The 72,089-nt window shown below is 44.9% G+C and overlaps 1 protein-coding gene and 4 long non-coding RNA genes across 6 annotated transcripts; 2 read left to right on the forward strand and 3 right to left on the reverse strand.

Annotated features, from left to right (window-relative positions):
* Positions 1 to 21,766: 21,766 nt before the first annotated feature.
* LOC311136190 lies at positions 21,767 to 24,096 on the forward strand. Its single transcript, XR_014613851.1, has 3 exons — positions 21,767 to 22,483; positions 22,729 to 22,947; positions 23,042 to 24,096. It is a non-coding gene; the product is annotated as an uncharacterized lncRNA (long non-coding RNA).
* Positions 24,097 to 24,335: 239 nt separating this feature from the next.
* Positions 24,336 to 26,225, reverse strand: LOC311136191. The gene is made up of 4 exons (XR_014613852.1): positions 26,172 to 26,225; positions 25,960 to 26,049; positions 25,547 to 25,860; positions 24,336 to 24,992 (listed from the first exon to the last, which is right to left on the reverse strand). It is a non-coding gene; the product is annotated as an uncharacterized lncRNA (long non-coding RNA).
* A 25-nt stretch (positions 26,226 to 26,250) lies between these two features.
* On the reverse strand, positions 26,251 to 28,698 carry LOC311136192. The gene is made up of 6 exons (XR_014613853.1): positions 28,540 to 28,698; positions 28,319 to 28,438; positions 27,898 to 28,204; positions 27,731 to 27,810; positions 27,433 to 27,485; positions 26,251 to 26,354 (listed from the first exon to the last, which is right to left on the reverse strand). It is a non-coding gene; the product is annotated as an uncharacterized lncRNA (long non-coding RNA).
* A 16,695-nt stretch (positions 28,699 to 45,393) lies between these two features.
* On the forward strand, positions 45,394 to 46,996 carry LOC311136241. Its single transcript, XR_014613856.1, has 3 exons — positions 45,394 to 46,110; positions 46,356 to 46,574; positions 46,669 to 46,996. It is a non-coding gene; the product is annotated as an uncharacterized lncRNA (long non-coding RNA).
* On the reverse strand, positions 46,995 to 52,333 carry LOC311136240 (uncharacterized protein). 2 transcript variants are annotated; one of them, XM_084170371.1, is made up of 11 exons: positions 52,166 to 52,333; positions 51,945 to 52,064; positions 51,524 to 51,830; positions 51,357 to 51,436; positions 51,059 to 51,111; positions 49,944 to 49,980; positions 49,798 to 49,865; positions 49,587 to 49,676; positions 49,174 to 49,487; positions 48,849 to 49,027; positions 46,995 to 48,619 (listed from the first exon to the last, which is right to left on the reverse strand). In XM_084170371.1, exons 2-11 carry the CDS (start codon positions 51,987 to 51,989, stop codon positions 48,443 to 48,445), a joined length of 1,350 nt encoding a protein of 449 aa, XP_084026497.1. In that variant the 5' UTR covers positions 51,990 to 52,064; positions 52,166 to 52,333; the 3' UTR covers positions 46,995 to 48,442. The 2 variants fall into 2 exon arrangements, with proteins under 2 accessions (XP_084026497.1, XP_084026498.1); XM_084170372.1 differs by lacking the exon at positions 48,849 to 49,027 and having other exon boundaries at positions 52,166 to 52,324.
* Positions 52,334 to 72,089: the final 19,756 nt, after the last annotated feature.

Raw genomic sequence — 72,089 nt, forward strand, 5'->3', positions numbered from 1 at the left:
ATAACTATGCAATATAGATATACTGTATGTACAGTAACAGTCAAAAGTTTGGACACACCTACTCATTCCAGGGTTTTTCTTAATTTTTACAATTTTCTACATAGTAGAATAATAGTGAAGACATCAAAACTATGAAATAACACATATGGAATCATGTAGTAACCAAAAAAGTGTTAAACAAATCAACATATATTTTATATTTGAGATTCTTCAAAGTAGCCATCCTTTGCCTTGATGACAGAGAAGAGAAGATTGATTGCTTAAAACAGATCAATATCTTTGGCCTTGTATGGATGATTTTGTCACACACACTGGGATGTGAAGGACTTAGAAATGGCACAGAATTTAATGAAATGGCACAGAAAATTTGAGGCGGTCTCTCTATAAAAGTCGTTGGCCACACACCAATTCATGGATTTGACAGTCAAACTATCACTTAAATAACTGCCAACCGTTGTCACTGTTGATATCCTATGTGTCACGATCGTTGTAAGAGGCAGACCAAGGCGCAGCGTGATAGGCGTACATCTTTTAATGAGTACTTTACACCAACAACAAAACGATACATGAAGTCTAAAGGTTCACCAACACAAACCTATACAGAACAAGTGGTCCTCTGTAGCTCATTTGGTAGAGCATGGCGCTTGTAACGCCAGGGTAGTGGGTTCGATCCCCGGGACCACCCATACGTAAAAATGTATGCACACATGACTGTAAGTCGCTTTGGATAAAAGCGTCTGCTAAATGGCATATTATTATTATATTATTATAAGATCCCACAATCAACTGTGCAAAACAGGCTGCCTAAGTATGGTTCCCAATCAGAGACAACGAGCAACAGCTGCCTCTGATCGGGAACCACCCTGGCCAACATAGATCTAAACGATCTAGACAGAAAACAAGGAACAATTAAACATAGGAGCTAACACCCTGGCTCAACATTAAAGGGTCCCCAGAGCCAGGGCGTGACAGTACCCCCCCCTCAAAGGCGCGGACTGCGACCGCGCCAACCAAACACCACAGGGGAGGGGCCGGGTGGGCATTCCGCCTCGGAGGCGGATCCGGCTCCGGGCGTGACCACCACTTTCTCTCTCGCCCTCGTGGTCTGGCCCTGCTGACCGGAGCTGGACTGAACACCGGTGGAGCGGATTGCTCTGGCTCCGGCGTGGAGCAGCTGACCGGTGCCGGACCAGGCACAGGTGGAACAGGCACGGACCGTGCCGGACTGACGACGCGCACCACTGGCTTGGTGTGGGGTGGGAACGGGCCGGGCTGACGACGCGCACCACTGGCTTGGTGCGGGGAGCAGGAACGGGCTGGACCGGGCTGACGACGCGCACCACTGGCTTGGTGCGGGGAGCAGGAACAGGCCGAACCGGGCTGGCGACGCGCACCACTGGCTTGGTGCGGGGAGCAGGAACAGGCCGGACCGGGCTGGTGACGCGCACCACAGGCTTGGTGCGGGGAGCAGGAACGGGCCGGACCGGGCTGACGACGCGCACCACTGGCTTGGTGCGGGGAGCAGGAACAGGCCGGACCGGGCTGGCGACGCGCACCACTGGCTTGGAGTCAACATGGGCCAGAATCCCATTGGAACGCTTTCGACACCTTGTAGAGTCCATGCCCCGACAAATGGAGGCGGTTCTGAGCAACAGGGGGTGCAACTCAATATTAGCAAGGTGTTCATAATGTTTTGTACACTCAGTGTATGTAGGCCTACATGTTTTTAAACAGTACAGTATCACACATCACAGTACAATGCCATAAAGCGTGGGCCTGTAGTACATGTAAATCAACTTAAAGTTGGTTTTTATTTCCATATGCAAAGAATAAAGCATAATTGTTCATGTAATAATGTAATATTAGCCTCATAACAACTCCAGGAATAGGAAATAGTGATGAAATAATCAAATAAATGAAAAGACAGAGACAAATGCTTTTGAACTACCATTTATTTTATTTGAAAATGTAAAATTCAGTGCAAAGTAATGTAGTCCACTAGTGTCTAGATCCCTGTTAGGTGGCAAAGTGTGACAAGAATCCTGTGGGGAGAGAAAACAAGAGAATACATTAATTTAATAGGTGTTAACTAATCAGGGTTCAACGAAGCACTTCAAGTCCTCAATTCCAGAGAGAGAGAGAGAGAGAGAGAAGGGAGAAGAGAGAGAGAGAGAGAGAGAGAGAGAGAGAGAGAGAGAGAGAGAGAGAGAGAGAGAAGAGAGAGAGAGAGGAGAAGAGAAGTGTGGCCCTTCAGGTCTCTGCAGTAGGACTACATGCTGGCCATGAGGTACTCGAGGTGGTACTCCAGGAGGCTGGAGAGCTCAGTGACCAGAGACTCTCGGTTAAAGTACCAGGCCAGCTGCTGCCCAAACATGTCATCTAGCAGAGCCATCAGCCCGCCCTGAAGGGAACACCACACAACACATAGAAAATGGCTCTGAGCTACTAGCTTATCAATAGGAGAGAGACAATGAGAGTTACTCCCCCTAAAACGGCATTGAAACCCTGTTAACCAGGAACGAGTAAAGAGGAAGTAAACTAGTAATAAGGAAGAAAACAGGAAGTAAACTCTTGACTCGTACATTGAGCAGCAACAGGTATCTCTCAGCCTTTGGCTCAATGCTGGCAACAGTGGGCAGGAAGGAGTACAGGAGAGCGTACAGACGCTCCATGAACCCACCAGGTTGCTAAAGTAAACAGAGGAGGAGAGTAGAGGAATTGAAGTGAAATTGCTAATAGACAGACATCTAAACATTTACCAGTGAGATGCTACTTACCACCATCAGGGATTTCTGAGCTGTCATCATCCCAAACAGCACCAGCTCAAAAAGGACATCTATCAGGTTAACATGATGGATCTAGGACAAGAAAACACGTTTGGAGAAAATAGGAATGATTTCAAATAGATCAGCTACTGTGCCGTATAAAAGACATGCATGTGGAAGAACTCAAAGTGAGACTTGAAAGAGTTAATTAACTCACCTTTGCCTCAGCCAGCTCCCTCTCAATGTCAATCTGCTTGGAGGGGTCACTCAGGTAGTCCACAAAGTTGTTATAGGCACGGATGAATTCGGCCTCGTCCTATCAAAAAGCAAAGAGCAGTGATGTTAGTGCACAGAACACATTTCCCACCGAGGACGCTCTCTTTCCCTTGAAGGACAATGAGTTAGTGAGCTACCATCTGGTGGACCTGAACCAGTGCGCCCAGTAGGACCTTTCCCGCCACAAACAGATGGTTCCTGCTCAGGGTGGAACCGAGCAGGGTCTAGAGAAGAGGGAAGAGTTAGGGTGAGACACCCATCTTCCTCTAGGAGACAGACAGAACAGGAAGACACAGAGAGTCAAAGAAAAGTGGGTCTACTCACAGTAAAGGCCTGGCGCAGGGAGACGAGCCTCAGGCCGATGTCCTCCACTCTCTTGGTGGTAAGGTAGAGGCTGTGGAAGAGAGGGAATGGAGCATGTCAATGGGGGATAACAGCATTGTGACCACTATCCTTCAGCATCTGACAAGCTCAGACTACACACACATTTAGAGGGACTCACTTTAGCAGAGGAACCTCCCTCTCCTCAGGCAGCAGGTCCTCCTCCCAGCCCTACAATAACAGAACAATTATTCAACATCAGTGACCAATGTAATGACATGACAAACAATGGGTCAATCGAAGGATCTTAATGCTACTAGTCAATAGTATGTGTATGTGTGTGTGTAACATCTGACCTCATAGCAGTTGTGGCCATCAGGCTCTGGCTCAGTGAACTGCTGAGTGGTGGGCGTAGAGACGGAGGCAGCCTCCGACCACGCCGAGGAGGAGAGCAGCCCATCCAGCCCCATGTGGAGAGTGGCGTACACCACCGAGACATCAGTTTGCTGCTCAAAACACACACACACAACACACGTTAATAGAAAACAGACCATATCTAATGGAAAATGCCCTGTCATTTCTATTCTATATACATAGGAAATTGTTTATTTACCTGGTAGCAGCCATGCGTCACGGCCACAGACGTCTCGTGGCGGAGGTGAGACGCATACTGGGTCACCCTGCCAGCCACATACTGACAGAGAGAAACGACATGTTAAGGCCAAACGGAATAAGTGAAGAAAAGCCTAATCTAATACTAATTCAGTAGTATTTACATCTTACCTGGATCCAAGAGATGGACTGCACCTTGGTGGCACAGTAGGGGATGCCCTCTGGACTAAGTCTGTGTGTCTCCTTGGAGATGGCCCACACCAGTTGAGTCTCCAGGCCTCGAACCCTACTCACATGGTGCATCCTCACCACCACCTGCTGTGGAGTGAAACAACAAGACAACATCAACAAAACAACATCAGCCATCGCTGTAACATATTTCCATCAAGATCACATGACACTGACGATGTAGATTAGGATTAGGTAGTGACAAAGACACATACCTGGGATCCCCCACGCATGTAGGTGATAATGGGGCTGATGAACTGGAAAGTTCTCCAAGCTTTAGCCACCGGACCGGCATTGTTCTGCACAAGAGGGGGTTGACATTACAATACATTCAGGTTAGAAACAGCAAACATTGCAACAGTGATGTGACTGTGTGTGTGGGTCTCTTACCCTGATCACAACAGGCCCACAGTACAGGGAGCTAAACCTAATCGGTATCAACTGCCAATTACCAGTGGCCTCCTAAAGCAGAAAGCAGACAACAAAGATTTTTAGAATGTCAAAGTGACACAAATTGAATATCTGGGATACTTTTCAAACATAAAACTTTCTGAAAATTGTACCTCAAGGATAGTCAGCACATCTGGCACCTCCTCAAGGATGGCTGGCAGCAATGGTACACCCGGCACATCATCCAATGGCACAACCAACTGGACCTCATCCAGGGCAGTTGATTCTAAAATTAGGAACATTGGAATACAAACAAACAAATGTTAGGATGTAAAACGTATCGAGCTAACTAGTACTACTAGTTCAAAAGTGCATCTCTTAGCAAAAGTTACTAAAGTTAACGTTAGCTTGCAAGTATGGATTACAGAAATACACAACATTTCACAAATTACATTTATATTGTTAAATGTGGTCAAATAAGAAGTTTAAACTCAACATACCCTCTTCAAAGTCGATGTCGCTGTCCACCTCCCGACGATTGCGAACCCTGCAAAACGGAAAAAGACAACAAAAACAACCCACAAATGAATTTGAACAACCTGTCGACGCAGTAGACCGCCGACGTCCACGCACTCTCTCCACCAATTTTGAAAAGCACCCAGGCATTTTCCAGTCGATCTTTCAGTCTCAGGTCTCAAAAATCAGTCAAGTTTGTTGTTGTTGAACAGCAAACTGAAGTTGTTGTTGTTTTCGAACAGAAAACGTTCAATAGAACGCCGAGATGTTCTATCGGTTAGATGTCTCTTGGCAACACATATTTTTGAAAATTGTTGTTTACAAAATTGACATCTGTGTTGCCATAGAAATGAGTTTGGAACTCTATGCTTACCATTCTAATTCTATAAAAATTCCAGTCCTAGTCATCATTCTAATTCTATTGACCCTATTTTGTCACCAGAGGATTTCCTATGTTGTTGGTATAATATAAAACAAAAATACCAAATGTTCTTTTTAAGTCACTAGCTAGGTCAATGGCCCATTGAAATGTTTTAGCATGTTTCATGGAAGTTGTTGTTGTTGTTGAACTTCTGAAAGTCTGGCTTTGGCTCAGTGGATAATAAAGTATTGTGGAGCACAGACAACCCGGTTTAAAATATATTGACCAAATTCAGACAAGGGGGGCAAAGCCACAGCCCACTGAGGTAGGAGAGCACTGAAGTATCTGCATAATAATAATCCATATCTCTTTTATAAACAGGATAGTATCATTGATTATATAAAAGTGCATGTATGAATTAGTCTGATTGACCTTTTTTCATGGCAGGTTCACCTTCTGAAGCCGGACGAGGTTCCCAAAGCGTGCTGCGCACCCACCAAGCTCAGTCCCATCTCCGTACTCTTCTACGACGACAACAACAATGTGATCCTAAAGAAGCATCGCAACATGGTGGTCAAGACCTGTGGATGCCTGTGACACCTGTGGTAGCCCATCTATTCTACATCATTTTTATAAACTTGACTACCATTGTTCCAAAAGATACAAACGGGGTAATATACCTTGCAACCAGCAGTTGATAGCAATAATCTGGCAAAAATATAAACGCAACAATTTCAAAGATTTTACTGAGTTACAGTTCATATAAGGAAATCAGTCAATTAAAATACACTGCTCGAAAAAATAAAGGGAACACTAAAATAACACATCCTAGATCTGAATGAATGAAATAATCTTATTAAATACTTTTTTCTTTACATAGTTGAATGTGCTGACAACAAAATCACACAAAAATTATCAATGGAAATCAAATGTATCAACCCATGGAGGTCTGGATTTGGAGTCACCCTCAAAATTAAAGTGGAAAACCACACTACAGGCTGATCCAACTTTGATGCAATGTCCTTAAAACAAGTCAAAATGAGGCTCAGTAGTGTGTGTGGCCTCCACGTGCCTGTATGACCTCCCTACAATGCCTGGGCATGCTCCTGATGAGGTGGCAGATGGTCTCCTGAGGGATCTCCTCCCAGACCTGGACTAAAGCATCCGTCAACTCCTGGACAGTCTGTGGTGCAACGTGGCGTAGGTGGATGGAGCGAGACATAATGTCCCAGATGTGCTCAATTAGATTCAGGTCTGGGGAACGGGCGGGCCAGTCCATAGCATCAATTCCTTCCTCTTGCAGGAACTGCTGACACACTCCAGCCACATGAGGTCTAGCATTGTCTTGCATTAGGAGGAACCCAGGGCCAACCGCACCAGCATATGGTCTCACAAGGGGTCTGAGGATCTCATCTCGGTACCTAATGGCAGTCACGCTACCTCTGGTGAGCACATGGAGGGCTGTGCGGCCCCCCAAAGAAATGCCACCCCACACCACGACTGACGTTGATGCTGGATGATGCTGGCAGCAGAACGTTCTCCACGGCGTCTCCAGACTTTGTCACGTCTGTCACATGTGCTCAGTGTGAACCTGCTTTCATCTGTGAAGAGCACAGGGCGCCAGTGGCGAATTTGCCAATCTTGGTGTTCTCTGGCAAATGCCAAACGTCCTGCACGGTGTTGGGCTGTAAGCACAACCCCCACCTGTGGACGTCGGGCCCTCATACCACCCTCATGGAGTCTGTTTCTGACCGTTTTAGCAGACACATGCACATTTGTGGCCTGCTGGAGGTCATTTTGCAGGGCTCTGGCAGTGCTCCTCCTGCTCCTCCTTGCACAAAGGCGGAGGTAGCAGTCCTGCTGCTGGGTTGTTGCCCGCCTACGGCCTCCTCCACGTCTCCTGATGTCCTGGCCTGTCTCCTGGTAGCGCCTCCATGCTCTGGACACTACGCTGACAGACACAGCAAACCTTCTTGCCACAACTCGCATTGATGTGCCATCCTGGATGAGCTGCACTACCTGAGCCACTTGTGTGGGTTGTAGACTCCGTCTCATGCTACCACTAGAGTGAAAGCACCGCCAGCATTCAAAAGTGACCAAAACATCAGCCAGGAAGCATAGGAACTGAGAAGTGGTCTGTGGTCACCACCTGCAAAACCAGTCCTTTATTGGGGGTGTCTTGCTAATTGCCTATAATTTCCACCTGTTGTCTATTCCATTTGCACAACAGCATGTGAAATTTATTGTCAATCAGTGTTGCTTCCTAAGTGGACAGTTTGATTTCACAGAAGTGTGATTGACTTGGAATTACATTGTGTTGTTTAAGTGTTCCCTTAATTTTTTTGAGCAGTGTAAATTCTTTAGGCCCTAATCTATGGATTTCACATGAATGGGAATACAGATGTGCATCTGTTGGTCACAGATACCTTTTTAAATAAAGATAGGTGCGTGGATCAGAAAACCAGTCAGTATCTGGTGTGACCACCATTTGCCTCATGCAGCGGGACACATCTCCTTAGCATAGAGTTGATCAAGCTGTTGATTGAGGCCTGTAGAATGTTGTCCCACTCCTCTTCGATGGTTTTGCGAAGTTGCTGGATACTGGCAGGAACTGGAACACGCTGTCATGCACGTCGATCCAGAGCATTCCAAACATGCTCAATGGGTGAGATGTCTTGTGAATATGCAGGCCATGGAAGAATTGTGACATTTTCAGCTCCCAGGAATTGTGTACAGATCCTTGCGACATGGAACTGTGCATTATCATGCTGAAATATGAGGTGTTGGCGGCTGTTGAATGGCACAACAATGGGCCTCAGGATCTCGTCACGGTATCTCTGTGCATTCAAATTGCCATCGATAAAATGCAATTGTGTTTGTTGTCCGTAGCTTATGCCTGCCCATACCGTAATCCCACTGCCACCATGGGGCACTCTGTTCACAACATTGACATCAGCAAACCACTCGGCAACGCGACGCGAGATTCATCCGTGAAGAGCACACTTATTCAGCATGCCAGGGGCCATCGAAGATGAGCATTTGCCCACTGAAGTCAGTTACGATGCCGAACTGCAGTCAGGTCAAGACCCTGGTGAGTACAACGAGCACGCAGATGGGCTTCCCTGTGACTTTTCTTACAGTTTGTGTAGAAATTCTTCAGTTGTGCAATCCCACAGTTTCATCAGCTATCCAGGTGTCTGATCTCAGACGATCCCGCAGGTGAAGAAGCCGGATGTGGAGGTCCTGGAATGGCGTGGTTACACGTGGTCTGCGGTTGTGAGGCCAGTTGCACTTATGGCCAAATTCTCTAAAATGACATTGGAGGCGGCTTATGGTAGAGAAATTAACATTAAATTCTCTTGCAACAGCTCTGGTGGCCATTCCTGCAGTCAGCATGCCAACTGCACACTCCCTCAAAACATGAGACATCTGTGACATTGTGTCGTGTGTCGTGTGCTTTTTAATCAGCTTCTTGATATGCCACACCTCTCAGGTGGATGGATTATCTTGGCAAAGGAGAAATACTCACTAACAGGGATGTAAACAAATTGGTGCACCAAATCTGAGAGAAATAAGCTTTTTGTGCGAATGGAACATTTCTGGGATCTTTTATTTCAGCTCATGAAACATGGGACCAACACTTTACATGTTGCATTTATATTTTTGTTCAGTATAATATGTTGATTATTTAGTGTGAGAATGGTATATGAATAACACCTCCTTCATAAAGAAATCCTTAATTGAGATCTTCACATTGGACTTATAACCATACTTAACACTTGATTAAACTATTCAAATCTACAGTAATTCAGATAATTACATCACCCTTTGTCATATATTCTATGTATCCAATCAAAGCTGTAAAGTACTGTGACATAAGTGCAATGCTACATTTCTACCCTTTTGATGGCTATGTTGTCTTGTTGAACCATGAATTTCTCATTGTCTCTTTTAGATGTACTAAACATGGTTCAATTAAAAAGCTAAATATATGGACTATATTTGCGTGGCAAGAATTTGTGCATTTCTTTAATTATACTTTTAACCAGCATACGTTAGTAGCAATGGAAAATACCAAATTATCTTTTTTTTTTGCCGTTTTTCTATATACAGAGGATCCAATACACAGGAATGTGTCATTGTCAACAGATTTCTGGAGGACTGTGTACTGCTATATTTGTAATAAAATAAACTAGAATATTTATTGTAGACGTTGATTTGATGCAGAAGTGAGAGTAAATGCCAGTGAACATAGACCTCCAGAAACTGATCGACACTCCTATCCTAGACAGTGTCACCCCTCTTCAGCTACATAGCATTGCAGTATATTGGAAATATATTGGAAAATGCTTATAAGTATACATTTGTCTGGTATCAGTATAGACGGAATGGCGTTTAACTTGCATTCGGAAGTAACGATTTTCTGCTAGCATTACAAGGCATACATATTCTCTCACACACACAAAACGTAGTCACTGCTTTCCTTCAGAATGGATGAAACAGGCAGAGGAATGCTTTCATATATATTGCCACATTTATTGTAAATGGTCAAATGCAAAAAACAATTGTTACAACGTGGACCCAGAGACTATCAAAAGTGATTTTGGCATTGTTTCGACCAGGGCCTTTTACAGGCAGAACAAGGCTCAGTCTTGGGCAACTAACAAATCCTTTCCACTATGACACCATTGTCAAAGAAAGCAGAAATTATTTGCACAAGAGTGTATGGGAGGAGGTATAGAAAAGAGTTGGGGGCAAAAGTAGGACAGCGGTACACAGATGAGAAAAAGTAACACCATGAAACTTTTAGACGTGTAACAATCTAGATGGTATTGAATCAGGAATGAATGAAGGAAGCGGCATAGGGAAAAGGGATGTAGGTAGAGTGGGCTCATAGAAGTAAGATGGGTGCTTCAATAGAGTCTGAAGTTGAGGGGTGGTTGGACATATAAGATGGGGTGCTGGTGAGTGAGAAATAGATGTCATTGTTGCAATAGTTTGTGAGTGGGTGTCAAGAATTCTGCCGAGGCTGCTCCTCCTCCTTGCTCGGGCAGGCTTCGGCGTTCGTCGTCCCCGGAGTACTAGCTGCCACCGTTGAATGTTATCGATGTTTGTTTGGTTTTGTCTTCTTTGTACACCTGTTTCCATTTAGTGTTCATTATGTCTCCTATAAGTTTCTCGTTTTGTTTGTAGTTATTTGTGTGTAATTGTACGCCTGTCCGTTGGGGTTGTTGGTTTTTGCATTCTCTTTTTCAAGAGTATTGACGCACTGTTTGCGCATCTCTTATATTTAGTGTTTTACGCACTGTCTGCGTATCACGCGCCTCCGTCGTTTGAGGCCCTTTATTTTGTATTGTCCTTTTTCCTGACTAGTAAAGTCTGTTTGGACTAAGCTTCTGTGTCCTGCGCCTGACTCCACCACCACTTTGACATCAGCACCTCTGACAGAATTACACACCATTATGGAGTCAGCAGGAGCAGCGGCGGCACCCGAGTCGCTGGAGGATCGAGTCAGCGGTCAAGACGCCAGGATCCAGCAACTTGGATCCGCCCTGCATGAGATGATAAACACTCTGCGCCGATGGGAGAGTGGAGGAGTGCCCACACCTCCTCCAACCTTACCACCACCATCGGTCAGTCCTCCCATCCCAGCTCCGGAATCCAGTGGGATTCGGCTCTCGCTCCCGAGGGCGTATGATGGCACCGCAGCCGGGTGTCAGGGGTTCCTCCTGCAGGTGGAACTCTATCTGGCCACCATACACCCGGCGCCCTCAGGATACGAGAGCGTTTCCGCCCTCATCTCCTCTCTCACCGGCATGGCGTTGGAGTGGGCCAACGCCGAATGGAGGGGAATAGACGCCGCCACCATCACCTACGCGGAGTTCTCCCGCCGCTTCAGGGCAGTGTTCGATCATCCACCTGAGGGGAAAGCGGCAGGGGAGCGTCTATTCTACCTCCGACAGGGGAAGAGGAGCGCACAGGAGTTCGCCCTAGAATTCCGGACTCTAGCGGCGGATGCGGGGTGGAATGAGAGGGCCCTCATCGACCACTATCGATGCAGTCTACGGGAGGACGTTCGTCGAGAGCTGGCCTGCAGGGACACCAACCTATCGTTTGACCAGTTGCTGGACATGTCCATCCGTCTCGATACCCTGCTGGCCACCCGCGGACGCCCCGAGTTGGGGCCGTCCATTCCATCCTCCAGCACCTCCGAGCCGAGCCCAATGGAGCTCGGGGGTGCTGGCGCTAGAGAGAGGAGGAGAGGGAGCCCGAGGGTGGCCGTCCCCTGCACCAACTGTGGCCGTGGAGGGCACACTGCGGCTAGGTGCTGGGGAGGGTCTCCAGGGGGACGGGACAACAGGACATACACTGGGGAGTCATTTCAGGTGAGTAGGCGCCCCACTTACCCAGAGCTCTCTGTTGTTCACTTATGTATACCTGTAAGATTTCCTCAGGTTGCACCTCATTCCCAGCATAAGGCGCTAGTTGATTCAGGCGCAGCTGGGAATTTTATTGATCAGAATTTTTGTGTAAGGTTAGGGATTCCCCTCCTGCCTGTTGATGCTCCCTTCCCTGTCCATGCACTAGATAGTCGCCCGTTGGGATCGGGGTTGATTAGAGAGGTCACAGCACCACTAAAGATGAGTACGCAGGGGGGTCTTGAGGAGACTATTCAGTTATATCTGATCGACTCTCCTGCGTATCCTGTGGTGCTGGGGCTTCCCTGGTTAATCACCCATGATCCCTCCATTTCGTGGCAACAGAGGGCTCTCAAGGAGTGGTCTGCCCAGTGTGTAGGGCGATGTCTAGGTGTTTCCGTGGGGTGACCTCGGTGGAGAGTCCGAACCAAGTGCCCGCATTGCACATTCCCCCTGAGTATGAGGATTTAGCACTCGTGTTCAGCAAAACGAGGGCGACGCGATTGCCGCCTCATAGACAGGGGGATTGTGCAATAGACCTCCAGACAGGAGCAGCGCTTCCGCGGAGCCATGTGTATCCTCTGTCTCAAGAGGAGAAGGTGGCTATGGAGACATACATAGCCGAGTCTCTGAGACAGGGATACATACGGCCCTCCACTTCCCCTGCGTCCTCGAGTTTCTTTTTTGTGAAGAAGAAGGATGGAGGGTTGCGCCCGTGTATTGATTACCGTAGTCTCAATCAGATCACTGTGAAATACAGTTATCCACTCCCTCTGATTGCGAGTATGACGGAATCATTACACGTAGCGCGTTTCTTCACAAAACTGGATCTCAGGAGCGCCTACAACTAGGTGCGCATTAGGGAGGGAGATGAATGGAAGACAGCATTTAGTACCACCTCGGGTCATTATGAGTATCTCGTCATGCCATACGGGTTAATGAATGCTCCTTCAGTCTTCCAATCCTTTGTGGACGAGATCTTCCGGGACATGCATGGGCAAGGTGTGGTAGTGTACATTGACGACATTCTAGTGTACTCTTCTACACGAGCCGAGCATGTAGCCCTGGTGCGCCGAGTGTTGGGTAGGCTGTTGGAGCACGACTTGTATGTCAAGACAGAGAAATGTCTGTTTTTCCAGGAGTCTGTCTCCTTTTTGGGTTATCGGTTGTCCGCGTCAGGGGTGAAGATGGAGGTTGACCGTGTGTCAGCCGTGCGTAATTGGCAAACCCCAACCACGGTTAAAGAGGTGCAGCAGTTTTTGGGTTTTGCCAATTACTACTGGAGGTTTGTCCGGGGTTTTGGACAGGTGGCAGCTCCCATAACTTCCCTGCTGAAGGGGGGCCCGGTGCGTTTGCAGTGGTCAGCTGAGGCGGACAGGGCATTTGGTAAACTGAAGGACCTGTTCACTTCGGCTCCGGTGCTGGCGCATCCGGACCCCACTTTACCATTCCAGGTAGAGGTGGACGCGTCAGAGGCCGGTATTGGGGCCGTACTGTCGCAACGGTCCGGCACGCCACCTAAACTCCGCCCTTGTGCTTTTTATTCCAAGAAGCTCAGCCCAGCGGAGCGAAATTATGACGTAGGGGACAGGGAGCTGTTAGCCGTGGTTCAAGCCCTAAAGGTGTGGAGGCATTGGCTTGAGGGGGCTCAACACCCTTTTCTCATTTTGACTGACCACCGTAACCTGGAGTACATCCGGGCAGCTAGGAGATTGAACCCTCGTCAGGCTCGGTGGAACATGTTTCTAACCCGGTTCATATTTAAAATAACGTACATCCCTGGTGTCAGAACGGTAAGGCAGACGCCCTGTCCCGGCGGTATGACACAGAGGAGAGGTCCATTGAGCCTACTCCCATATTGCCGGAGTCTTGTCTGGTGGCACCGGTGGTGTCGGAGGTCGATGCGGAAATCGAGCGGGCGTCGCGTACCGACCCTAGTCCCCCAGAGTGTCCTGTGGGTCGGACGTACGTTCCGCTCAAAGTTCGTGATCGTCTGATTTATTGGGCTCATACGTCCCCCTCCTCTGGACATCCAGGTATTGGCCGGACAGTGCACTGCCTTAGCGCTAAGTACTGGTGGCCAACGTTAGCAAGGGATGTGAGGGTTTATGTCTCCTCCTGCTCGGTGTGCACCCAGTGTAAGGCACCTAGACACCTGCCCAGGGGGAAGTTACTGGATTCGAGACGTCGGATGGGGGGTCTCCAATATCTCGTGGAGTGGGAGGGGTACGGCCCGGAGGAACGGTGCTGGGTGCCTAGGAGGGACATCTTAGATCCATCCCTCCTGACTGAGTTCCACCGTGGTCATCCCACGCGCCCTGCTCCGCGTCCTCCTGGTCGTCCCCGAGGCCGGAGTACTAGCTGCCACCGTTGAATGTTATCGATGTTTGTTTGGTTTTGTCTTCTTTGTACACCTGTTTCCATTTAGTGTTCATTCTGTCTCCTATAAGTTTCTCGTTTTGTTTGTAGTTATTTGTGTGTAATTGTACGCCTGTCCGTTGGGGTTGTTGGTTTTTGCATTCTCTTTTTCAAGAGTATTGACGCACTGTTTGCGCATATCTTATATTTAGTGTTTTACGCACTGTCTGCGTATCACGCGCCTCCGTCGTTTGAGGCCCTTTATTTTGTATTGTCCTTTTTCTTGACTAGTAAAGTCTGTTTGGACTAAGCTTCTGTGTTCTGCGCCTGACTCCACCTCCACTTAGACATCAGCACCTCTGACAGTGGGCAACATACTGTATACTGTCATCTTAAATTGACATGTTGAATTATTTTGGCATAGTAAATTATTGTATATTCTGCTAATTTCCCGAATGTGGACTGTGGACAGTTTGTGTTACTACAAGCCTGCATTTTCACCCCATAAAATGTAGTGGAATTACACATCCATTTTACCTCAGATTGGTGATGTTAGTATAAAAGTTTATAGTTATCACAATGACTGTAAAAACTATTGGTCGCTAAAGAAATGACAGACCATGTAAAATACTGTTAGTCACTAAATCCAGCTAGAAAGACCACGTAAAACAGCTGGCTAGTATGCCCTCACCCGTCTGAGCGGTCGGCTGTGAATGCCCTCACCCGCTATATACTTATAACTGATTGGTTTGGTTCTGCGCACTATAGTGCTGTCCGGTTAGAACATGATGTTGAGGCCCATACTAAACACTTGGTCACCACCACACGCACACATGCAGACACAGCTGTTTGTATTTGAAGATGTTTATATGAATGTGGTAATCCGAATAACTTGGAATCTTATTGTTGTGCTTCTATAAGACAAAGATATGCACACATGTAAACAGTATTAGTTAAGGGTTATAACTATGCAATATAGATATACTGTATGTACAGTAACAGTCAAAAGTTTGGACACACCTACTCATTCCAGGGTTTTTCTTAATTTTAAAAATTTTCTACATAGTAGAATAATAGTGAAGACATCAAAACTATGAAATAACACATATGGAATCATGTAGTAACCAAAAAAGTGTTAAACAAATCAACATATATTTTATATTTGAGATTCTTCAAAGTAGCCATCCTTTGCCTTGATGACAGAGAAGAGAAGATTGATTGCTTAAAACAGATCAATATCTTTGGCCTTGTATGGATGATTTTGTCACACACACTGGGATGTGAAGGACTTAGAAATGGCACAGAATTTAATGAAATGGCACAGAAAATTTGAGGCGGTCTCTCTATAAAAGTCGTTGGCCACACACCAATTCATGGATTTGACAGTCAAACTATCACTTAAATAACTGCCAACCGTTGTCACTGTTGATATCCTATGTGTCACGATCGTTGTAAGAGGCAGACCAAGGCGCAGCGTGATAGGCGTACATCTTTTAATGAGTACTTTACACCAACAACAAAACGATACGTGAAGTCTAAAGGTTCACCAACACAAACCTATACAGAACAAGTGGTCCTCTGTAGCTCATTTGGTAGAGCATGGCGCTTGTAACGCCAGGGTAGTGGGTTCGATCCCCGGGACCACCCATACGTAAAAATATATGCACACATGACTGTAAGTCGCTTTGGATAAAAGCGTCTGCTAAATGGCATATTATTATTATATTATTATAAGATCCCACAATCAACTGTGCAAAACAGGCTGCCTAAGTATGGTTCCCAATCAGAGACAACGAGCAACAGCTGCCTCTGATCGGGAACCACCCTGGCCAACATAGATCTAAACGATCTAGACAGAAAACAAGGAACAATTAAACATAGGAGCTAACACCCTGGCTCAACATTAAAGGGTCCCCAGAGCCAGGGCGTGACAGTACCCCCCCCCCCCCCCCAAAGGCGCGGACTGCGACCGCGCCAACCAAACACCACAGGGGAGGGGCCGGGTGGGCATTCCGCCTCGGAGGCGGATCCGGCTCCGGGCGTGACCACCACTCTCTCTCTCGCCCTCGTGGTCTGGCCCTGCTGACCGGAGCTGGACTGAACACCGGTGGAGCGGATTGCTCTGGCTCTGGCGTGGAGCAGCTGACCGGTGCCGGACCAGGCACAGGTGGAACAGGCACGGACCGTGCCGGACTGACGACGCGCACCACTGGCTTGGTGCGGGGTGCGGGAACAAGCCGGACCGGGCTGACGACGCGCACCACTGGCTTGGTGCGGGGAGCAGGAACGGGCCGGACCGGGCTGACGACGCGCACCACTGGCTTGGTGCGGGGAGCAGGAACAGGCCGGACCGGGCTGGTGACGCGCACCACAGGCTTGGTGCGGGGAGCAGGAACGGGCCGGACCGGGCTGACGACGCGCACCACTGGCTTGGTGCGGGGAGCAGGAACAGGCCGGACCGGGCTGGCGACGCGCACCACTGGCTTGGAGTCAACATGGGCCAGAATCCCTTTGGAACGCTTTCGACACCTTGTAGAGTCCATGCCCCGACAAATGGAGGCGGTTCTGAGCAACAGGGGGTGCAACTCAATATTAGAAAGGTGTTCATAATGTTTTGTACACTCAGTGTATGTAGGCCTACATGTTTTTAAACAGTACAGTATCACACATCACAGTACAATGCCATAAAGCGTGGGCCAGTAGTACATGTAAATCAACTTAAAGTTGGTTTTTATTTCCATATGCAAAGAATAAAGCATAATTGTTCATGTAATAATGTAATATTAGCCTCATAACAACTCCAGGAATAGGAAATAGTGATGAAATAATCAAATAAATGAAAAGACAGAGACAAATGCTTTTGAACTACTATTTATTTTATTTGAAAATGTAAAATTCAGTGCAAAGTAATGTAGTCCACTAGTGTCTAGATCCATGTTAGGTGGCAAAGTGTGACAAGAATCCTGTGGGGAGAGAAAACAAGAGAATACATTAATTTAATAGGTGTTAACTAATCAGGGTTCAACGAAGCACTTCAAGTCCTCAATTCCAGAGAGAGAGAGAGAGAGAGAGAGAGAGAGAGAGAAGGGAGAAGAGAGAGAGAGAGAGAGAGAGAGAGAGAGAGAGAGAGAGAGAGAGAGAGAGAGAAGAGAGAGAGAGGAGAAGAGAAGTGTGGCCCTTCAGGTCTCTGCAGTAGGACTACATGCTGGCCATGAGGTACTCCAGGTGGTACTCCAGGAGGCTGGAGAGCTCAGTGACCAGAGACTCTCGGTTAAAGTACCAGGCCAGCTGCTGCCCAAACATGTCATCTAGCAGAGCCATCAGCCCGCCCTGAAGGGAACACCACACAACACATAGAAAATGGCTCTGAGCTACTAGCTTATCAATAGGAGAGAGACAATGAGAGTTACTCCCCCTAAAACGGCATTGAAACCCTGTTAACCAGGAACGAGTAAAGAGGAAGTAAACTAGTAATAAGGAAGAAAACAGGAAGTAAACTCTTGACTCGTACATTGAGCAGCAACAGGTATCTCTCAGCCTTTGGCTCAATGCTGGCAACACTGGGCAGGAAGGAGTACAGGAGAGCGTACAGACGCTCCATGAACCCACCAGGTTGCTAAAGTAAACAGAGGAGGAGAGAAGAGAAATTGAAGTGAAATTGCTAATAGACAGACATCTAAACATTTACCAGTGAGATGCTACTTACCACCATCAGGGATTTCTGAGCTGTCATCATCCCAAACAGCACCAGCTCAAAAAGGACATCTATCAGGTTAACATGATGGATCTAGGACAAGAAAACACGTTTGGAGAAAATAGGAATGATTTCAAATAGATCAGCTACTGTGCCGTATAAAAGACATGCATGTGGAAGAACTCAAAGTGAGACTTGAAAGAGTTAATTAACTCACCTTTGCCTCAGCCAGCTCCCTCTCAATGTCAATCTGCTTGGAGGGGTCACTCAGGTAGTCCACAAAGTCGTTATAGGCACGGATGAATTCGGCCTCGTCCTATCACAAAGCAAAGAGCAGTGATGTTAGTGCACAGAACACATTTCCCACCGAGGACGCTCTCTTTCCCTTGAAGGACAATGAGTTAGTGAGCTACCATCTGGTGGACCTGAACCAGTGCGCCCAGTAGGACCTTTCCCGCCACAAACAGATGGTTCCTGCTCAGGGTGGAACCGAGCAGGGTCTAGAGAAGAGGGAAGAGTTAGGGTGAGACACCCATCTTCCTCTAGGAGACAGACAGAACAGGAAGACACAGAGAGTCAAAGAAAAGTGGGTCCACTCACAGTAAAGGCCTGGCGCAGGGAGACGAGCCTCAGGCCGATGTCCTCCACTCTCTTGGTGGTAAGGTAGAGGCTGTGGAAGAGAGGGAATGGAGCATGTCAATGGGGGATAACAGCATTGTGACCACTATCCTTCAGCATCTGACAAGGTCAGACTACACACACATTTAGAGGGACTCACTTTAGCAGAGGAACCTCCCTCTCCTCAGGCAGCAGGTCCTCCTCCCAGCCCTACAATAACAGAACAATTATTCAACATCAGTGACCAATGTAATGACATGACAAACAATGGGTCAATCGAAGGATCTTAATGCTACTAGTCAATAGTATGTGTATGTGTGTGTGTAACATCTGACCTCATAGCAGTTGTGGCCATCAGGCTCTGGCTCAGTGAACTGCTGAGTGGTGGGCGTAGAGACGGAGGCAGCCTCCGACCACGCCGAGGAGGAGAGCAGCCCATCCAGCCCCATGTGGAGAGTGGCGTACACCACCGAGACATCAGTTTGCTGCTCAAAACACACACACACACACAACACACGTTAATAGAAAACAGACCATATCTAATGGAAAATGCCCTGTAATTTCTATTCTATATACATAGGAAATTGTTTATTTACCTGGTAGCAGCCATGCGTCACGGCCACAGACGTCTCGTGGCGGAGGTGAGACGCATACTGGGTCACCCTGCCAGCCACATACTGACAGAGAGAAACGACATGTTAAGGCCAAACGGAATAAGTGAAGAAAAGCCTAATCTAATACTAATTCAGTAGTATTTACATCTTACCTGGATCCAAGAGATGGACTGCACCTTGGTGGCACAGTAGGGGATGCCCTCTGGACTAAGTCTGTGTGTCTCCTTGGAGATGGCCCACACCAGTTGAGTCTCCAGGCCTCGAACCCTACTCACATGGTGCATCCTCACCACCACCTGCTGTGGAGTGAAACAACAAGACAACATCAACAAAACAACATCAGCCATCGCTGTAACATATTTCCATCAAGATCACATGACACTGACGATGTAGATTAGGATTAGGTAGTGACAAAGACACATACCTGGGATCCCCCACGCATGTAGGTGATAATGGGGCTGATGAACTGGAAAGTTCTCCAAGCTTTAGCCACCGGACCGGCATTGTTCTGCACAAGAGGGGGTTGACATTACAATACATTCAGGTTAGAAACAGCAAACATTGCAACAGTGATGTGACTGTGTGTGTGGGTCTCTTACCCTGATCACAACAGGCCCACAGTACAGGGAGCTAAACCTAATCGGTATCAACTGCCAATTACCAGTGGCCTCCTAAAGCAGAAAGCAGACAACAAAGATTTTTAGAATGTCAAAGTGACACAAATTGAATATCTGGGATACTTTTCAAACATAAAACTTTCTGAAAATTGTACCTCAAGGATAGTCAGCACATCTGGCACCTCCTCAAGGATGGCTGGCAGCAATGGTACACCCGGCACATCATCCAATGGCACAACCAACTGGACCTCATCCATGGCAGTTGATTCTAAAATTAGGAACATTGGAATACAAACAAACAAATGTTAGGATGTAAAACGTATCGAGCTAACTAGTACTACTAGTTCAAAAGTGCATCTCTTAGCAAAAGTTACTAAAGTTAACGTTAGCTTGCAAGTATGGATTACAGAAATACACAACATTTCACAAATTACATTTATATTGTTAAATGTGGTCAAATAAGAAGTTTAAACTCAACATACCCTCTTCAAAGTCGATGTCGCTGTCCACCTCCCGACGATTGCGAACCCTGCAAAACGGAAAAAGACAACAAAAACAACCCACAAATGAATTTGAACAACCTGTCGACGCAGTAGACCGCCGACATCCACGCACTCTCTCCACCAATTTTGAAAAGCACCCAGGCATTTTCCAGTCGATCTTTCAGTCTCAGGTCTCAAAAATCAGTCAAGTTTGTTGTTGTTGAACAGCAAACTGAAGTTGTTGTTGTTTTCGAACAGAAAACGTTCAATAGAACGCTGAGATGTTCTATCGGTTAGATGTCTCTTGGCAACACATATTTTTGAAAATTGTTGTTTACAAAATTGACAGCTGTGTTGCCATAGAAATGAGTTTGGAACTCTATGCTTACCATTCTAATTCTATAAAAATTCCATTCCTAGTCATCATTCTAATTCTATTGACCCTATTTTGTCACCAGAGGATTTCCTATGTTGTTGGTATAATATAAAACAAAAATACAAAATGTTCTTTTTAAGTCACTAGCTAGGTCAATGGCCCATTGAAATGTTTTAGCATGTTTCATGGAAGTTGTTGTTGTTGTTGAACTTCTGAAAGTCTGGCTTTGGCTCAGTGGATAATAAAGTATTGTGGAGCACAGACAACCCGGTTTAAAATATATTGACCAAATTCAGACAAGGGGGGCAAAGCCACAGCCCACTGAGGTAGGAGAGCACTGAAGTATCTGCATAATAATAATCCATATCTCTTTTATAAACAGGATAGTATCATTGATTATATAAAAGTGCATGTATGAATTAGTCTGATTGACCTTTTTTCATGGCAGGTTCACCTTCTGAAGCCGGACGAGGTTCCCAAAGCGTGCTGCGCACCCACCAAGCTCAGTCCCATCTCCGTACTCTTCTACGACGACAACAACAATGTGATCCTAAAGAAGCATCGCAACATGGTGGTCAAGACCTGTGGATGCCTGTGACACCTGTGGTAGCCCATCTATTCTACATCATTTTTATAAACTTGACTACCATTGTTCCAAAAGATACAAACGGGGTAATATACCTTGCAGCCAGCAGTTGATAGCAATAATCTGGCAATATGCGTATAAATAGTATGTATCTACACTGAACAAAAATATAAACGCAACAATTTCAAAGATTTTACTGAGTTACAGTTCATATTACGGTGGCCGGGAAGTGCAAAGCAACATTACAAAGAATGAAACACTTTTACAAAGCTCGAGACAAATTTACATTTTGGAAAACAAATTTACATTTTGGAAAACAAATTTACATTTTGGAAGACAAATTTACATTTTATAAAACAAATTTACATTTTATAAAACAAATTTACATTTTATAAAACAAATTAACAAGACGCAAAACACTTTTACCAGTCCCGAAACAAATTTACAAATGACAGATTCGTCACGGAAAGGGGATGTACCATATACCGGAAGTGACACGGAAGTGATGAGCGTGGTCTTTTCGTATTGTTTATGGTGACCGCCCGAACATGGACTGCGGCCGAGGGATGTTTTGCCCGTTTTGTGGCAAACACATGAACAGCTTAACGCGGTTTTGCTTTACGTGTGGTCGGTGTTTGGAGTTTTTAAAGGACGCGGACCAGACGGAAACACCAGACATACTGCATCATTGCGTTCAATATTTTAACGAGGGTCACTCGTACGCTGTAATCGTGGACATGATGTCAAGTCTACACGGTGTAAACATCAGCTTGAGGACTCTTAAAAGTAAACTGAACGAAGCCGGGTTGTACCGCAGAAAGGATTATTCCTCGCCAAACGCCGTGAGTAACGCCATCAGATTTGAACTTCGTGGACCTGGACAACTACTCAATGGGACCTAACTATATGTGGCACGCAGATGGTTATGACAAACTTAAGCCATTCGGTTTGGCCATTTCGGGATGCATAGATGGATTTTCACGTAAAGTATTGTGGCTTCAATGTGGACCAACAAATAATAACCCAACAGTGATTGCTCACTATTTCATGTCATGTGTGCGAAACCTCGGTATCATCCCCATGAGACTGAGGACTGATTGCGGCACTGAGAACGGCATAATGGCTGCAATTCAATGTACCCTACGCCACCATTACAGTGACTACTACTCTGGAGCGTCCAGCCACATGTACGGCTCATCTATAAATAACCAGCGTATTGAGTCCTGGTGGTCTATATTTAGAAAGGGAAGGTGAGTTGTCTTCATAAAGGGTCATTGCATCTTTTGGTCATTCGATTTTCTTCTCAGGAACGATTAATGAAAAACGAGCACAATAATTATCAATACAAATTTGTAAAGCAAATCCTGCCCGTCAGGAAAAGTAGCTGTTCCTGAAAAGAAAATCGAATGACCAAAAGATGCACAGACCATACATTTCATTATAACTAACCTTTATTATTTATAGTATAACTAAACATTTGTATCCATTTCTATAGGTCTCAGTTCTGGATGGAGTTATTTGCCGACCTTAGAGATGCCGGATACTTCAACGGGAGTCATGAGCATCAATGCCTATTGAGATATTGCTTTGGTGATGTTATTCAGAAGGACTTGGATGAGTGTGTGAGACTGTGGAACAGCCACAGGATTCACCCTTCCAGAACAGCAGCATGTCCAGGAGGAGTGCCCAATGAACTTTACTACTTACCACACAGGTGATACATTGGTGATAATAAACAGATAAAAGCATTAATGTAACGTTTTAGCTTAAATGAAAATAAATGCAATTATGTATTCTATTTAACATAGGTTTGGCTCCAGAGACTGCGGATTTCAAAGTGAACAAGCTGAACTGGATGCCCTTCCTGAGGCTAGCCTGTCAATGACTCCTTGTGGGGACCCAAACATGCAGGAGTACTTGGACTTTGCCATGGAACACAATCAGTTACAGAAGCCAGACAACTGGGAGTCTGCATCTGAACTGTACATGAAACTAAAAGAAATGGCTCAGCTATGAAATGATCAAAAAGGGAGGGTTTTTTGTAGTGGTGGAATACTGCTGTCTGAACACAATATTTATGAATCTGTCACCCAAAGCTTAATTGTTTTTAAGTGTGAAGTAAATTAATCAAAAATAGTAATCAGTATTTATTACACTTTTGTAGTATTGAGAGTAATGGATCTAAAACATTTTCAAAATGTTTACTGTGAGAAAAGAACATGCTCACATACAGTAACATTATAAAAACAACTTTGGCAATTGCACTTTAAAAGTGCACCTTTAATAGGGTTGGGCATCAAGAACCAATTCCTACTTGGAATAGTTTAAAAAATTACGATTCCATCGGAATTGTTTCTTTATTGGAATCGTTTTGGAGGATTGGGTTTCAAATCTGATCATGGGTTCCAAATTTAACATGCGCAAGTTTTGGTTTCTGTAGCGGCCAGGTGCTTGTTGTGTTGCAGCCATGGAGCACAGTAAGCGGTGCTCTAGTGTGGCTTTATTTTACATTGAAAAAGCCCCGTCAAACTGCAACCCACCTTTGAATCAAAATAAAACTTTCCTCTTATTTGTGAAATAAGCATGTGACCCGTTTCAACTCCACCACTCAAAGAATCGGAATCGAGAATCGATAAGAACCGGAATCAAAAGGAAGAATCGGAATTGGAATCAGAATCGTTAAAATCTAAATGATGCCCAACCCTAACCTTTAACAACAACAACTTTTTCAGAGTCTTAACTCTAGGGGTCATCCATCATCTAGGGGTCATCCTCATCAGCCTACACACAATACATCATAATGACAAAGCAAAAACAAGTTTTTAGAAATTGTAGCAAATTTAATAAAAATTAAAAACTGGAATATCACATTCGCACAAGTTAATTAACCATTTTCTCAGTACACTGTTGAAGCACCTTTGGAAGTAATTCCAGCCTGGATTCCTCGTGTATGAAGCTACAGGCTTTACACACAACATCACCACACTCTTTATATCTGATTTTCAGGGACATTTACAAGAGATACTAAAACCTCTCTGCATGTCAGGATCTCTATGAGAACTGAGGGCAGAAATAGATCCATGTGTAAATGACACTGCTACAGTATGGAGCAGGTGGTTGGATAAACAGCAGCAAGTCATCAAGGGTTTGATGGGTAAAGTGAGCCTCAAACCATCACTCTGCTGCCAGATGTGCAGCAGAGGTGGATGGATCACTTTAAGGGGTAACTGGACTGATTTTCCTCTATGGAAGAGTTAGTCAGGAGGAGAAACCTAAGATCTAATTTCTGTTTTTGCTTTGTCATTATGATGTATTGTGTGTAGATTGATGAGGAAAAGGATTTAAATATATTTTAAATTGAATCTATAAAAGGTGTGCAGACTTAATGAAGGCACTGTAGTTTGACACAGAATGAAGTAACATCACATATCCGTTGAAATACACTAAGGTACAAATTCTGATTAAGGACAAATTGATAACAGATATACATACTTGCATAAACCAAAGATGGGGACCATGAGGCATTTCAAACAAAAAAATCATACATAAATAAATAAAAATCTCATCACTACAAATATCATCTTACCTGTCAATTACAGATGAGTTGCGGTCAATGGTATACCATTGGAGGTAGTCTGACACGATTTCTTTCTTTTCTTCCACAGTAGCCACATGTCTCAGACAACCTGCTGTCTGTAACATTGTGCTGTGTCTCATCATACATTCTTGCAGAGCATCCAATGAAGCAGCATTCTCAATCTGAAAGACATGAAAATGGGCAAAAACACCCCAGTCAATAACTGTATGCACTGTATCTCCTTGCCTATTTTTTAAATAACGTACATAGCAAGGTGTAATCTTACACTATCAAAAACTAATAAATTAATTAAATATATTCCGCACGTGATATAGGAAGTAAACATTGTCTCAAAAACACTGCAGTAAGTATGAAAAACTCTGCCCTACCATACCCTTATGCTATTCTCACCTCTTGCAAAGCTTTCCCTATTTCTTCATCAGTTATTAAATTATTTGTTGCTTTGAATGAAGGCTGGCCTGCAAGATAATGTACAAGATCTTCTGACAGGAAATGGGGTCCTGGACCTCCATGCACAACTGACACAGCAATCATCTTTCCTGCCAAGTAGTATTCATCCTCCCTAACAGCTGTGAATGAATTCATATTGCAAAATTAAAACAATGCATTACTGTATATACTGTAATATGCAAGCATATGTCATGTGATATATCTGGTCAATGAGCATTAACCAACCATTAGTAGCCTATAGTACACATCCAACCAATATGCATACCCTTTGCATTGTAGACCAAGAACCGATGTCCTTCTGGTCCATCAAAAATGGGCCGGTCTTTTAGGTGTTTCATCAGTAGAGTTAAAAACTCTCGTCTTGGACCACCAGTGTCAATTCCCTCTTCCAGAACACCAGTATCATCAGTAAATTTCACCAGCATGTCACAGGTTTCAGAATATGTTGTACGCTTGAAACCTCTGACTGCCCCATCCCAAACATTATCCCTTGAGATGTTAAACCAGCTGACTTTTTTATGATCAATAGGAAGAGACAGGTTTGCTACGATGTCAGGTAATGCAATGTCCGTCTCCTCCCTGTAATGACAAAAAGTTAATTCATTTGTGGATATTCCAGATATACAAGAACTATTGTACAGTGAAAAAACTGGAGTGCTATAGTCAAAAGCATATTACATTGCTGTGTGTTGGAAATTCTTCACATTGACAGCAACCGGCTCTTCGTCCTCCTGCTCAACATTTGGTGAATACAGGTCTGTGTATTTACTGTTGGGAAATTGCCATTTCCATGTTAAAACATCTTACAAACAAAAATGTCTTCCCCATGTAATCAGTTCAATACATTTAAATTATGTCAGTCATTATCTTTTCTTTTTTTTTTTACTTACCTGTAGCAAGACATTTTTTCTGGATTTGCTTCCGGTGGATCCAGATCCTCAGAATCAGATATTACTAACTGAAAAAAAGATTAAAATGTCTGAAACAACAACACTGAAAGCAAGAAATGTCATGCTGCCACACTCTGCCTTATTACCTGTCCAGGCTGAATTGTTGATTGTCCTGGTGCATCTCTGAAACATGATAAAACATATTAAAATGATTAGCTCCATGATAAAGGCTATAATGTAGCTTTGAGTAGCATGTAGTAGTAGAGGGAACAGAAAGATGTATTAAAAAAAAAGATTATTTTGAGAACATGTGGATAGGAGCGCTTCCTGGACTCAAATCTGAGTTAGTTTGAGTTTCTTTTTTAATGGAAAAGGTATAAAATAAAAGAAAGCTCAAACTACTATTTTTTAACTATTAAAATGCTTGTATTGCAAGTGGCCAAGCCATACAGAACCAATTTAAAAGAACTTTAATGCGTTTTTGCATCTAGCCTTCGTCAGCGAGTCAAACAGATGAAATGAGAGACAATGGGTATTTTCTAGTGTCCAAGGTGTTCTGGGCTAGAGTAGGTGTTGTAGACATCTTAAAACCAGTAGGTGTCCTTCAGGCCTACAATAGTCAAATCATGTAAACATTATGTATATGGATGTGTCCCATGTTTCCTATTGGTGGATTACCACTAGAAAAAACCCAGTGTCTCTCATTACATCTATTTGACTCCCTGACAAAGGCTAGATGCCGAAACGTGTTGGAGTTCTTTAAGTTGGTTCTGGATGACCGTGCCACTTCAGTAAAGGCCTATAGTACCTATGCAGGATCGACAGTGATGTGGGACATATGAATGGACAGTGGATACCCCCCACTTCATTCTCACGTGTTTTTTTTAAATGGTTTGGTTAATTTTTGTTTATTCAACTGCAAGAGCAACTGTATTTCAGTGGGTTTATTCTGTAAAGCTCTGCTCACACAGGCAGCTGTGGGTCCTTTAGGTAGGGAGCGAGGGGGCACCGCAGTCAGTTACAGAAACAGCTGATAGCATGTAGCAACGTTGAGCTTATGTGCAGCAATATAAATGTATGTATAATGTGTATGTGAATAAGTAGTGAAATATCTGCTAGTAGTTTTATCAGTTTTGTGAGTTAAATAAAAAAAAAGGTGAAATTGCACTTTACCTGGTAGTGAAAGCACTGTAGCCCAACAAAATATGAATTATTATTGCACGTGTGAAAATTCCTTTGTGTCCAAGTGTGCAACACCTACCTTTCATCGTCCAGCTTGTGTTTGGGAGTACTTCGATTTTGTGGTTCAAAAACCTGAGAGGAAACGGATAAAATGATCAACAACTTTCAACAGGTTCCATTATTTTTCCATTACCACATACAGTATATATCAATGCTGAATGGTTGTCTGTGTTACTGTATAATAGTTACTGCAAAATAATCAAAACAAGCCTTTTTCCACTAAAATATTGACCAGGACATCTAATTAATAAATTATATGAAAATGAATAAATACAAACATACATAAACATTTTTAAAAAGAGAAATAACTGATGTACCAAAGTGTCAGCACGATTGAGTTCAGCTGTGCTCCTTGTTGTGATGACAATTTCAGAATCAGAGTCTGAGGTATCATCCACTGAAAAAAATAATTCAAACAACCATTATCTATCCTCCAGCAGAGTATCTAAATATGTAAAAATATTGAATCATGAGATCCACTAACCTCTTTTATAGTGTTTTTCTAGGCAAATGAAAAAAGTGATCCTGGAATATGCCTTTCCTATTTCCTTTTTATATTCTGCCAATTTGAATGGCCTTTCTGACCCAGGCACATGAACCACCTCTGAGCAGTCTGGATACAAAAGGACATAAGGTCCTTCGTGCATGTCCTTGTTAAATGTTGTCATTTTCTGGACAGCTTGTTTCAGTAGATCAGGTGCTGCTACCTCTGGGTCTGTAAATAACTGTAGTGTTTTCCCTCTTAGAGGTTTTAAATCAGTTCCACTTGGCACCATCAATCCTACGTTTATCTAGTAAAATAACAAAGATATAATTAATGTATACATAGGTAAAATAAATATACACAAACACACAAATACATATAGAGCATTGCAAAATTGTATAGGACGGTCAGTACACCTTACCTGGACGTGTTCTTTCTTTAGGCCTATATCTTCCTTTTGGCCCATAGTTAAAAGACTGTCGTTCTTTTGATTTCGAGCTTCTGTACTCCATGAACTGTTTGTATGATGGGCATGGTTGTTCTGCAGAAATGGACAGAGTTCCGAAACAGAAAGTTAGAAGCCGCTCAAAAAATCATTAGCGTTACTGTCCTTAGCTAGCGTTTTGGTTTTGCTAAACTTACTTTGCATAGCACTGTCCGGCTGTCGAGACGTCCCCTGTGTTTCCAATGTTTCCGTCTTGTCCGCGTCCTTTAAAAACTCCAAACACCGACCACACGTAAAGCAAAACCGCGTTAAGCTGTTCATGTGTTTGCCACAAAACTGGAAAAACATCCCTCGGCCGCAGTCCATGTTCGGGCGGTCACCATAAACTTATTTGACGCCATAAACTCCACAACAACAATACGAAAAGACCACGCTCATCACTTCCGTGTCACTTCCGGTATATGGTACATTCCCTTTACGTGACGATTCTGTCATTTGTAAATTTGTTTCGGGACTGGTAAAAGTGTTTTGCGTCTTGTTAATTTGTTTTCTAAAATGTAAATTTGTTTTATAAAATGTTAATTTGTTTTATAAAATGTTAATTTGTTTTATAAAATGTTAATTTGTTTTCCAAAATGTAACAAAATGTAAATTTGTTTTCCAAAATGTAAATTTGTCTCGAGCTTTGTAAAAGTGTTTCATTCTTTGTAATGTTGCTTTGCACTTCCCGGCCACCGTATCATATAAGGAAATCAGTCAATTAAAATACACTGCTAAAAAAAATAAAGGGAACACTAAAATAACACATCCTAGATCTGAATGAATGAAATAATCTTATTAAATACTTTTTTCTTTACATAGTTGAATGTGCTGACAACAAAATCACACAAAAATTATCAATGGAAATCAAATGTATCAACCCATGGAGGTCTGGATTTGGAGTCACCCTCAAAATTAAAGTGGAAAACCACACTACAGGCTGATCAAACTTTGATGTAATGTCCTTAAAACAAGTCAAAATGAGGCTCAGTAGTGTGTGTGGCCTCCACGTGCCTGTATGACCTCCCTACAACGTCTGGGCATGCTCCTGATGTGGTGGCGGATGGTCTCCTGAGGGATCTCCTCCCAGACCTGGACTAAAGCATCCGTCAACTCCTGGACAGTCTGTGGTGCAACGTGGCGTAGGTGGATGGAGCGAGACATGATGTCCCAGATGTGCTCAATTAGATTCAGGTCTGGGGAACGGGGCGGGCCAGTCCATAGCATCAATGCCTTCCTCTTGCAGGAACTGCTGACACACTCCAGCCACATGAGGTCTAGCATTGTCTTGCATTAGGAGGAACCCAGGGCCAACCGCACCAGCATATGGTCTCACAAGGGGTCTGAGGATCTCATCTCGGTACCTAATGGCAGTCAGGCTACCTCTGGCGAGCACATGGAGGGCTCTGCGGCCCCCCAAAGAAATGCCACCCCACACCACGACTGACCCACCGCCAAACTTGCTGGAGGATGATGCTGGCAGCAGAACGTTCTCCACGGCGTCTCCAGACTCTGTCACGTCTGTCACATGTGCTCAGTGTGAACCTGCTTTCATCTGTGAAGAGCACAGGGCGCCAGTGGCGAATTTGCCAATCTTGGTGTTCTCTGGCAAATGCCAAACGTCCTGCACGGTGTTGGGCTGTAAGCACAACCCCCACCTGTGGACGTCGGGCCCTCATACCACCCTCATGGAGTCTGTTTCTGACCGTTTGAGCAGACACATGCACATTTGTGGCCTGCTGGAGGTCATTTTGCAGGGCTCTGGCAGTGCTCCTCCTGCTCCTCCTTGCACAAAGGCGGAGGTAGCAGTCCTGCTGCTGGGTTGTTGCCCGCCTACGGCCTCCTCCACGTCTCCTGATGTCCTGGCCTGTCTCCTGGTAGCGCCTCCATGCTCTGGACACTACGCTGACAGACACAGCAAACCTTCTTGCCACAACTCGCATTGTTGTGCCGTCCTGGATGAGCTGCACTACCTGAGCCACTTGTGTGGGTTGTAGACTCCGTCTCATGCTACCACTAGAGTGAAAGCACCGCCAGCATTCAAAAGTGACCAAAACATCAGCCAGGAAGCATAGGAACTGAGAAGTGGTCTGTGGTCACCACCTGCAAAACCAGTCCTTTATTGGGGGTGTCTTGCTAATTGCCTATAATTTCCACCTGTTGTCTATTCCATTTGCACAACAGCATGTGAAATTTATTGTCAATCAGTGTTGCTTCCTAAGTGGACAGATTGATTTCACAGAAGTGTGATTGACTTGGAGTTACATTGTGTTGTTTAAGTGTTCCCTTAATTTTTTGGAGCAGTGTAAATTCCTTAGGCCCTAATCTATGGATTTCACATGAATGGGAATACAGATGTGCATCTGTTGGTCACAGATACCTTTTTAAATAAAGATAGGTGCGTGGATCAGAAAACCAGTCAGTATCTGGTGTGACCACCATTTGCCTCATGCAGCGGGACACATCTCCTTAGCATAGAGTTGATCAAGCTGTTGATTGAGGCCTGTAGAATGTTGTCCCACTCCTCTTCGATGGTTTTGCGAAGTTGCTGGATACTGGCAGGAACTGGAACACGCTGTCATGCACGTCGATCCAGAGCATTCCAAACATGCTCAATGGGTGAGATGTCTTGTGAATATGCAGGCCATGGAAGAATTGTGACATTTTCAGCTCCCAGGAATTGTGTACAGATCCTTGCGACATGGGACTGTGCATTATCATGCTGAAATATGAGGTTTTGGCGGCTGTTGAATGGCACAACAATGGGCCTCAGGATCTCGTCACGGTATCTCTGTGCATTCAAATTGCCATCGATAAAATGCAATTGTGTTTGTTGTCCGTAGCTTATGCCTGCCCATACCGTAATCCCACTGCCACCATGGGGCACTCTGTTCACAACATTGACATCAGCAAACCACTCGGCAACGCGACGCGAGATTCATCCGTGAAGAGCACACTTATTCAGCGTGCCAGGGGCCATCGAAGATGAGCATTTGCCCACTGAAGTCAGTTACGATGCCGAACTGCAGTCAGGTCAAGACCCTGGTGAGTACAACGAGCACGCAGATGGGCTTCCCTGTGACTTTTCTTACAGTTTGTGCAGAAATTATTCAGTTGTGCAATCCCACAGTTTCATCAGTTATCCAGGTGTCTGATCTCAGACGATCCCGCAGGTGAAGAAGCCGGATGTGGAGGTCCTGGGCTGGCGTGGTTACACGTGGTCTGCGGTTGTGAGGCCAGTTGCACTTACGGCCAAATTCTCTAAAATGACATTGGAGGCGGCTTATGGTAGAGAAATTAACATTAAATTCTCTTGCAACAGCTCTGGTGGCCATTCCTGCAGTCAGCATGCCAACTGCACGCTCCCTCAAAACATGAGACATCTGTGACATTGTGTCGTGTGACAAAACTGCACATTTTAGAGTGGCCTGTTATTGTCCCCAGCACAAGGTGTGCTTTTTAATCAGCTTCTTGATATGCCACACCTCTCAGGTGGATGGATTATCTTGGCAAAGGAGAAATACTCACTAACAGGGATGTAAACAAATTGGTGCACCAAATCTGAGAGAAATAAGCTTTTTGTGCGAATGGAACATTTCTGGGATCTTTTATTTCAGCTCATGAAACATGGGACCAACACTTTACATGTTGCATTTATATTTTTGTTCAGTATAATATGTTGATTATTTAGTGTGAGAATGGTATATGAATAACACCTCCTTCATAAAGAAATCCTCAATTGAGATCTTCACATTGGACTTATAACCATACTTAACTCTTGATTAAACTATTCAAATCTACAGTAATTCAGATAATTACATCACCCTTTGTCATATATTCTATGTATCCAATCAAAGCTGTAAAGTACTGTGACATAAGTGCAATGCTAAATTTCTACCCTTTTGATGGCTATGTTGTCTTGTTGAACCATGAATTTCTCATTGTCTCTTTTAGATGTACTAAACATGGTTCAATTAAAAAGCTAAATATATGGACTATATTTGCGTGGCAAAAATGTGTGCATTTCTTTAATTATACTTTTAACCAGCATACGTTAGTAGCAATGGAAAATACCAAATTATCTTTTTTTTGCCGTTTTTCTATATACAGAGGATCCAATACACAGGAATGTGTCATTGTCAACAGATTTCTGGAGGACTGTGTACTGCTATATTTGTAATAAAATAAACTAGAATATTTATTGTAGACGTTGATTTGATGCAGAAGTGAGAGTAAATGCCAGTGAACACAGACCTCCAGAAACTGATCGACACTCCTATCCTAGACAGTGTCACCCCTCTTCAGCTACATAGCATTGCAGTATATTGGAAATATATTGGAAAATGCTTATAAGTATACATTTGTCTGGTATCAGTATAGACGGAATGGCGTTTAACTTGCATTCGGAAGTAACGATTTTCTGCTAGCATTACAAGGCATACATATTCTCTCACACACACAAAACGTAGTCACTGCTTTCCTTCAGAATGGATGAAACAGGCAGAGGAATGCTTTCATATATATTGCCACATTTATTGTAAATGGTCAAATGCAAAAAACAATTGTTACAACGTGGACCCAGAGACTATCAAAAGTGATTTTGGCATTGTTTCGACCAGGGCCTTTTACAGGCAGAACAAGGCTCAGTCTTGGGCAACTAACAAATCCTTTCCACTATGACACCATTGTCAAAGAAAGCAGAAATTATTTGCACAAGAGTGTATGGGAGGAGGTATAGAAAAGAGTTGGGGGCAAAAGTAGGACAGCGGTACACAGATGAGAAAAAGTAACACCATGAAACTTTTAGACGTGTAACAGTCTAGATGGTATTGAATCAGGAATGAATGAAGGAAGCGGCATAGGGAAAAGGGATGTAGGTAGAGTGGGCTCATAGAAGTAAGATGGGTGCTTCAATAGAGTCTGAAGTTGAGGGGTGGTTGGGCATATAAGATGGGGTGCTGGTGAGTGAGAAATAGATGTCATTGTTGCAATAGTTTGTGAGTGGGTGTCACGAATTCTGCCGAGGCTGCTCCTCCTCCTTGCTCGGGCAGGCTTCGGCGTTCGTCGTCCCCGGAGTACTAGCTGCCACCGTTGAATGTTATCGATGTTTGTTTGGTTTTGTCTTCTTTGTACACCTGTTTCCATTTAGTGTTCATTATGTCTCCTATAAGTTTCTCGTTTTGTTTGTAGTTATTTGTGTGTAATTGTACGCCAGTCCGTTGGGGTTGTTGGTTTTTGCATTCTCTTTTTCAAGAGTATTGACGCACTGTTTGCACATCTCTTATATTTAGTGTTTTACGCACTGTCTGCGTATCACGCGCCTCCGTCGTTTGAGGCCCTTTATTTTGTATTGTCCTTTTTCCTGACTAGTAAAGTCTGTTTGGACTAAGCTTCTGTGTCCTGCGCCTGACTCCACCACCACTTAGACATCAGCACCTCTGACAGAATTACACACCATTATGGAGTCAGCAGGAGCAGCGGCGGCACCCGAGTCGCTGGAGGATCGAGTCAGCGGTCAAGACGCCAGGAACCAGCAACTTGGATCCGCCCTGCAGGAGGTGATCAACACTCTGTGCCGATGGGAGAGTGGAGGAGTGCCCACACCTCCTCCAACCTTACCACCACCATCGGTCAGTCCTCCCATCCCAGCTCCGGAATCCAGTGGGATTCGGCTCTCGCTCCCGAGGGCGTATGATGGCACCGCAGCTGGGTGTCAGGGGTTCCTCCTGCAGGTGGAACTCTACCTGGCCACCATACACCCGGCGCCCTCGGGATACGAGAGCGTTTCCGCCCTCATCTCCTGTCTCACCGGCAAGGCGTTGGAGTGGGCCAACGCCGAATGGAGGGGAATAGACGCCGCCACCATCACCTACGCGGAGTTCTCCCGCCGCTTCAGGGCAGTGTTCGATCATCCACCTGAGGGGAAAGCGGCAGGGAAGCATCTATTCTACCTCCGACAGGGGAAGAGGAGTGCACAGGAGTTCGCCCTGGAATTCCGGACTCTAGCGGCGGATGCAGGGTGGAATGAGAGGGCCCTCATCGACCACTATCGATGCAGTCTACGGGAGGACGTTCGTCGAGAGCTGGCCTGCAGGGACACCAACCTATCGTTCGACCAGTTGGTGGACATGTCCATCCGTCTCGATACCCTGCTGGCCACCCGCGGACGCCCCGAGTTGGGGCCGTCCATTCCATCCTCCAGCACCTCCGAGCCGAGCCCAATGGAGCTCGGGGGTGCTGGCGCTAGAGAGAGGAGGAGAGGGAGCCCGAGGGGGGCCGTCCCCTGCACCAACTGTGGCCGTGGAGGGCACACTGCGGCTAGGTGCTGGGGAGGGTCTCCAGGGGGACGGGACAACAGGTCACACACTGGGGAGTCATTTCAGGTGAGTAGGCGCCCCACTTACCCAGAGCTCTCTGTTGTTCACTTATGTATACCTGTAAGATTTCCTCAGGTTGCACCTCATTCCCAGCATAAGGCGCTAGTCGATTCAGGCGCAGCTGGGAATTTTATTGATCAGAATTTTTGTGTAAGGTTAGGGATTCCCCTCCTGCCTGTTGATGCTCCCTTCCCTGTCCATGCACTAGATAGTCGCCCGTTGGGATCGGGGTTGATTAGAGAGGTCACAGCACCACTAAAGATGAGTACGCAGGGGGATCATGAGGACACTATTCAGTTATATCTGATCGACTCTCCTGCGTATCCTGTGGTACTGGGGCTTCCCTGGTTAATCACCCATGATCCCTCCATTTCGTGGCAACAGAGGGCTCTCAAGGAGTGGTCTGCCCAGTGTGTAGGGCGATGTCTAGGTGTTTCCGTGGGGGCGACCTCGGTGGAGAGTCCGAACCAAGTGCCCGCATTGCACATTCCCCCTGAGTATGAGGATTTAGCACTCGTGTTCAGCAAAACGAGGGCGACGCGATTGCCGCCTCATAGACAGGGGGATTGTGCGATAGACCTCCAGACAGGAGCAGCGCTTCCGCGGAGCCATGTGTATCCTCTGTCTCAAGAGGAGAAGGTGGCTATGGAGACATACATAGCCGAGTCTCTGAGACAGGGATACATACTGCCCTCCACTTCCCCTGCGTCCTCGAGTTTCTTTTTTGTGAAGAAGAAGGATGGAGGGTTGCGCCCGTGTATTGATTACCGTAGTCTCAATCAGATCACTGTGAAATACAGTTATCCACTCCCTCTGATTGCGAGTGTGACGGAATCATTACACGGAGCGCGTTTCTTCACAAAACTGGATCTCAGGAGCGCCTACAACTAGGTGCGCATTAGGGAGGGAGATGAATGGAAGACAGCATTTAGTACCACCTCGGGTCATTATGAGTATCTCGTCATGCCATACGGGTTAATGAATGCTCCTTCAGTCTTCCAATCCTTTGTGGACGAGATCTTCCGGGACATGCATGGGCAAGGTGTGGTAGTGTACATTGACGACATTCTAGTGTACTCTTCTACACGAGCCGAGCATGTAGCCCTGGTGCGCCGAGTGTTGGGTAGGCTGTTGGAGCACGACTTGTATGTCAAGGCAGAGAAATGTCTGTTTTTCCAGGAGTCTGTCTCCTTTTTGGGTTATCGGTTGTCCGCGTCAGGGGTAAAGATGGAGGTTGACCGTGTGTCAGCCGTGCGTAATTGGCAAACCCCAACCACGGTTAAAGAGGTGCAGCAGTTTTTGGGTTTTGCCAATTACTACCGGATGTTTATCCGGGGTTTTGGACAGGTGGCAGCTTCCATAACTTCCCTGCTGAAGGGGGGCCCGGTGCGTTTGCAGTGGTCAGCTGAGGCGGACAGGGCATTTGGTAAACTGATGGACCTGTTCACTTCGGCTCCGGTGCTGGCGCATCCGGACCCCACTTTACCATTCCAGGTAGAGGTGGACGCGTCAGAGGCCGGTATTGGGGCCGTACTGTCGCAACGGTCCGGCACGCCACCTAAACTCCGCCCCTGTGCTTTTTATTCCAAGAAGCTCAGCCCAGCGGAGCGAAATTATGACGTAGGGGACAGGGAGCTGTTAGCCGTGGTTCAAGCCCTAAAGGTGTGGAATCATTGGCTTGAGGGGGCTCAACACCCTTTTCTCATTTTGACTGACCACCGTAACCTGGAGTACATCCGGGCAGCTAGGAGATTGAACCCTCGTCAGGCTCGGTGGAACATGTTTCTAACCCGGTTCATATTTAAAATAGCGTACATCCCTGGTGTCAGAACGGTAAGGCAGACGCCCTGTCCCGGCGGTATGACACAGAGGAGAGGTCCATTGAGCCTACTCCCATATTGCCGGAGTCTTGTCTGGTGGCACCGGTGGTGTGAGAGGTCGATGCGGAAATCGAGCGGGCGTCGCGTACCGACCCTAGTCCCCCAGAGTGTCCTGTGGGTCGGACGTACGTTCCGCTCAAAGTTCGTGATCGTCTGATTTATTGGGCTCATACGTCCCCCTCCTCTGGACATCCAGGTATTGGCCGGACAATGCACTGCCTTAGCGCTAAGTACTGGTGGCCAACGTTAGCTAGGGATGTGAGGGTTTATGTCTCCTCCTGCTCGGTGTGCACCCAGTGTAAGGCACCTAGACACCTGCCCAGGGGGAAGTTACTGGATTCGAGACGTCGGATGGGGGGTCTCCAATATCTCGTGGAGTGGGAGGGGTACGGCCCGGAGGAACGGTGCTGGGTGCCTAGGAGGGACATCTTAGATCCATCCCTCCTGACTGAGTTCCACCGTGGTCATCCCACGCGCCCTGCTCCGCGTCCTCCTGGTCGTCCCCGAGGCCGGAGTACTAGCTGCCACCGTTGAATGTTATCGATGTTTGTTTGGTTTTGTCTTCTTTGTACACCTGTTTCCATTTAGTGTTCATTATGTCTCCTATAAGTTTCTCGTTTTGTTTGTAGTTATTTGTGTGTAATTGTACGCCTGTCCGTTGGGGTTGTTGGTTTTTGCATTCTCTTTTTCAAGAGTATTGACGCACTGTTTGCGCATATCTTATATTTAGTGTTTTACGCACTGTCTGCGTATCACGCGCCTCCGTCGTTTGAGGCCCTTTATTTTGTATTGTCCTTTTTCCTGACTAGTAAAGTCTGTTTGGACTAAGCTTCTGTGTCCTGCGCCTGACTCCACCTTCACTTAGACATCAGCACCTCTGACAGTGGGCAACATACTGTATACTGTCATCTTAAATTGACATGTTGAATTATTTTGGCATAGTAAATTATTGTATATTCTGCTAATTTCCCGAATGTGGACTGTGGACAGTTTGTGTTACTACAAGCCTGCATTTTCACCCCATAAAATGTAGTGGAATTACACATCCATTTTACCTCAGATTGGTGATGTTAGTATAAAAGTTTATAGTTATCACAATGACTGTAAAAACTATTGGTCGCTAAAGAAATGACAGACCATGTAAAATACTGTTAGTCACTAAATCCAGCTAGAAAGACCACGTAAAACAGCTGGCTAGTATGCCCTCACCCGTCTGAGCGGTCGGCTGTGAATGCCCTCACCCGCTATATACTTATAACTGATTGGTTTGGTTCTGCGCACTATAGTGCTGTCCGGTTAGAACATGATGTTGAGGCCCATACTAAACACTTGGTCACCACCACACGCACACATGCAGACACAGCTGTTTGTATTTGAAGATGTTTATATGAATGTGGTAATCCGAATAACTTGGAATCTTATTGTTGTGCTTCTATAAGACAAAGATATTGTCGTGGAAATATTTGACTCAAAAATATCTCTCAAGACACCGGAGCCTGTGAATTCAAGAATTTAGACTTTATTGCATAACAAAGCCTGAGCTTTGCTCCATGGAGCAACAACTGTCTCTCTTTGGCTTAGAGCTCCCTTTTATACACACAAATGCATAATCATGTTACATAGCATATACAGTCCCTCCCCTTAGGGCAAATGATTAACTTATTTTAGTACCACTCTACCTTAGCTTTCAACGTCCAGATGTCACCTGTAATGTACTCCAAAAGGTCATGGGCGCTTTTCCACAGGAAGCCTCTTCCCTAATCGCATTATATTGGTAGCAGACCCTTTCCCTAATCTCATTATATGGTTGCAGACCCTTTCTTTACAAATAATACACGTACATACATTAAGGCATTTATCATTTACCATCCTCCCTGGCCCTTGAGATTATGTGCATGTGGCCATGTGTCAGGTCATAGGGTCATAAGCAAAACAAATGATAACACTAGGTCCATTGTTACTCCAATCCCCACACAGCCATCACATGTCATTGACATACTCAGACCAGCTGCAGAGAGTCTATGAAAAACACATAAATGTCTCTGCCCTTCAACTGGTTCTCAATCCATAAACATTTTAAGGCATATAGGTTTTTAATTTTACAACATATCCATGCTTATTACTAATATTATTATTTTACCTTTGACCTCTCCCTACATTTGCCTTAATGATACATAACATAATACCATAATATGCACACATGTAAACAGTATTAGTTAAGGGTTATAACTATGCAATATAGATATACTGTATGTACAGTAACAGTCAAAAGTTTGGACACACCTACTCATTCCAGGGTTTTTCTTAATTTAAAAATGTTTCTACATAGTAGAATAATAGTGAAGACATCAAAACTATGAAATAACACATATGGAATCATGTAGTAACCAAAAAAGTGTTAAACAAATCAACATATATTTTATATTTGAGATTCTTCAAAGTAGCCATCCTTTGCCTTGATGACAGAGAAGAGAAGATTGATTGCTTAAAACAGATCAATATCTTTGGCCTTGTATGGATGATTTTGTCACACACACTGGGATGTGAAGGACTTAGAAATGGCACAGAATTTAATGAAATGGCACAGAAAATTTGAGGCGGTCTCTCTATAAAAGTAGTTGGCCACACACCAATTCATGGATTTGACAGTCAAACTATCACTTAAATAACTGCCAACCGTTGTCACTGTTGATATCCTATGTGTCACGATCGTTGTAAGAGGCAGACCAAGGCGCAGCGTGATAGGCGTACATCTTTTAATGAGTACTTTACACCAACAACAAAACGATACGTGAAGTCTAAAGGTTCACCAACACAAACCTATACAGAACAAGTGGTCCTCTGTAGCTCATTTGGTAGAGCATGGCGCTTGTAACGCCAGGGTAGTGGGTTCGATCCCCGGGACCACCCATACGTAAAAATATATGCACACATGACTGTAAGTCGCTTTGGATAAAAGCGTCTGCTAAATGGCATATTATTATTATATTATTATAAGATCCCAGAATCAACTGTGCAAAACAGGCTGCCTAAGTATGGGTCCCAATCAGAGACAACGAGCAACAGCTGCCTCTGATCGGGAACCACCCTGGCCAACATAGATCTAAACGATCTAGACAGAAAACAAGGAACAATTAAACATAGGAGCTAACACCCTGGCTCAACATTAAAGGGTCCCCAGAGCCAGGGCGTGACAGTACCCCCCCCCCCCCCAAAGGCGCGGACTGCGACCGCGCCAACCAAACACCACAGGGGAGGGGCCGGGTGGGCATTCCGCCTCGGAGGCGGATCCGGCTCCGGGCGTGACCACCACTCTCTCTCTCGCCCTCGTGGTCTGGCCCTGCTGACCGGAGCTGGACTGAACACCGGTGGAGCGGATTGCTCTGGCTCTGGCGTGGAGCAGCTGACCGGTGCCGGACCAGGCACAGGTGGAACAGGCACGGACCGTGCCGGACTGACGACGCGCACCACTGGCTTGGTGCGGGGTGCGGGAACAAGCCGGACCGGGCTGACGACGCGCACCACTGGCTTGGTGCGGGGAGCAGGAACGGGCCGGACCGGGCTGACGACGCGCACCACTGGCTTGGTGCGGGGAGCAGGAACAGGCCGGACCGGGCTGGTGACGCGCACCACAGGCTTGGTGCGGGGAGCAGGAACGGGCCGGACCGGGCTGACGACGCGCACCACTGGCTTGGTGCGGGGAGCAGGAACAGGCCGGACCGGGCTGGCGACGCGCACCACTGGCTTGGAGTCAACATGGGCCAGAATCCCTTTGGAACGCTTTCGACACCTTGTAGAGTCCATGCCCCGACAAATGGAGGCGGTTCTGAGCAACAGGGGGTGCAACTCAATATTAGAAAGGTGTTCATAATGTTTTGTACACTCAGTGTATGTAGGCCTACATGTTTTTAAACAGTACAGTATCACACATCACAGTACAATGCCATAAAGCGTGGGCCAGTAGTACATGTAAATCAACTTAAAGTTGGTTTTTATTTCCATATGCAAAGAATAAAGCATAATTGTTCATGTAATAATGTAATATTAGCCTCATAACAACTCCAGGAATAGGAAATAGTGATGAAATAATCAAATAAATGAAAAGACAGAGACAAATGCTTTTGAACTACTATTTATTTTATTTGAAAATGTAAAATTCAGTGCAAAGTAATGTAGTCCACTAGTGTCTAGATCCATGTTAGGTGGCAAAGTGTGACAAGAATCCTGTGGGGAGAGAAAACAAGAGAATACATTAATTTAATAGGTGTTAACTAATCAGGGTTCAACGAAGCACTTCAAGTCCTCAATTCCAGAGAGAGAGAGAGAGAGAGAGAGAGAGAGAAGGGAGAAGAGAGAGAGAGAGAGAGAGAGAGAGAGAGAGAGAGAGAGAGAGAGAGAGAGAGAGAGAGAGAGAGAGAGAGAGAGAAGAGAGAGAGAGGAGAAGAGAAGTGTGGCCCTTCAGGTCTCTGCAGTAGGACTACATGCTGGCCATGAGGTACTCGAGGTGGTACTCCAGGAGGCTGGAGAGCTCAGTGACCAGAGACTCTCGGTTAAAGTACCAGGCCAGCTGCTGCCCAAACATGTCATCTAGCAGAGCCATCAGCCCGCCCTGAAGGGAACACCACACAACACATAGAAAATGGCTCTGAGCTACTAGCTTATCAATAGGAGAGATACAATGAGAGTTACTCCCCCTAAAACGGCATTGAAACCCTGTTAACCAGGAACGAGTAAAGAGGAAGTAAACTAGTAATAAGGAAGAAAACAGGAAGTAAACTCTTGACTCGTACATTGAGCAGCAACAGGTATCTCTCAGCCTTTGGCTCAATGCTGGCAACAGTGGGCAGGAAGGAGTACAGGAGAGCGTACAGACGCTCCATGAACCCACCAGGTTGCTAAAGTAAACAGAGGAGGAGAGAAGAGAAATTGAAGTGAAATTGCTAATAGACAGACATCTAAACATTTACCAGTGAGATGCTACTTACCACCATCAGGGATTTCTGAGCTGTCATCATCCCAAACAGCACCAGCTCAAAAAGGACATCTATCAGGTTAACATGATGGATCTAGGACAAGAAAACACGTTTGGAGAAAATAGGAATGATTTCAAATAGATCAGCTACTGTGCCGTATAAAAGACATGCATGTGGAAGAACTCAAAGTGAGACTTGAAAGAGTTAATTAACTCACCTTTGCCTCAGCCAGCTCCCTCTCAATGTCAATCTGCTTGGAGGGGTCACTCAGGTAGTCCACAAAGTCGTTATAGGCACGGATGAATTCGGCCTCGTCCTATCACAAAGCAAAGAGCAGTGATGTTAGTGCACAGAACACATTTCCCACCGAGGACGCTCTCTTTCCCTTGAAGGACAATGAGTTAGTGAGCTACCATCTGGTGGACCTGAACCAGTGCGCCCAGTAGGACCTTTCCCGCCACAAACAGATGGTTCCTGCTCAGGGTGGAACCGAGCAGGGTCTAGAGAAGAGGGAAGAGTTAGGGTGAGACACCCATCTTCCTCTAGGAGACAGACAGAACAGGAAGACACAGAGAGTCAAAGAAAAGTGGGTCCACTCACAGTAAAGGCCTGGCGCAGGGAGACGAGCCTCAGGCCGATGTCCTCCACTCTCTTGGTGGTAAGGTAGAGGCTGTGGAAGAGAGGGAATGGAGCATGTCAATGGGGGATAACAGCATTGTGACCACTATCCTTCAGCATCTGACAAGCTCAGACTACACACACATTTAGAGGGACTCACTTTAGCAGAGGAACCTCCCTCTCCTCAGGCAGCAGGTCCTCCTCCCAGCCCTACAATAACAGAACAATTATTCAACATCAGTGACCAATGTAATGACATGACAAACAATGGGTCAATCGAAGGATCTTAATGCTACTAGTCAATAGTATGTGTATGTGTGTGTGTAACATCTGACCTCATAGCAGTTGTGGCCACCAGGCTCTGGCTCAGTGAACTGCTGAGTGGTGGGCGTAGAGACGGAGGCAGCCTCCGACCACGCCGAGGAGGAGAGCAGCCCATCCAGCCCCATGTGGAGAGTGGCGTACACCACCGAGACATCAGTTTGCTGCTCAAAACACACACACACAACACACGTTAATAGAAAACAGACCATATCTAATGGAAAATGCCCTGTAATTTCTATTCTATATACATAGGAAATTGTTTATTTACCTGGTAGCAGCCATGCGTCACGGCCACAGACGTCTCGTGGCGGAGGTGAGACGCATACTGGGTCACCCTGCCAGCCACATACTGACAGAGAGAAACGACATGTTAAGGCCAAACGGAATAAGTGAAGAAAAGCCTAATCTAATACTAATTCAGTAGTATTTACATCTTACCTGGATCCAAGAGATGGACTGCACCTTGGTGGCACAGTAGGGGATGCCCTCTGGACTAAGTCTGTGTGTCTCCTTGGAGATGGCCCACACCAGTTGAGTCTCCAGGCCTCGAACCCTACTCACATGGTGCATCCTCACCACCACCTGCTGTGGAGTGAAACAACAAGACAACATCAACAAAACAACATCAGCCATCGCTGTAACATATTTCCATCAAGATCACATGACACTGACGATGTAGATTAGGATTAGGTAGTGACAAAGACACATACCTGGGATCCCCCACGCATGTAGGTGATAATGGGGCTGATGAACTGGAAAGTTCTCCAAGCTTTAGCCACCGGACCGGCATTGTTCTGCACAAGAGGGGGTTGACATTACAATACATTCAGGTTAGAAACAGCAAACATTGCAACAGTGATGTGACTGTGTGTGTGGGTCTCTTACCCTGATCACAACAGGCCCACAGTACAGGGAGCTAAACCTAATCGGTATCAACTGCCAATTACCAGTGGCCTCCTAAAGCAGAAAGCAGACAACAAAGATTTTTAGAATGTCAAAGTGACACAAATTGAATATCTGGGATACTTTTCAAACATAAAACTTTCTGAAAATTGTACCTCAAGGATAGTCAGCACATCTGGCACCTCCTCAAGGATGGCTGGCAGCAATGGTACACCCGGCACATCATCCAATGGCACAACCAACTGGACCTCATCCATGGCAGTTGATTCTAAAATTAGGAACATTGGAATACAAACAAACAAATGTTAGGATGTAAAACGTATCGAGCTAACTAGTACTACTAGTTCAAAAGTGCATCTCTTAGCAAAAGTTACTAAAGTTAACGTTAGCTTGCAAGTATGGATTACAGAAATACACAACATTTCACAAATTACATTTATATTGTTAAATGTGGTCAAATAAGAAGTTTAAACTCAACATACCCTCTTCAAAGTCGATGTCGCTGTCCACCTCCCGACGATTGCGAACCCTGCAAAACGGAAAAAGACAACAAAAACAACCCACAAATGAATTTGAACAACCTGTCGACGCAGTAGACCGCCGACATCCACGCACTCTCTCCACCAATTTTGAAAAGCACCCAGGCATTTTCCAGTCGATCTTTCAGTCTCAGGTCTCAAAAATCAGTCAAGTTTGTTGTTGTTGAACAGCAAACTGAAGTTGTTGTTGTTTTCGAACAGAAAACGTTCAATAGAACGCTGAGATGTTCTATCGGTTAGATGTCTCTTGGCAACACATATTTTTGAAAATTGTTGTTTACAAAATTGACAGCTGTGTTGCCATAGAAATGAGTTTGGAACTCTATGCTTACCATTCTAATTCTATAAAAATTCCATTCCTAGTCATCATTCTAATTCTATTGACCCTATTTTGTCACCAGAGGATTTCCTATGTTGTTGGTATAATATAAAACAAAAATACAAAATGTTCTTTTTAAGTCACTAGCTAGGTCAATGGCCCATTGAAATGTTTTAGCATGTTTCATGGAAGTTGTTGTTGTTGTTGAACTTCTGAAAGTCTGGCTTTGGCTCAGTGGATAATAAAGTATTGTGGAGCACAGACAACCCGGTTTAAAATATATTGACCAAATTCAGACAAGGGGGGCAAAGCCACAGCCCACTGAGGTAGGAGAGCACTGAAGTATCTGCATAATAATAATCCATATCTCTTTTATAAACAGGATAGTATCATTGATTATATAAAAGTGCATGTATGAATTAGTCTGATTGACCTTTTTTCATGGCAGGTTCACCTTCTGAAGCCGGACGAGGTTCCCAAAGCGTGCTGCGCACCCACCAAGCTCAGTCCCATCTCCGTACTCTTCTACGACGACAACAACAATGTGATCCTAAAGAAGCATCGCAACATGGTGGTCAAGACCTGTGGATGCCTGTGACACCTGTGGTAGCCCATCTATTCTACATCATTTTTATAAACTTGACTACCATTGTTCCAAAAGATACAAACGGGGTAATATACCTTGCAGCCAGCAGTTGATAGCAATAATCTGGCAATATGCGTATAAATAGTATGTATCTACACTGAACAAAAATATAAACGCAACAATTTCAAAGATTTTACTGAGTTACAGTTCATATTACGGTGGCCGGGAAGTGCAAAGCAACATTACAAAGAATGAAACACTTTTACAAAGCTCGAGACAAATTTACATTTTGGAAAACAAATTTACATTTTATAAAACAAATTTACATTTTATAAAACAAATTTACATTTTATAAAACAAATTAACAAGACGCAAAACACTTTTACCAGTCCCGAAACAAATTTACAAATGACAGATTCGTCACGGAAAGGGGATGTACCATATACCGGAAGTGACACGGAAGTGATGAGCGTGGTCTTTTCGTATTGTTTATGGTGACCGCCCGAACATGGACTGCGGCCGAGGGATGTTTTGCCCGTTTTGTGGCAAACACATGAACAGCTTAACGCGGTTTTGCTTTACGTGTGGTCGGTGTTTGGAGTTTTTAAAGGACGCGGACCAGACGGAAACACCAGACATACTGCATCATTGCGTTCAATATTTTAACGAGGGTCACTCGTACGCTGTAATCGTGGACATGATGTCAAGTCTACACGGTGTAAACATCAGCTTGAGGACTCTTAAAAGTAAACTGAACGAAGCCGGGTTGTACCGCAGAAAGGATTATTCCTCGCCAAACGCCGTGAGTAACGCCATCAGATTTGAACTTCGTGGACCTGGACAACTACTCAATGGGACCTAACTATATGTGGCACGCAGATGGTTATGACAAACTTAAGCCATTCGGTTTGGCCATTTCGGGATGCATAGATGGATTTTCACGTAAAGTATTGTGGCTTCAATGTGGACCAACAAATAATAACCCAACAGTGATTGCTCACTATTTCATGTCATGTGTGCGAAACCTCGGTATCATCCCCATGAGACTGAGGACTGATTGCGGCACTGAGAACGGCATAATGGCTGCAATTCAATGTACCCTACGCCACCATTACAGTGACTACTACTCTGGAGCGTCCAGCCACATGTACGGCTCATCTATAAATAACCAGCGTATTGAGTCCTGGTGGTCTATATTTAGAAAGGGAAGGTGAGTTGTCTTCATAAAGGGTCATTGCATCTTTTGGTCATTCGATTTTCTTCTCAGGAACGATTAATGAAAAACGAGCACAATAATTATCAATACAAATTTGTAAAGCAAATCCTGCCCGTCAGGAAAAGTAGCTGTTCCTGAAAAGAAAATCGAATGACCAAAAGATGCACAGACCATACATTTCATTATAACTAACCTTTATTATTTATAGTATAACTAAACATTTGTATCCATTTCTATAGGTCTCAGTTCTGGATGGAGTTATTTGCCGACCTTAGAGATGCCGGATACTTCAACGGGAGTCATGAGCATCAATGCCTATTGAGATATTGCTTTGGTGATGTTATTCAGAAGGACTTGGATGAGTGTGTGAGACTGTGGAACAGCCACAGGATTCACCCTTCCAGAACAGCAGCATGTCCAGGAGGAGTGCCCAATGAACTTTACTACTTACCACACAGGTGATACATTGGTGATAATAAACAGATAAAAGCATTAATGTAACGTTTTAGCTTAAATGAAAATAAATGCAATTATGTATTCTATTTAACATAGGTTTGGCTCCAGAGACTGCGGATTTCAAAGTGAACAAGCTGAACTGGATGCCCTTCCTGAGGCTAGCCTGTCAATGACTCCTTGTGGGGACCCAAACATGCAGGAGTACTTGGACTTTGCCATGGAACACAATCAGTTACAGAAGCCAGACAACTGGGAGTCTGCATCTGAACTGTACATGAAACTAAAAGAAATGGCTCAGCTATGAAATGATCAAAAAGGGAGGGTTTTTTGTAGTGGTGGAATACTGCTGTCTGAACACAATATTTATGAATCTGTCACCCAAAGCTTAATTGTTTTTAAGTGTGAAGTAAATTAATCAAAAATAGTAATCAGTATTTATTACACTTTTGTAGTATTGAGAGTAATGGATCTAAAACATTTTCAAAATGTTTACTGTGAGAAAAGAACATGCTCACATACAGTAACATTATAAAAACAACTTTGGCAATTGCACTTTAAAAGTGCACCTTTAATAGGGTTGGGCATCAAGAACCAATTCCTACTTGGAATAGTTAAAAAAATTACGATTCCATCGGAATTGTTTCTTTATTGGAATCGTTTTGGAGGATTGGGTTTCAAATCTGATCATGGGTTCCAAATTTAACATGCGCAAGTTTTGGTTTCTGTAGCGGCCAGGTGCTTGTTGTGTTGCAGCCATGGAGCACAGTAAGCGGTGCTCTAGTGTGGCTTTATTTTACATTGAAAAAGCCCCGTCAAACTGCAACCCACCTTTGAATCAAAATAAAACTTTCCTCTTATTTGTGAAATAAGCATGTGACCCGTTTCAACTCCACCACTCAAAGAATCGGAATCGAGAATCGATAAGAACCGGAATCAAAAGGAAGAATCGGAATTGGAATCAGAATCGTTAAAATCTAAATGATGCCCAACCCTAACCTTTAACAACAACAACTTTTTCAGAGTCTTAACTCTAGGGGTCATCCATCATCTAGGGGTCATCCTCATCAGCCTACACACAATACATCATAATGACAAAGCAAAAACAAGTTTTTAGAAATTGTAGCAAATTTAATAAAAATTAAAAACTGGAATATCACATTCGCACAAGTTAATTAACCATTTTCTCAGTACACTGTTGAAGCACCTTTGGAAGTAATTCCAGCCTGGATTCCTCGTGTATGAAGCTACAGGCTTTACACACAACATCACCACACTCTTTATATCTGATTTTCAGGGACATTTACAAGAGATACTAAAACCTCTCTGCATGTCAGGATCTCTATGAGAACTGAGGGCAGAAATAGATCCATATGTAAATGACACTGCTACAGTATGGAGCAGGTGGTTGGATAAACAGCAGCAAGTCATCAAGGGTTTGATGGGTAAAGTGAGCCTCAAACCATCACTCTGCTGCCAGATGTGCAGCAGAGGTGGATGGATCACTTTAAGGGGTAACTGGACTGATTTTCCTCTATGGAAGAGTTAGTCAGGAGGAGAAACCTAAGATCTAATTTCTGTTTTTGCTTTGTCATTATGATGTATTGTGTGTAGATTGATGAGGAAAAGGATTTAAATATATTTTAAATTGAATCTATAAAAGGTGTGCAGACTTAATGAAGGCACTGTAGTTTGACACAGAATGAAGTAACATCACATATCCGTTGAAATACACTAAGGTACAAATTCTGATTAAGGACAAATTGATAACAGATATACATACTTGCATAAACCAAAGATGGGGACCATGAGGCATTTCAAACAAAAAAATCATACATAAATAAATAAAAATCTCATCACTACAAATATCATCTTACCTGTCAATTACAGATGAGTTGCGGTCAATGGTATACCATTGGAGGTAGTCTGACACGATTTCTTTCTTTTCTTCCACAGTAGCCACATGTCTCAGACAACCTGCTGTCTGTAACATTGTGCTGTGTCTCATCATACATTCTTGCAGAGCATCCAATGAAGCAGCATTCTCAATCTGAAAGACATGAAAATGGGCAAAAACACCCCAGTCAATAACTGTATGCACTGTATCTCCTTGCCTATTTTTTAAATAACGTACATAGCAAGGTGTAATCTTACACTATCAAAAACTAATAAATTAATTAAATATATTCCGCACGTGATATAGGAAGTAAACATTGTCTCAAAAACACTGCAGTAAGTATGAAAAACTCTGCCCTACCATACCCTTATGCTATTCTCACCTCTTGCAAAGCTTTCCCTATTTCTTCATCAGTTATTAAATTATTTGTTGCTTTGAATGAAGGCTGGCCTGCAAGATAATGTACAAGATCTTCTGACAGGAAATGGGGTCCTGGACCTCCATGCACAACTGACACAGCAATCATCTTTCCTGCCAAGTAGTATTCATCCTCCCTAACAGCTGTGAATGAATTCATATTGCAAAATTAAAACAATGCATTACTGTATATACTGTAATATGCAAGCATATGTCATGTGATATATCTGGTCAATGAGCATTAACCAACCATTAGTAGCCTATAGTACACATCCAACCAATATGCATACCCTTTGCATTGTAGACCAAGAACCGATGTCCTTCTGGTCCATCAAAAATGGGCCGGTCTTTTAGGTGTTTCATCAGTAGAGTTAAAAACTCTCGTCTTGGACCACCAGTGTCAATTCCCTCTTCCAGAACACCAGTATCATCAGTAAATTTCACCAGCATGTCACAGGTTTCAGAATATGTTGTACGCTTGAAACCTCTGACTGCCCCATCCCAAACATTATCCCTTGAGATGTTAAACCAGCTGACTTTTTTATGATCAATAGGAAGAGACAGGTTTGCTACGATGTCAGGTAATGCAATGTCCGTCTCCTCCCTGTAATGACAAAAAGTTAATTCATTTGTGGATATTCCAGATATACAAGAACTATTGTACAGTGAAAAAACTGGAGTGCTATAGTCAAAAGCATATTACATTGCTGTGTGTTGGAAATTCTTCACATTGACAGCAACCGGCTCTTCGTCCTCCTGCTCAACATTTGGTGAATACAGGTCTGTGTATTTACTGTTGGGAAATTGCCATTTCCATGTTAAAACATCTTACAAACAAAAATGTCTTCCCCATGTAATCAGTTCAATACATTTAAATTATGTCAGTCATTATCTTTTTTTTTTTTTTTACTTACCTGTAGCAAGACATTTTTTCTGGATTTGCTTCCGGTGGATCCAGATCCTCAGAATCAGATATTACTATCTGAAAAAAAGATTAAAATGTCTGAAACAACAACACTGAAAGCAAGAAATGTCATGCTGCCACACTCTGCCTTATTACCTGTCCAGGCTGAATTGTTGATTGTCCTGGTGCATCTCTGAAACATGATAAAACATATTAAAATGATTAGCTCCATGATAAAGGCTATAATGTAGCTTTGAGTAGCATGTAGTAGTAGAGGGAACAGAAAGATGTATTAAAAAAAAAGATTATTTTGAGAACATGTGGATAGGAGCGCTTCCTGGACTCAAATCTGAGTTAGTTTGAGTTTCTTTTTTAATGGAAAAGGTATAAAATAAAAGAAAGCTCAAACTACTATTTTTTAACTATTAAAATGCTTGTATTGCAAGTGGCCAAGCCATACAGAACCAATTTAAAAGAACTTTAATGCGTTTTTGCATCTAGCCTTCGTCAGCGAGTCAAACAGATGAAATGAGAGACAATGGGTATTTTCTAGTGTCCAAGGTGTTCTGGGCTAGAGTAGGTGTTGTAGACATCTTAAAACCAGTAGGTGTCCTTCAGGCCTACAATAGTCAAATCATGTAAACATTATGTATATGGATGTGTCCCATGTTTCCTATTGGTGGATTACCACTAGAAAAAACCCAGTGTCTCTCATTACATCTATTTGACTCCCTGACAAAGGCTAGATGCCGAAACGTGTTGGAGTTCTTTAAGTTGGTTCTGGATGACCGTGCCACTTCAGTAAAGGCCTATAGTACCTATGCAGGATCGACAGTGATGTGGGACATATGAATGGACAGTGGATACCCCCCACTTCATTCTCACGTGTTTTTTTTAAATGGTTTGGTTAATTTTTGTTTATTCAACTGCAAGAGCAACTGTATTTCAGTGGGTTTATTCTGTAAAGCTCTGCTCACACAGGCAGCTGTGGGTCCTTTAGGTAGGGAGCGAGGGGGCACCGCAGTCAGTTACAGAAACAGCTGATAGCATGTAGCAACGTTGAGCTTATGTGCAGCAATATAAATGTATGTATAATGTGTATGTGAATAAGTAGTGAAATATCTGCTAGTAGTTTTATCAGTTTTGTGAGTTAAATAAAAAAAAAGGTGAAATTGCACTTTACCTGGTAGTGAAAGCACTGTAGCCCAACAAAATATGAATTATTATTGCACGTGTGAAAATTCCTTTGTGTCCAAGTGTGCAACACCTACCTTTCATCGTCCAGCTTGTGTTTGGGAGTACTTCGATTTTGTGGTTCAAAAACCTGAGAGGAAACGGATAAAATGATCAACAACTTTCAACAGGTTCCATTATTTTTCCATTACCACATACAGTATATATCAATGCTGAATGGTTGTCTGTGTTACTGTATAATAGTTACTGCAAAATAATCAAAACAAGCCTTTTTCCACTAAAATATTGACCAGGACATCTAATTAATAAATTATATGAAAATGAATAAATACAAACATACATAAACATTTTTAAAAAGAGAAATAACTGATGTACCAAAGTGTCAGCACGATTGAGTTCAGCTGTGCTCCTTGTTGTGATGACAATTTCAGAATCAGAGTCTGAGGTATCATCCACTGAAAAAAATAATTCAAACAACCATTATCTATCCTCCAGCAGAGTATCTAAATATGTAAAAATATTGAATCATGAGATCCACTAACCTCTTTTATAGTGTTTTTCTAGGCAAATGAAAAAAGTGATCCTGGAATATGCCTTTCCTATTTCCTTTTTATATTCTGCCAATTTGAATGGCCTTTCTGACCCAGGCACATGAACCACCTCTGAGCAGTCTGGATACAAAAGGACATAAGGTCCTTCGTGCATGTCCTTGTTAAATGTTGTCATTTTCTGGACAGCTTGTTTCAGTAGATCAGGTGCTGCTACCTCTGGGTCTGTAAATAACTGTAGTGTTTTCCCTCTTAGAGGTTTTAAATCAGTTCCACTTGGCACCATCAATCCTACGTTTATCTAGTAAAATAACAAAGATATAATTAATGTATACATAGGTAAAATAAATATACACAAACACACAAATACATATAGAGCATTGCAAAATTGTATAGGACGGTCAGTACACCTTACCTGGACGTGTTCTTTCTTTAGGCCTATATCTTCCTTTTGGCCCATAGTTAAAAGACTGTCGTTCTTTTGATTTCGAGCTTCTGTACTCCATGAACTGTTTGTATGATGGGCATGGTTGTTCTGCAGAAATGGACAGAGTTCCGAAACAGAAAGTTAGAAGCCGCTCAAAAAATCATTAGCGTTACTGTCCTTAGCTAGCGTTTTGGTTTTGCTAAACTTACTTTGCATAGCACTGTCCGGCTGTCGAGACGTCCCCTGTGTTTCCAATGTTTCCGTCTTGTCCGCGTCCTTTAAAAACTCCAAACACCGACCACACGTAAAGCAAAACCGCGTTAAGCTGTTCATGTGTTTGCCACAAAACTGGAAAAACATCCCTCGGCCGCAGTCCATGTTCGGGCGGTCACCATAAACTTATTTGACGCCATAAACTCCACAACAACAATACGAAAAGACCACGCTCATCACTTCCGTGTCACTTCCGGTATATGGTACATTCCCTTTACGTGACGATTCTGTCATTTGTAAATTTGTTTCGGGACTGGTAAAAGTGTTTTGCGTCTTGTTAATTTGTTTTCTAAAATGTAAATTTGTTTTATAAAATGTTAATTTGTTTTATAAAATGTTAATTTGTTTTATAAAATGTTAATTTGTTTTCCAAAATGTAACAAAATGTAAATTTGTTTTCCAAAATGTAAATTTGTCTCGAGCTTTGTAAAAGTGTTTCATTCTTTGTAATGTTGCTTTGCACTTCCCGGCCACCGTATCATATAAGGAAATCAGTCAATTAAAATACACTGCTAAAAAAAATAAAGGGAACACTAAAATAACACATCCTAGATCTGAATGAATGAAATAATCTTATTAAATACTTTTTTCTTTACATAGTTGAATGTGCTGACAACAAAATCACACAAAAATTATCAATGGAAATCAAATGTATCAACCCATGGAGGTCTGGATTTGGAGTCACCCTCAAAATTAAAGTGGAAAACCACACTACAGGCTGATCAAACTTTGATGTAATGTCCTTAAAACAAGTCAAAATGAGGCTCAGTAGTGTGTGTGGCCTCCACGTGCCTGTATGACCTCCCTACAACGTCTGGGCATGCTCCTGATGTGGTGGCGGATGGTCTCCTGAGGGATCTCCTCCCAGACCTGGACTAAAGCATCCGTCAACTCCTGGACAGTCTGTGGTGCAACGTGGCGTAGGTGGATGGAGCGAGACATGATGTCCCAGATGTGCTCAATTAGATTCAGGTCTGGGGAACGGGGCGGGCCAGTCCATAGCATCAATGCCTTCCTCTTGCAGGAACTGCTGACACACTCCAGCCACATGAGGTCTAGCATTGTCTTGCATTAGGAGGAACCCAGGGCCAACCGCACCAGCATATGGTCTCACAAGGGGTCTGAGGATCTCATCTCGGTACCTAATGGCAGTCAGGCTACCTCTGGCGAGCACATGGAGGGCTCTGCGGCCCCCCAAAGAAATGCCACCCCACACCACGACTGACCCACCGCCAAACTTGCTGGAGGATGATGCTGGCAGCAGAACGTTCTCCACGGCGTCTCCAGACTCTGTCACGTCTGTCACATGTGCTCAGTGTGAACCTGCTTTCATCTGTGAAGAGCACAGGGCGCCAGTGGCGAATTTGCCAATCTTGGTGTTCTCTGGCAAATGCCAAACGTCCTGCACGGTGTTGGGCTGTAAGCACAACCCCCACCTGTGGACGTCGGGCCCTCATACCACCCTCATGGAGTCTGTTTCTGACCGTTTGAGCAGACACATGCACATTTGTGGCCTGCTGGAGGTCATTTTGCAGGGCTCTGGCAGTGCTCCTCCTGCTCCTCCTTGCACAAAGGCGGAGGTAGCAGTCCTGCTGCTGGGTTGTTGCCCGCCTACGGCCTCCTCCACGTCTCCTGATGTCCTGGCCTGTCTCCTGGTAGCGCCTCCATGCTCTGGACACTACGCTGACAGACACAGCAAACCTTCTTGCCACAACTCGCATTGATGTGCCGTCCTGGATGAGCTGCACTACCTGAGCCACTTGTGTGGGTTGTAGACTCCGTCTCATGCTACCACTAGAGTGAAAGCACCGCCAGCATTCAAAAGTGACCAAAACATCAGCCAGGAAGCATAGGAACTGAGAAGTGGTCTGTGGTCACCACCTGCAAAACCAGTCCTTTATTGGGGGTGTCTTGCTAATTGCCTATAATTTCCACCTGTTGTCTATTCCATTTGCACAACAGCATGTGAAATTTATTGTCAATCAGTGTTGCTTCCTAAGTGGACAGATTGATTTCACAGAAGTGTGATTGACTTGGAGTTACATTGTGTTGTTTAAGTGTTCCCTTAATTTTTTGGAGCAGTGTAAATTCCTTAGGCCCTAATCTATGGATTTCACATGAATGGGAATACAGATGTGCATCTGTTGGTCACAGATACCTTTTTAAATAAAGATAGGTGCGTGGATCAGAAAACCAGTCAGTATCTGGTGTGACCACCATTTGCCTCATGCAGCGGGACACATCTCCTTAGCATAGAGTTGATCAAGCTGTTGATTGAGGCCTGTAGAATGTTGTCCCACTCCTCTTCGATGGTTTTGCGAAGTTGCTGGATACTGGCAGGAACTGGAACACGCTGTCATGCACGTCGATCCAGAGCATTCCAAACATGCTCAATGGGTGAGATGTCTTGTGAATATGCAGGCCATGGAAGAATTGTGACATTTTCAGCTCCCAGGAATTGTGTACAGATCCTTGCGACATGGGACTGTGCATTATCATGCTGAAATATGAGGTTTTGGCGGCTGTTGAATGGCACAACAATGGGCCTCAGGATCTCGTCACGGTATCTCTGTGCATTCAAATTGCCATCGATAAAATGCAATTGTGTTTGTTGTCCGTAGCTTATGCCTGCCCATACCGTAATCCCACTGCCACCATGGGGCACTCTGTTCACAACATTGACATCAGCAAACCACTCGGCAACGCGACGCGAGATTCATCCGTGAAGAGCACACTTATTCAGCGTGCCAGGGGCCATCGAAGATGAGCATTTGCCCACTGAAGTCAGTTACGATGCCGAACTGCAGTCAGGTCAAGACCCTGGTGAGTACAACGAGCACGCAGATGGGCTTCCCTGTGACTTTTCTTACAGTTTGTGCAGAAATTATTCAGTTGTGCAATCCCACAGTTTCATCAGTTATCCAGGTGTCTGATCTCAGACGATCCCGCAGGTGAAGAAGCCGGATGTGGAGGTCCTGGGCTGGCGTGGTTACACGTGGTCTGCGGTTGTGAGGCCAGTTGCACTTACGGCCAAATTCTCTAAAATGACATTGGAGGCGGCTTATGGTAGAGAAATTAACATTAAATTCTCTTGCAACAGCTCTGGTGGCCATTCCTGCAGTCAGCATGCCAACTGCACGCTCCCTCAAAACATGAGACATCTGTGACATTGTGTCGTGTGACAAAACTGCACATTTTAGAGTGGCCTGTTATTGTCCCCAGCACAAGGTGTGCTTTTTAATCAGCTTCTTGATATGCCACACCTCTCAGGTGGATGGATTATCTTGGCAAAGGAGAAATACTCACTAACAGGGATGTAAACAAATTGGTGCACCAAATCTGAGAGAAATAAGCTTTTTGTGCGAATGGAACATTTCTGGGATCTTTTATTTCAGCTCATGAAACATGGGACCAACACTTTACATGTTGCATTTATATTTTTGTTCAGTATAATATGTTGATTATTTAGTGTGAGAATGGTATATGAATAACACCTCCTTCATAAAGAAATCCTCAATTGAGATCTTCACATTGGACTTATAACCATACTTAACTCTTGATTAAACTATTCAAATCTACAGTAATTCAGATAATTACATCACCCTTTGTCATATATTCTATGTATCCAATCAAAGCTGTAAAGTACTGTGACATAAGTGCAATGCTAAATTTCTACCCTTTTGATGGCTATGTTGTCTTGTTGAACCATGAATTTCTCATTGTCTCTTTTAGATGTACTAAACATGGTTCAATTAAAAAGCTAAATATATGGACTATATTTGCGTGGCAAAAATGTGTGCATTTCTTTAATTATACTTTTAACCAGCATACGTTAGTAGCAATGGAAAATACCAAATTATCTTTTTTTTGCCGTTTTTCTATATACAGAGGATCCAATACACAGGAATGTGTCATTGTCAACAGATTTCTGGAGGACTGTGTACTGCTATATTTGTAATAAAATAAACTAGAATATTTATTGTAGACGTTGATTTGATGCAGAAGTGAGAGTAAATGCCAGTGAACACAGACCTCCAGAAACTGATCGACACTCCTATCCTAGACAGTGTCACCCCTCTTCAGCTACATAGCATTGCAGTATATTGGAAATATATTGGAAAATGCTTATAAGTATACATTTGTCTGGTATCAGTATAGACGGAATGGCGTTTAACTTGCATTCGGAAGTAACGATTTTCTGCTAGCATTACAAGGCATACATATTCTCTCACACACACAAAACGTAGTCACTGCTTTCCTTCAGAATGGATGAAACAGGCAGAGGAATGCTTTCATATATATTGCCACATTTATTGTAAATGGTCAAATGCAAAAAACAATTGTTACAACGTGGACCCAGAGACTATCAAAAGTGATTTTGGCATTGTTTCGACCAGGGCCTTTTACAGGCAGAACAAGGCTCAGTCTTGGGCAACTAACAAATCCTTTCCACTATGACACCATTGTCAAAGAAAGCAGAAATTATTTGCACAAGAGTGTATGGGAGGAGGTATAGAAAAGAGTTGGGGGCAAAAGTAGGACAGCGGTACACAGATGAGAAAAAGTAACACCATGAAACTTTTAGACGTGTAACAGTCTAGATGGTATTGAATCAGGAATGAATGAAGGAAGCGGCATAGGGAAAAGGGATGTAGGTAGAGTGGGCTCATATAAGTAAGATGGGTGCTTCAATAGAGTCTGAAGTTGAGGGGTGGTTGGGCATATAAGATGGGGTGCTGGTGAGTGAGAAATAGATGTCATTGTTGCAATAGTTTGTGAGTGGGTGTCACGAATTCTGCCGAGGCTGCTCCTCCTCCTTGCTCGGGCAGGCTTCGGCGTTCGTCGTCCCCGGAGTACTAGCTGCCACCGTTGAATGTTATCGATGTTTGTTTGGTTTTGTCTTCTTTGTACACCTGTTTCCATTTAGTGTTCATTATGTCTCCTATAAGTTTCTCGTTTTGTTTGTAGTTATTTGTGTGTAATTGTACGCCAGTCCGTTGGGGTTGTTGGTTTTTGCATTCTCTTTTTCAAGAGTATTGACGCACTGTTTGCACATCTCTTATATTTAGTGTTTTACGCACTGTCTGCGTATCACGCGCCTCCGTCGTTTGAGGCCCTTTATTTTGTATTGTCCTTTTTCCTGACTAGTAAAGTCTGTTTGGACTAAGCTTCTGTGTCCTGCGCCTGACTCCACCACCACTTAGACATCAGCACCTCTGACAGAATTACACACCATTATGGAGTCAGCAGGAGCAGCGGCGGCACCCGAGTCGCTGGAGGATCGAGTCAGCGGTCAAGACGCCAGGAACCAGCAACTTGGATCCGCCCTGCAGGAGGTGATCAACACTCTGTGCCGATGGGAGAGTGGAGGAGTGCCCACACCTCCTCCAACCTTACCACCACCATCGGTCAGTCCTCCCATCCCAGCTCCGGAATCCAGTGGGATTCGGCTCTCGCTCCCGAGGGCGTATGATGGCACCGCAGCTGGGTGTCAGGGGTTCCTCCTGCAGGTGGAACTCTACCTGGCCACCATACACCCGGCGCCCTCGGGATACGAGAGCGTTTCCGCCCTCATCTCCTGTCTCACCGGCAAGGCGTTGGAGTGGGCCAACGCCGAATGGAGGGGAATAGACGCCGCCACCATCACCTACGCGGAGTTCTCCCGCCGCTTCAGGGCAGTGTTCGATCATCCACCTGAGGGGAAAGCGGCAGGGAAGCATCTATTCTACCTCCGACAGGGGAAGAGGAGTGCACAGGAGTTCGCCCTGGAATTCCGGACTCTAGCGGCGGATGCAGGGTGGAATGAGAGGGCCCTCATCGACCACTATCGATGCAGTCTACGGGAGGACGTTCGTCGAGAGCTGGCCTGCAGGGACACCAACCTATCGTTCGACCAGTTGGTGGACATGTCCATCCGTCTCGATACCCTGCTGGCCACCCGCGGACGCCCCGAGTTGGGGCCGTCCATTCCATCCTCCAGCACCTCCGAGCCGAGCCCAATGGAGCTCGGGGGTGCTGGCGCTAGAGAGAGGAGGAGAGGGAGCCCGAGGGGGGCCGTCCCCTGCACCAACTGTGGCCGTGGAGGGCACACTGCGGCTAGGTGCTGGGGAGGGTCTCCAGGGGGACGGGACAACAGGTCACACACTGGGGAGTCATTTCAGGTGAGTAGGCGCCCCACTTACCCAGAGCTCTCTGTTGTTCACTTATGTATACCTGTAAGATTTCCTCAGGTTGCACCTCATTCCCAGCATAAGGCGCTAGTCGATTCAGGCGCAGCTGGGAATTTTATTGATCAGAATTTTTGTGTAAGGTTAGGGATTCCCCTCCTGCCTGTTGATGCTCCCTTCCCTGTCCATGCACTAGATAGTCGCCCGTTGGGATCGGGGTTGATTAGAGAGGTCACAGCACCACTAAAGATGAGTACGCAGGGGGATCATGAGGACACTATTCAGTTATATCTGATCGACTCTCCTGCGTATCCTGTGGTACTGGGGCTTCCCTGGTTAATCACCCATGATCCCTCCATTTCGTGGCAACAGAGGGCTCTCAAGGAGTGGTCTGCCCAGTGTGTAGGGCGATGTCTAGGTGTTTCCGTGGGGGCGACCTCGGTGGAGAGTCCGAACCAAGTGCCCGCATTGCACATTCCCCCTGAGTATGAGGATTTAGCACTCGTGTTCAGCAAAACGAGGGCGACGCGATTGCCGCCTCATAGACAGGGGGATTGTGCGATAGACCTCCAGACAGGAGCAGCGCTTCCGCGGAGCCATGTGTATCCTCTGTCTCAAGAGGAGAAGGTGGCTATGGAGACATACATAGCCGAGTCTCTGAGACAGGGATACATACTGCCCTCCACTTCCCCTGCGTCCTCGAGTTTCTTTTTTGTGAAGAAGAAGGATGGAGGGTTGCGCCCGTGTATTGATTACCGTAGTCTCAATCAGATCACTGTGAAATACAGTTATCCACTCCCTCTGATTGCGAGTGTGACGGAATCATTACACGGAGCGCGTTTCTTCACAAAACTGGATCTCAGGAGCGCCTACAACTAGGTGCGCATTAGGGAGGGAGATGAATGGAAGACAGCATTTAGTACCACCTCGGGTCATTATGAGTATCTCGTCATGCCATACGGGTTAATGAATGCTCCTTCAGTCTTCCAATCCTTTGTGGACGAGATCTTCCGGGACATGCATGGGCAAGGTGTGGTAGTGTACATTGACGACATTCTAGTGTACTCTTCTACACGAGCCGAGCATGTAGCCCTGGTGCGCCGAGTGTTGGGTAGGCTGTTGGAGCACGACTTGTATGTCAAGGCAGAGAAATGTCTGTTTTTCCAGGAGTCTGTCTCCTTTTTGGGTTATCGGTTGTCCGCGTCAGGGGTGAAGATGGAGGTTGACCGTGTGTCAGCCGTGCGTAATTGGCAAACCCCAACCACGGTTAAAGAGGTGCAGCAGTTTTTGGGTTTTGCCAATTACTACCGGATGTTTATCCGGGGTTTTGGACAGGTGGCAGCTTCCATAACTTCCCTGCTGAAGGGGGGCCCGGTGCGTTTGCAGTGGTCAGCTGAGGCGGACAGGGCATTTGGTAAACTGATGGACCTGTTCACTTCGGCTCCGGTGCTGGCGCATCCGGACCCCACTTTACCATTCCAGGTAGAGGTGGACGCGTCAGAGGCCGGTATTGGGGCCGTACTGTCGCAACGGTCCGGCACGCCACCTAAACTCCGCCCCTGTGCTTTTTATTCCAAGAAGCTCAGCCCAGCGGAGCGAAATTATGACGTAGGGGACAGGGAGCTGTTAGCCGTGGTTCAAGCCCTAAAGGTGTGGAATCATTGGCTTGAGGGGGCTCAACACCCTTTTCTCATTTTGACTGACCACCGTAACCTGGAGTACATCCGGGCAGCTAGGAGATTGAACCCTCGTCAGGCTCGGTGGAACATGTTTCTAACCCGGTTCATATTTAAAATAGCGTACATCCCTGGTGTCAGAACGGTAAGGCAGACGCCCTGTCCCGGCGGTATGACACAGAGGAGAGGTCCATTGAGCCTACTCCCATATTGCCGGAGTCTTGTCTGGTGGCACCGGTGGTGTGAGAGGTCGATGCGGAAATCGAGCGGGCGTCGCGTACCGACCCTAGTCCCCCAGAGTGTCCTGTGGGTCGGACGTACGTTCCGCTCAAAGTTCGTGATCGTCTGATTTATTGGGCTCATACGTCCCCCTCCTCTGGACATCCAGGTATTGGCCGGACAATGCACTGCCTTAGCGCTAAGTACTGGTGGCCAACGTTAGCTAGGGATGTGAGGGTTTATGTCTCCTCCTGCTCGGTGTGCACCCAGTGTAAGGCACCTAGACACCTGCCCAGGGGGAAGTTACTGGATTCGAGACGTCGGATGGGGGGTCTCCAATATCTCGTGGAGTGGGAGGGGTACGGCCCGGAGGAACGGTGCTGGGTGCCTAGGAGGGACATCTTAGATCCATCCCTCCTGACTGAGTTCCACCGTGGTCATCCCACGCGCCCTGCTCCGCGTCCTCCTGGTCGTCCCCGAGGCCGGAGTACTAGCTGCCACCGTTGAATGTTATCGATGTTTGTTTGGTTTTGTCTTCTTTGTACACCTGTTTCCATTTAGTGTTCATTATGTCTCCTATAAGTTTCTCGTTTTGTTTGTAGTTATTTGTGTGTAATTGTACGCCTGTCCGTTGGGGTTGTTGGTTTTTGCATTCTCTTTTTCAAGAGTATTGACGCACTGTTTGCGCATATCTTATATTTAGTGTTTTACGCACTGTCTGCGTATCACGCGCCTCCGTCGTTTGAGGCCCTTTATTTTGTATTGTCCTTTTTCCTGACTAGTAAAGTCTGTTTGGACTAAGCTTCTGTGTCCTGCGCCTGACTCCACCTTCACTTAGACATCAGCACCTCTGACAGTGGGCAACATACTGTATACTGTCATCTTAAATTGACATGTTGAATTATTTTGGCATAGTAAATTATTGTATATTCTGCTAATTTCCCGAATGTGGACTGTGGACAGTTTGTGTTACTACAAGCCTGCATTTTCACCCCATAAAATGTAGTGGAATTACACATCCATTTTACCTCAGATTGGTGATGTTAGTATAAAAGTTTATAGTTATCACAATGACTGTAAAAACTATTGGTCGCTAAAGAAATGACAGACCATGTAAAATACTGTTAGTCACTAAATCCAGCTAGAAAGACCACGTAAAACAGCTGGCTAGTATGCCCTCACCCGTCTGAGCGGTCGGCTGTGAATGCCCTCACCCGCTATATACTTATAACTGATTGGTTTGGTTCTGCGCACTATAGTGCTGTCCGGTTAGAACATGATGTTGAGGCCCATACTAAACACTTGGTCACCACCACACGCACACATGCAGACACAGCTGTTTGTATTTGAAGATGTTTATATGAATGTGGTAATCCGAATAACTTGGAATCTTATTGTTGTGCTTCTATAAGACAAAGATATTGTCGTGGAAATATTTGACTCAAAAATATCTCTCAAGACACCGGAGCCTGTGAATTCAAGAATTTAGACTTTATTGCATAACAAAGCCTGAGCTTTGCTCCATGGAGCAACAACTGTCTCTCTTTGGCTTAGAGCTCCCTTTTATACACACAAATGCATAATCATGTTACATAGCATATACAGTCCCTCCCCTTAGGGCAAATGATTAACTTATTTTAGTACCACTCTACCTTAGCTTTCAACGTCCAGATGTCACCTGTAATGTACTCCAAAAGGTCATGGGCGCTTTTCCACAGGAAGCCTCTTCCCTAATCGCATTATATTGGTAGCAGACCCTTTCCCTAATCTCATTATATGGTTGCAGACCCTTTCTTTACAAATAATACACGTACATACATTAAGGCATTTATCATTTACCATCCTCCCTGGCCCTTGAGATTATGTGCATGTGGCCATGTGTCAGGTCATAGGGTCATAAGCAAAACAAATGATAACACTAGGTCCATTGTTACTCCAATCCCCACACAGCCATCACATGTCATTGACATACTCAGACCAGCTGCAGAGAGTCTATGAAAAACACATAAATGTCTCTGCCCTTCAACTGGTTCTCAATCCATAAACATTTTAAGGCATATAGGTTTTTAATTTTACAACATATCCATGCTTATTACTAATATTATTATTTTACCTTTGACCTCTCCCTACATTTGCCTTAATGATACATAACATAATACCATAATATGCACACATGTAAACAGTATTAGTTAAGGGTTATAACTATGCAATATAGATATACTGTATGTACAGTAACAGTCAAAAGTTTGGACACACCTACTCATTCCAGGGTTTTTCTTAATTTAAAAATGTTTCTACATAGTAGAATAATAGTGAAGACATCAAAACTATGAAATAACACATATGGAATCATGTAGTAACCAAAAAAGTGTTAAACAAATCAACATATATTTTATATTTGAGATTCTTCAAAGTAGCCATCCTTTGCCTTGATGACAGAGAAGAGAAGATTGATTGCTTAAAACAGATCAATATCTTTGGCCTTGTATGGATGATTTTGTCACACACACTGGGATGTGAAGGACTTAGAAATGGCACAGAATTTAATGAAATGGCACAGAAAATTTGAGGCGGTCTCTCTATAAAAGTAGTTGGCCACACACCAATTCATGGATTTGACAGTCAAACTATCACTTAAATAACTGCCAACCGTTGTCACTGTTGATATCCTATGTGTCACGATCGTTGTAAGAGGCAGACCAAGGCGCAGCGTGATAGGCGTACATCTTTTAATGAGTACTTTACACCAACAACAAAACGATACGTGAAGTCTAAAGGTTCACCAACACAAACCTATACAGAACAAGTGGTCCTCTGTAGCTCATTTGGTAGAGCATGGCGCTTGTAACGCCAGGGTAGTGGGTTCGATCCCCGGGACCACCCATACGTAAAAATATATGCACACATGACTGTAAGTCGCTTTGGATAAAAGCGTCTGCTAAATGGCATATTATTATTATATTATTATAAGATCCCACAATCAACTGTGCAAAACAGGCTGCCTAAGTATGGTTCCCAATCAGAGACAACGAGCAACAGCTGCCTCTGATCGGGAACCACCCTGGCCAACATAGATCTAAACGATCTAGACAGAAAACAAGGAACAATTAAACATAGGAGCTAACACCCTGGCTCAACATTAAAGGGTCCCCAGAGCCTGGGCGTGACAGTACCGCCCCCCCCCCCCCCCCCCCCCCAAAGGCGCGGACTGCGACCGCGCCAACCAAACACCACAGGGGAGGGGCCGGGTGGGCATTCCGCCTCGGAGGCGGATCCGGCTCCGGGCGTGACCACCACTCTCTCTCTTGCCCTCGTGGTCTGGCCCTGCTGACCGGAGCTGGACTGAACACCAGTGGAGCGGATTGCTCTGGCTCTGGCGTGGAGCAGCTGACTGGTGCCGGACCAGGCACAGGTGGAACAGGCACGGACCGTGCCGGACTGACGACGCGCACCACTGGCTTGGTGAGGGGTGCGGGAACGAGCCGGACCGGGCTGACGACGCGCACCACTGGCTTGGTGCGGGGAGCAGGAACAGGCCGGACCGGGCTGGTGACGCGCACCACAGGCTTGGTGCGGGGAGCAGGAACGGGCCGGACCGGGCTGACGACGCGCACCATTGGCTTGGTGCGGGGAGCAGGAACAGGCCGGACCGGGCTGGCGACGCGCACCACTGGCTTGGAGTCAACATGGGCCAGAATCCCTTTGGAACGCTTTCGACACCTTGTAGAGTCCATGCCCCGACAAATGGAGGCGGTTCTGAGCAACAGGGGGTGCAACTCAATATTAGCAAGGTGTTCATAATGTTTTGTACACTCAGTGTATGTAGGCCTACATGTTTTTAAACAGTACAGTATCACACATCACAGTACAATGCCATAAAGCGTGGGCCTGTAGTACATGTAAATCAACTTAAAGTTGGTTTTTATTTCCATATGCAAAGAATAAAGCATAATTGTTCATGTAATAATGTAATATTAGCCTCATAACAACTCCAGGAATAGGAAATAGTGATGAAATAATCAAATAAATGAAAAGACAGAGACAAATGCTTTTGAACTACTATTTATTTTATTTGAAAATGTAAAATTCAGTGCAAAGTAATGTAGTCCACTAGTGTCTAGATCCCTGTTAGGTGGCAAAGTGTGACAAGAATCCTGTGGGGAGAAAAAACAAGAGAATACATTAATTTAATAGGTGTTAACTAATCAGGGTTCAACGAAGCACTTCAAGTCCTCAATTCCAGAGAGAGAGAAGAGAGAGAGAGAGAGAGAGAGAGAGAGAGAGAGAGAGAGAGAGAGAGAGAGAGAGAGAGAGAGAGAGAGAGAGAGAGAGAGAGAGAGAGAGAGAGAGAGAGAGAGTGAGAGAGAGAGAGAGAGAGAAGAGAAGTGTGGCCCTTCAGGTCTCTGCAGTAGGACTACATGCTGGCCATGAGGTACTCGAGGTGGTACTCCAGGAGGCTGGAGAGCTCAGTGACCAGAGACTCTCGGTTAAAGTACCAGGCCAGCTGCTGCCCAAACATGTCATCTAGCAGAGCCATCAGCCCGCCCTGAAGGGAACACCACACAACACATAGAAAATGGCTCTGAGCTACTAGCTTATCAATAGGAGAGATACAATGAGAGTTACTCCCCCTAAAACGGCATTGAAACCCTGTTAACCAGGAACGAGTAAAGAGGAAGTAAACTAGTAATAAGGAAGAAAACAGGAAGTAAACTCTTGACTCGTACATTGAGCAGCAACAGGTATCTCTCAGCCTTTGGCTCAATGCTGGCAACAGTGGGCAGGAAGGAGTACAGGAGAGCGTACAGACGCTCCATGAACCCACCAGGTTGCTAAAGTAAACAGAGGAGGAGAGAAGAGAAATTGAAGTGAAATTGCTAATAGACAGACATCTAAACATTTACCAGTGAGATGCTACTTACCACCATCAGGGATTTCTGAGCTGTCATCATCCCAAACAGCACCAGCTCAAAAAGGACATCTATCAGGTTAACATGATGGATCTAGGACAAGAAAACACGTTTGGAGAAAATAGGAATGATTTCAAATAGATCAGCTACTGTGCCGTATAAAAGACATGCATGTGGAAGAACTCAAAGTGAGACTTGAAAGAGTTAATTAACTCACCTTTGCCTCAGCCAGCTCCCTCTCAATGTCAATCTGCTTGGAGGGGTCACTCAGGTAGTCCACAAAGTCGTTATAGGCACGGATGAATTCGGCCTCGTCCTATCACAAAGCAAAGAGCAGTGATGTTAGTGCACAGAACACATTTCCCACCGAGGACGCTCTCTTTCCCTTGAAGGACAATGAGTTAGTGAGCTACCATCTGGTGGACCTGAACCAGTGCGCCCAGTAGGACCTTTCCCGCCACAAACAGATGGTTCCTGCTCAGGGTGGAACCGAGCAGGGTCTAGAGAAGAGGGAAGAGTTAGGGTGAGACACCCATCTTCCTCTAGGAGACAGACAGAACAGGAAGACACAGAGAGTCAAAGAAAAGTGGGTCCACTCACAGTAAAGGCCTGGCGCAGGGAGACGAGCCTCAGGCCGATGTCCTCCACTCTCTTGGTGGTAAGGTAGAGGCTGTGGAAGAGAGGGAATGGAGCATGTCAATGGGGGATAACAGCATTGTGACCACTATCCTTCAGCATCTGACAAGCTCAGACTACACACACATTTAGAGGGACTCACTTTAGCAGAGGAACCTCCCTCTCCTCAGGCAGCAGGTCCTCCTCCCAGCCCTACAATAACAGAACAATTATTCAACATCAGTGACCAATGTAATGACATGACAAACAATGGGTCAATCGAAGGATCTTAATGCTACTAGTCAATAGTATGTGTATGTGTGTGTGTAACATCTGACCTCATAGCAGTTGTGGCCACCAGGCTCTGGCTCAGTGAACTGCTGAGTGGTGGGCGTAGAGACGGAGGCAGCCTCCGACCACGCCGAGGAGGAGAGCAGCCCATCCAGCCCCATGTGGAGAGTGGCGTACACCACCGAGACATCAGTTTGCTGCTCAAAACACACACACACAACACACGTTAATAGAAAACAGACCATATCTAATGGAAAATGCCCTGTAATTTCTATTCTATATACATAGGAAATTGTTTATTTACCTGGTAGCAGCCATGCGTCACGGCCACAGACGTCTCGTGGCGGAGGTGAGACGCATACTGGGTCACCCTGCCAGCCACATACTGACAGAGAGAAACGACATGTTAAGGCCAAACGGAATAAGTGAAGAAAAGCCTAATCTAATACTAATTCAGTAGTATTTACATCTTACCTGGATCCAAGAGATGGACTGCACCTTGGTGGCACAGTAGGGGATGCCCTCTGGACTAAGTCTGTGTGTCTCCTTGGAGATGGCCCACACCAGTTGAGTCTCCAGGCCTCGAACCCTACTCACATGGTGCATCCTCACCACCACCTGCTGTGGAGTGAAACAACAAGACAACATCAACAAAACAACATCAGCCATCGCTGTAACATATTTCCATCAAGATCACATGACACTGACGATGTAGATTAGGATTAGGTAGTGACAAAGACACATACCTGGGATCCCCCACGCATGTAGGTGATAATGGGGCTGATGAACTGGAAAGTTCTCCAAGCTTTAGCCACCGGACCGGCATTGTTCTGCACAAGAGGGGGTTGACATTACAATACATTCAGGTTAGAAACAGCAAACATTGCAACAGTGATGTGACTGTGTGTGTGGGTCTCTTACCCTGATCACAACAGGCCCACAGTACAGGGAGCTAAACCTAATCGGTATCAACTGCCAATTACCAGTGGCCTCCTAAAGCAGAAAGCAGACAACAAAGATTTGTAGAATGTCAAAGTGACACAAATTGAATATCTGGGATACTTTTCAAACATAAAACTTTCTGAAAATTGTACCTCAAGGATAGTCGGCACATCTGGCACCTCCTCAAGGATGGCTGGCAGCAGTGGTACATCCGGCACATCATCCAATGGCACAACCAACTGGACCTCATCCAGGGCAGTTGATTCTAAAATTAGGAACATTGGAATACAAACAAACAAATGTTAGGATGTAAAACGTATCGAGCTAACTAGTACTACTAGTTCAAAAGTGCATCTCTTAGCAAAAGTTACTAAAGTTAACGTTAGCTTGCAAGTATGGATTACAGAAATACACAACATTTCACAAATTACATTTATATTGTTAAATGTGGTCAAATAAGAAGTTTAAACTCAACATACCCTCTTCGAAATCGATGTCGCTGTCCACCTCCCGACGATTGCGAACCCTGCAAAACGGAAAAAGACAACAAAAACAACCCACAAATGAATTTGAACAACCTGTCGACGCAGTAGACCGCCGACGTCCACGCACTCTCTCCACCAATTTTGAAAAGCACCCAGGCATTTTCCAGTCGATCTTTCAGTCTCAGGTCTCAAAAATCAGTCAAGTTTGTTGTTGTTGAACAGCAAACTGAAGTTGTTGTTGTTTTCGAACAGAAAACGTTCAATAGAACGCCGAGATGTTCTATCGGTTAGATGTCTCTTGGCAACACATATTTTTGAAAATTGTTGTTTACAAAATTGACAGCTGTGTTGCCATAGAAATGAGTTTGGAACTCTATGCTTACCATTCTAATTCTATAAAAATTCCATTCCTAGTCATCATTCTAATTCTATTGACCCTATTTTGTCACCAGAGGATTTCCTATGTTGTTGTATAATATAAAACAAAAATACCAAATGTTCTTTTTAAGTCACTAGCTAGGTCAATGGCCCATTGAAATGTTTTAGCATGTTTCATGGAAGTTGTTGTTGTTGAACTTCTGAAAGTCTGGCTTTGGCTCAGTGGATAATAAAGTATTGTGGAGCACAGACAACCCGGTTTAAAATATATTGACCAAATTCAGACAAGGGGGGCAAAGCCACAGCCCACTGAGGTAGGAGAGCACTGAAGTATCTGCATAATAATAATCCATATCTCTTTTATAAACAGGATAGTATCATTGATTATATAAAAGTGCATGTATGAATTAGTCTGATTGACCTTTTTTCATGGCAGGTTCACCTTCTGAAGCCGGACGAGGTTCCCAAAGCGTGCTGCGCACCCACCAAGCTCAGTCCCATCTCCGTACTTTTCTACGACGACAACAACAATGTGATCCTAAAGAAGCATCGCAACATGGTGGTCAAGACCCGTGGATGCCTGTGACACCTGTGGTAGCCCATCTATTCTACATCATTTTTATAAACTTGACTAGCATTGTTCCAAAAGATACAAACGGGGTAATATACCTTGCAACCAGCAGTTGATAGCAATAATCTGGCAAAAATATAAACGCAACAATTTCAAAGATTTTACTGAGTTACAGTTCATATAAGGAAATCAGTCAATTAAAATACACTGCTCAAAAAAATAAAGGGAACACTAAAATAACACATCCTAGATCTGAATGAATGAAATAATCTTATTAAATACTTTTTTCTTTACAAAGTTGAATGTGCTGACAACAAAATCACACAAAAATTATCAATGGAAATCAAATGTATCAACCCATGGAGGTCTGGATTTGGAGTCACCCTCAAAATTAAAGTGGAAAACCACACTACAGGCTGATCCAACTTTGATGTAATGTCCTTAAAACAAGTCAAAATGAGGCTCAGTAGTGTGTGTGGCCTCCACGTGCCTGTATGACCTCCCTACAATGCCTGGGCATGCTCCTGATGAGGTGGCAGATGGTCTCCTGAGGGATCTCCTCCCAGACCTGGACTAAAGCATCCGTCAACTCCTGGACAGTCTGTGGTGCAACGTGGCGTAGGTGGATGGAGCGAGACATGATGTCCCAGATGTGCTCAATTAGATTCAGGTCTGGGGAACGGGCGGGCCAGTCCATAGCATCAATGCCTTCCTCTTGCAGGAACTGCTGACACACTCCAGCCACATGAGGTCTAGCATTGTCTTGCATTAGGAGGAACCCAGGGCCAACCGCACCAGCATATGGTCTCACAAGGGGTCTGAGGATCTCATCTCGGTACCTAATGGCAGTCACGCTACCTCTGGTGAGCACATGGAGGGCTGTGCGGCCCCCCAAAGAAATGCCACCCCACACCACGACTGACGTTGATGCTGGATGATGCTGGCAGCAGAACGTTCTCCACGGCGTCTCCAGACTTTGTCACGTCTGTCACATGTGCTCAGTGTGAACCTGCTTTCATCTGTGAAGAGCACAGGGCGCCAGTGGCGAATTTGCCAATCTTGGTGTTCTCTGGCAAATGCCAAACGTCCTGCACGGTGTTGGGCTGTAAGCACAACCCCCACCTGTGGACGTCGGGCCCTCATACCACCCTCATGGAGTCTGTTTCTGACCGTTTGAGCAGACACATGCACATTTGTGGCCTGCTGGAGGTCATTTTGCAGGGCTCTGGCAGTGCTCCTCCTGCTCCTCCTTGCACAAAGGCGGAGGTAGCAGTCCTGCTGCTGGGTTGTTGCCCGCCTACGGCCTCCTCCACGTCTCCTGATGTCCTGGCCTGTCTCCTGGTAGCGCCTCCATGCTCTGGACACTACGCTGACAGACACAGCAAACCTTCTTGCCACAACTCGCATTGATGTGCCATCCTGGATGAGCTGCACTACCTGAGCCACTTGTGTGGGTTGTAGACTCAGTCTCATGCTACCACTAGAGTGAAAGTACCGCCAGCATTCAAAAGTGACCAAAACATCAGCCAGGAAGCATAGGAACTGAGAAGTGGTCTGTGGTCACCACCTGCAAAACCAGTCCTTTATTGGGGGTGTCTTGCTAATTGCCTATAATTTCCACCTGTTGTCTATTCCATTTGCACAACAGCATGTGAAATGTATTGTCAATCAGTGTTGCTGCCTAAGTGGACAGTTTGATTTCACAGAAGTGTGATTGACTTGGAATTACATTGTGTTGTTTAAGTGTTCCCTTAATTTTTTTGAGCAGTGTAAATTCTTTAGGCCCTAATCTATGGATTTCACATGAATGGGAATACAGATGTGCATCTGTTGGTCACAGATACCTTTTTAAATAAAGATAGGTGCGTGGATCAGAAAACCAGTCAGTATCTGGTGTGACCACCATTTGCCTCATGCAGCGGGACACATCTCCTTAGCATAGAGTTGATCAAGCTGTTGATTGAGGCCTGTAGAATGTTGTCCCACTCCTCTTCGATGGTTTTGCGAAGTTGCTGGATACTGGCAGGAACTGGAACACGCTGTCATGCACGTCGATCCAGAGCATTCCAAACATGCTCAATGGGTGAGATGTCTTGTGAATATGCAGGCCATGGAAGAATTGTGACATTTTCAGCTCCCAGGAATTGTGTACAGATCCTTGCGACATGGAACTGTGCATTATCATGCTGAAATATGAGGTGTTGGCGGCTGTTGAATGGCACAACAATGGGCCTCAGGATCTCGTCACGGTATCTCTGTGCATTCAAATTGCCATCGATAAAATGCAATTGTGTTTGTTGTCCGTAGCTTATGCCTGCCCATACCGTAATCCCACTGCCACCATGGGGCACTCTGTTCACAACATTGACATCAGCAAACCACTCTGCAACGCGACGCGAGATTCATCCGTGAAGAGCACACTTATTCAGCATGCCAGGGGCCATCGAAGATGAGCATTTGCCCACTGAAGTCAGTTACGATGCCGAACTGCAGTCAGGTCAAGACCCTGGTGAGTACAACGAGCACGCAGATGGGCTTCCCTGTGACTTTTCTTACAGTTTGTGCAGAAATTCTTCAGTTGTGCAATCCCACAGTTTCATCAGCTATCCAGGTGTCTGATCTCAGACGATCCCGCAGGTGAAGAAGCCGGATGTGGAGGTCCTGGGCTGGCGTGGTTACACGTGGTCTGCGGTTGTGAGGCCAGTTGCACTTATGGCCAAATTCTCTAAAATGACATTGGAGGCGGCTTATGGTAGAGAAATTAACATTAAATTCTCTTGCAACAGCTCTGGTGGCCATTCCTGCAGTCAGCATGCCAACTGCACGCTCCCTCAAAACATGAGACATCTGTGACATTGTGTCGTGTGACAAAACTGCACATTTTAGAGTGGCCTGTTATTGTCCCCAGCACAAGGTGTGCTTTTTAATCAGCTTCTTGATATGCCACACCTCTCAGGTGGATGGATTATCTTGGCAAAGGAGAAATACTCACTAACAGGGATGTAAACAAATTGGTGCACCAAATCTGAGAGAAATAAGCTTTTTTTTGCGAATGGAACATTTCTGGGATCTTTTATTTCAGCTCATGAAACATGGGACCAACACTTTACATGTTGCATTTATATTTTTGTTCAGTATAATATGTTGATTATTTAGTGTGAGAATGGTATATGAATAACACCTCCTTCATAAAGAAATCCTTAATTGAGATCTTCACATTGGACTTATAACCATACTTAACTCTTGATTAAACTATTCAAATCTACAGTAATTCAGATAATTACATCACCCTTTGTCATATATTCTATGTATCCAATCAAAGCTTTAAAGTACTGTGACATAAGTGCAATGCTACATTTCTACCCTTTTGATGGCTATGTTGTCTTGTTGAACCATGAATTTCTCATTGTCTCTTTTAGATGTACTAAACATGGTTCAATTAAAAAGCTAAATATATGGACTATATTTGCGTGGCAAGAATTTGTGCATTTCTTTAATTATACTTTTAACCAGCATACGTTAGTAGCAATGGAAAATACCAAATTATCTTTTTTTTTGTGCCGTTTTTCTATATACAGAGGATCCAATACACAGGAATGTGTCATT

Source organism: Coregonus lavaretus (assembly GCF_964263955.1).
Source record: "Coregonus lavaretus genome assembly, chromosome: 10".
Taxonomy (NCBI): domain Eukaryota; kingdom Metazoa; phylum Chordata; class Actinopteri; order Salmoniformes; family Salmonidae; genus Coregonus; species Coregonus lavaretus.

Excerpts from the sequence above, each read along its gene's own strand:
- LOC311136240 (XM_084170371.1), bottom strand. The coding sequence starts at position 51,989 with ATGGGCCAAAAGGAAGATATAGGCCTAAAGAAAGAACACGTCCAG. Across the intron at positions 51,112-51,356 it reads TCAATCGTGCTGACACTTTG|GTTTTTGAACCACAAAATCG; the intron begins GTACATCAGTTA and ends GTTTCCTCTCAG. Across the intron at positions 49,028-49,173 it reads CTTGGTCTACAATGCAAAGG|CTGTTAGGGAGGATGAATAC; the intron begins GTATGCATATTG and ends ATTCATTCACAG.